General features: G+C 32.2%; 1 pseudogene; it reads right to left on the reverse strand.

Annotated features, from left to right (window-relative positions):
• Window positions 1-29,978: 29,978 nt before the first annotated feature.
• Window positions 29,979-36,023, reverse strand: LOC149567368 (methylthioribose-1-phosphate isomerase-like; annotated as a pseudogene).
• Window positions 36,024-72,089: the final 36,066 nt, after the last annotated feature.

The following is a 72,089-nucleotide window of genomic DNA, read 5'->3' on the forward strand; positions in this document are numbered from 1 at the left end:
AAAGAAAAACATCTGCTCCTAGAACCCCTCCACAAAATGGAATTGCTAAAAGGAGGAACATGTATATAATGGATTGTGCTAGGACACTCATGATGGAGAAAAAGGTTGCTTTAAAATATTAGAGAGAAGGTATAAGTACATTTTCCTTGAACCATGTACAAATCAAGAAAGGTACTCATTCAACCCCTTTTGAACTATGGTATGGATACTCACCTAATGTAAAATATTTTAAGGTATTTGGAAGCAAATGCTATATTCTCAAAGATTTTAGGAAAGGTAAAATAGATGCAAAAAGTGAAGAAGGTATGTTTCTAGGATATTCCACAAGAAGTAAAGCTTATAAGTGTTTAAATACTAACACTAACAAAGTTGTAGAAAGTGCAAATGTGAAATTTGACAAGTATACATAAGTATATGAGGTTGAATCTATGAAGGAACCACAAGAATAAAAATCATTTGTATACTTTTATGAAGGTATGTTTGCTAAAGAAGATGCTACAAATCAATTTACAAACAAACAACAAGTTTGAGTGACTGCCAAGTCACATACTATGAATGCCGAGTTGCATTCAAGAACTGAGTTACATTCAAGAATCAAGTTACAAAATGAAGTTGAGGCACATTCTAATTCTGAGATTAGTGCACAAGAAAAATATACTAAAATACTTGATAGAGAGATACATAGTGATTTAGAAGTTGAAAGACCAAATGAAGAAACTAGAGCTAAACCTAGATTATCTAAATATGTTAAGAGACATCATCTTGCTACACAAATCATTAGAGATAAAGATGCTAGACCAATGATAAGGAAAAATTTGAGAAATGATACATGCTTTCTAAGCATGAAAGAACTGAAATTAGTGAAATATGCCTTAGAAGATGTGGACTAGAGTAAAGCCATAGAAGAAGAGAATTGAGAAAAATAAGACATGGACTCTAGTTCCTAGACCAGAAGACAAAAATGTGATTGGTACCAAGTGGGTATGCAGAAACAAGTTAGATAAAAATGGTGAAGTCACAAAGAACAAGACAAGATTAATCTATAAAGGATATGCACAAGAAGAAGGGATTGACTATGGAGAAACATTTGCCCCTATTGCTAGATTGGAAGGAGTAAGAACTCTGCTTGCTTATTCTACATAAAAAGGTTTCAAAGTTTATCAAATAGATATTAAGTCTACATTTATGAATGGTATATTAGAGGAAGAAGTTTAAATATAGAACAACTAGAAGGATTTGTTGATGTTAACAATAAAAACATGGTATGTAAATTACAAAAAGCTTTATATGGTTTGAAGCGAGCACCAAAAGCATGGTATGAGAGACTTCATAATTATCTTGTGAAGATTGGATTTGAAAGGACTGATGACAACAACAATCTATACTTGAAGACAAAAAAAGGCAAAGGTATTTTTTTATTTGAAATATTTGTTGATGATATAATATTTGGAGGTCAAGATACTTTATGTAAGGCTTTTGCAAATGAAATGAAGCAAGAATTTTAGATGTCTATGTTTGGAGAGATCAAGTTCTTTGTGGGTTTGCAAGTACACTAGATGAAATATGGTATATACATCACTCAGTCAAAGTATGTTAAGGAGATGCTAAATTTTTTTGGATTGGAGGATTCCAAGCCACTAAGTACACCTATGGTGATAGGACATAAATTGTCAAAAAATGATGATTCAGATGAGGTGAATCAAACATATTCAGATGAGGTGAATCAAACATATTCAGATGAGGTGAATCAAACATATATAGGTCTATGATTAGTAAATTACAATATGTAGTACATTACAGGCCTTATATTACATTATATGTAGGGATAGTTGCAAGATTCTCTACTAATTCCAAGGAGAATCATTTGATGGTTGTAAAAGGAATAATGAGATATATGAAAGGAATAGAGGAATATGGTCTATACTACAAGAAAAATGAGAAATTTGAATTAAGAGCCTATATTGATACTGATTGAGTTGGAAATATTGATGACAGAAAAAACACTAGTGGAGGAGCATTTTTCTTAAGCAAGAGGCTAGTTATAGGGACTCGCAAGAATCATAACTGCATTTCTCAATCTATTGTTGAAGCTGAATATGTTGCTACTACAATAAATTGTACAAACATTGTATGGATCAAACAACTACTCAAAGGTATGAAGGAATAGATAATTGAACTAGTGACACTTTATTGTGATAATACAAGTGTTATAAATATATCAAATAATCCTATGATGTATACATAGACTAAAAAAATTGCAATCAAGTATCATTACTTGAGAGAATTAGTTCAAGATAAAGAGGTGAAGATGCAATATGTTAACACAAAAGAGAAAATTGCTGATATCTTCACAAAAGCATTACCCAAGGATGCTCATGATTATCTAAGAGGTAAACTAAGGGTGATAACCCTATCAAAGGCAATCTAAGAAACAGAAGGAGTACCCTACATCAAACAAGTTAATTGAAATAGGTTACACAATTGATGCAATTGATCTTACTTTAGGAGCTGCCTAAAGTAATCAAAGAGCTGGATTTACAAATTAGTCATAAGCAAGGTGACAGAGGGAGCAACTGAAGATGTTCATATCTACATTTTAAGATGACAAGTCTTTGGCATTGTTTTCAAAGAGGGAGATAGTAAGGAAACTGATTAGAAGAGATATTGAAGAAAGAAGGAAAAATCCTAACACATAGTATGAGGGAGAAATTCTAACTACTGAAAGAGAAAGTGTAAGCGCTAACTACATCTAACTAGTACGAGGAAGATAATGTAGAGGGAGACAAACACAATTTTGTAATGTATTTAGAAGATGAAATTTGTTGATAGACAAAGAGATTTCAACACAAGGAATTATTTTCTTTTTGGTATTTTGTTGGTCTTACTATTTAAGCCTAGTTAGTTTGGTTGATTAGTTTGGTTTGCCATCAATGCCAAAGAGGGAGATTGTTGAAAATAGATTGATACAAGTATTATAAATGTGTTTCAATCATTGTTTTGTCACTAATGTCAAACCTGCTATTTTTTGGTAAGATAATTGCTTATATGATTTAAGTACTATCACTTATTTGATTGATGAAGAGGATTTGATCAAATGATGTAACAATAGCTCCTAGAGGAAAGGTTGAGTTATGATATGAAAAGGAGTACAAAAATTAGCTAAGAAAATGATATTATTGTGCATTGATAATCGACTTAAGGTTGCAAAGGTTGGTTACACTAAGCAAGTTTAAAAGAAAAAGTTAAACAAAGTTTGTTTGCCAAACTTGACCGAGTGGACAATAGGTGCTAAGAAAAGTTAGTGAAAGCCAAGAAGAAAATCAATTGGAGTCAAGAAAAATTCCATTTTAGTGTAATCCAAGTAAAATAGTTGATGCTGAGTAAAGTTTAGTTGATGCCGAGGACCAATAAACTTTAGTTCGTGCCAAGTGATTCTATAGTGGATGCTGAGCAACATGGTATGTGCCAAGCATAAGAAGCTAGTTAATGTTGAGTGTAAAAATTATTAGAAAGATCATGAATTTGATGGATCTAAGCCAACAAGTTTATTTTCTTGGATTATGTGAACCATGTAGAAGATAAGATTGATGAGCTAGTGGCACATAATTCATGGTAAACCATTTTGAGGTGAATTCAAAGAGGATTGAAGGAGAAGTTTCTAGAAGGGAATGAAATGAAATAAGGGGTAGATTCATTAAATCCTACCTAATATATCCTAACCCCAAATTGGACGATGGAGAATGAAAAGGAACAATATCTTAATTCACTATTTATAGAGATGGCTGGTCAAAAGCAAAGGTTTTCATGTGCGATAACCTAAGGAAGACAAGGAGTCTAGGGTATTGCTTCATTCAATGACCTAAGTGAAGAGTCTGCATTGGCAAGTTAAGCAAGAAGGCTTAAGGGTATGAATGCTTGAAGGGTGAACAAGCTATCAGAGTTGAACTATGTGAAAGCCAAGCATAATGGAGGACTAAAACATAGATATGTAATATACAAATAAAGTTGTAAGTTGTTATCAGATCAAGCCTTATCATTACTCTCTAATAATTATATCAGTCTAGGGTAAATCCTTTGGATTAAGGTTTACCTAACAATCATTTATAAAATCGTTTAACTGAGTGACATTCCAAGTGAATGATCTAATATCCTCTAACAAGGCTCACTCCTAATAGGGTGACTGAAATCCTCTAACCAGGTCAGATTTAATAGTGTGTATTGTAACCTTTAATAGAATTGGCCTTTCACAAGGCATCACTTTAAAAGAGTGAGAAAGAGTAACATGTTACTGGTGGTTTTTTCCAAATTGGGTTTCAACATAAATCATTATGTCAAGTGTGTTATTGAATCTATTATGTTTCATGTTTACATTTCTGCAAATTGATTTGAAAGTAACCTAAAAGTTTTAAGTGATTGCATAATCTTATGGATGCATGCATGATGATAATTTTTTTATGTGTTTACTAAGTTATGAGAAGTTTTAATAGTACATTTGGACCTTGGATAACTAATTCACCCTCCTAGTTATTCTAAATAATTCCAACATATCTTATGAATAAATAAATATCAACACTTATAGGATTCAACACATAAAATCATCCAAAAATTTGACACATAGATTTTGGTATCATGGAAACCCAACTTGGGTGAATATCGTGGTGGGGATTAGTACCCATAAATTAGCTAGTGGCTATGATGCAACATATATGCACCCAAACTAGTCTTAAATAGTCTGAAGTCTTTAATATAAAAATAAAATACACTCAAAAGAGGTGCATATAAGTTGCACCATAGACAGTGCCCATAAATTATGCACTCTTCTAAAATACACTCTATGAGGATCTTAACCATGTTAGGTGTTACATGACATTGTTAAGTGTCACCCTATTAGGAGATTTACCCTATTAGGGGTACTCTTATTAAAGGAATTTGAAAACTAATTAATGTGCCACCTTGTTAAAGGATTTACAAAAAAGAATGTATAATTATCCACGCAATTAAGGGATTTTGATAGTTGTAACAATTAGAAAATAACATAAAGAATAATCTATAGAATAGTACTACCTCTTCTTGATATGATCTAATAATAATCAAACACACTTCATAAATACACTTAAGTTCTTCATGATTGGATGAAACCTTTCACTTCTTCACCACTCTTTCTCAACCATGATAAACAACAACAAATTGTTTAGTCTTTACCAATATATATTGGACTTTCAAGTCCACCACCTTAACTGAGCCCTAGAATTTGAAATAGATACTTATTTTTAATATTATTCTTAGATCTTAATGCCATAAGACAAAATCTTAAACCAAAAATATGTTTATGCAATTGAACCAACCAATTCACGTAATTCTATGAAAGAGCTCAAACACATTTTGATCAAAGACTTTCTTGCTCTAAAATATTCTCCACACTCTACCATCAGACAATGTGATGCCAAATCATCACCTCCAAATGTATATCCACATCATTAGATCATTAATAACTCATCTAGATTCATTGCAACCTTAGTACTAATCACTAATCATTAATTTACCGGCCCATACTCAAGAAATCATTTCTCTTTGACCTATTAGTCAACCTTTTCACTACATTACCAATCATGTTTTCATTCTAGAACTACTTCACTTTTCATACTAATGATTTTTTATAATAATTGTATCAGATTGATCGTCTTCTTCACATAATTATGAGATCACTCCACTTTATTTGTCATAGATTTGATAAACCAATTAAATCACTTATTTCTTGTCACTAATGTTTCTAATAGTTGCACTATCAATTCATGGATCATCCCTTTAATCACTTTAGCAATAGAAGTCATAAAATAGAATTTTGGGGACATCCCCAATGCTCTCTTAATGATCATTCCCATTAATCCTCATTGCAATACTTTTCTCAACATGTTTACACTCGACAAAATACTAGGAAATTTAGGTCAATAGTTGATATTAATGACAACACAATAACCAATCCCCATACAATCAAATATGTACCATGATATTACTAATATCACAACTATCACTCCATCAATTATGCCAATAATCTCCCCCTTTAGCATTGATGGAAAAACTTGGTATACTTCTATGTGTTCACATTGTGCAAAAAACTATTCAATATAATCAATTAAGAAGTAATTAACACTAAGAAACATAATATTTTCACTTCTTCCTTTCACAAAGTCTTTATATGTGCCCCCCTACATTGGACTTCTCTCTTGTCTATACATTCTCTTCCTTTGTCAACACATTCTTTTCCTCAACTAGATCACTACATTCTCTCCCCCTTTAAAAATAATGCCAAAGGTATAAATACACACTTGTTGTATGTTCTACAAATTCTAACTTACCAGTACTTATTTAATTTATCCCCCTAAGAAGTAGCCTCTAAACATCAATTCAAAGCATAAAGGTATTTAGCAAATATATTTAAATTGATGTTAATGCATCTTCTTCTAATTCATCTCAAGTAGGGGAATGACCCCTAACCAACCTCTTATATGCTCAAATGAATCTTTAGGAAATTTAGTGAACATGTCTACTACATTTTCCATAGTTGATACATATTCCAAACTTAATTCCTTTCCCTAAACTTGTTCTTCAATCAATATCAATAATGCATTCAATGTGAAATAACCTTTATATCCATACCACATACCATAATTTTCATTCCCCTTGAGATATCTGAAGATTCTCTTTACTCCAACCAAATGTAATTCTCAAGAATAACTTTAAGAGACATCTTCTCGAAAAAAAAAAGTAAAATGCTAGCGAATCCAACAGTATATGGGTGGGACAATTTTCATCTCAAGGGAAATTTTTTTATTCCACATAGGGAAATAAAATATTAAATGTTGGAAAATTTTTTCTTGCCCTAATAGAAATCATTAAAAATGTGACAAATTAAAAAAACTCCTTGCTAGCACATAAATAAATAGTGGTAATTTTTTTGATTAGCCCAAAATGATTTTGAAATGTGAGACTTGAATGAATTGTTTAGCAAGGAAATAAATAATAAATGTTCATGACTAATCTTTGGTGGTAAACTAAAAAAATTGAATTTGAAGACAAATTTGCCCAGTGTAGTGGTGACTAGTGTCCATTATTAATAATATCACTAACTTGCTTGCCATCACTTTCGTATCGTTAATAGGTTATTGTTATCGATTATTGATTAACTAAAGATCAACGACATAAGATGTATTTTGGAGATAGTTAATTGACAAGACCAAGAGCCACATGAAATTCTTTGGAACAAAGACATGTGGAAATGTTTGCACAACAACCATTAACTAGAATTTAGTGAACGTTATATCAAGGTTAAAATGAAAAATGCAGGACTGATAGCTATAATTAGTAAATTTCAAGAAACTTGGTAGGAAATTTGACATTAATGCAAGTACATTTCCCCCACTTTTCAATTAATTAGAAAATAAAAACTAAAGATGTGAAATATCAAAAATAATTTAATGCAAATGCTATTGAAAGGGTCTCTTCGATTCCTCTATCACTATCAAATTCTCAATTCTATTTTTTGTTCTTAGTTTTGGTGGTTTGCATGAGTTCTTAGGTTTGTTTTCTAGTTCAAAGGTTGGAGTCATGGATATAGCAATTAGGTTGAGATGTAGTATAATGGATCTACAAAAGCCCTTTTTGGGCATGATACCAAAGGATGTGCTTGCTATGGTTTAGAAGGAAGATTTCACTGAGCCTTTTTTCTACTATGCTTTGTTCATGGTCCTTGGCCATGAACTATTAAGAAATGAGAAGAGATAAAATAAGTCTATAAACATTTCCTCCCACTTCCTTGTGCCTCTTCTCAACCTGGAAGGGGAACAACTAGACATTTTGATGCTTCAGTGTAACATTTTTAAGGAAATATTTTTAGCAGATGATGTCAAAATCCTTGTATTGGTCAAATGATTATTTGATGTGGGGATCCATTTTGCAAACAAAGTGGACAAGTGTTAGGAGAGAGGCATGGGGAGAAATGTGTAAAAGAAGCCCTTCCTATTGGGCCTGAATGAACAAAAATTGACTCGCCATCGAAAGTGGGTCCAACTTGTAAGGAATTTTTTACGAAAGTGGTTATTGGTGGATGACATCAACGACACTGACTTCACATGGCTACACAAGTTCATCGATATAATCATATCTTAGAGATTCCTAGTGGAGGGGCTTGAAGACCTTTTTGATGGAAAGCTTCAAACCCTTTTCCCTATTCAATGTTCCCTGAACCTTGTTGAACCAACTTGCACCTGGGGCAAACAATTTTTTATAAATCATTTTTTCATAAAAATTGTTACTACTTGAGTCTTGGATTGGACCTTTCCCTTGTTTATAAATAGTAAAATTAGTATCAGGTATTTTGAGTATTTATGCTATCAATATATGAACAATCTTGAATATTATTAATGACAACATTATTTTTTGGCTTCTCAATTCATTGTTCCTATAAATGTGTGAGCTATTTTTTTATAGTTAAATTATTTCAATTGTTATTGTTATTGACTGATAATTTTTTCAAATGCACTATTGAATTCTTAGTTTGTGGCTATGTTATAAAAATTTAATCGTTAAAAACAAAAAAAAAGGGTTTCAACTTTCCCTATAGGGTTTCATAATTAATTCATAGTTTCAAGATTATAGTAAAAAATTAAAGGCAAGTATTATAGTAAAAAATTATATTAAAATAAAATTATCAAAGATTCAAATTTCATTGTTTGAATGAAAATTTAAATGGCCCGGACGCCAGTAAACTTTGATAATTGATAGCAAATGCATGTAGGCTAGTGCCACATAATTCTAGTTATTTAATAATTAATTATTTTATTTATAATAATTTTAATTAATAATTATTTAGTTAAAAAATTTTGGTGAAACATTATATTTATATTAATAATAACTGGTTCAGAATAGCTCCCAGAGAAAAGAACTAGAAAAGAAAAACTCCTGTCATTGCCTGATACAAAAAAGATGCAGAAGAAAAAATACTGTATCAAGAGAGAGTATCTATCAACACTAATGAATCTTGTACTAGAGATTCCTAAATCAAGAATATAGTGATTACAAAGAGTCCAAAACTCATATGAATACAATTCATTATTTGGTGCCAGAGACAAAACCAAGAGCTTAGCTAAAAATTGTCATAAAAATTACCATCATTGATCTACATCTAAAAATCCAATTGAGACCATGATATTAGAAAACCATCCGATGCTAGTGCAATCTACGACCCTAATCTACATACAATATCTCAAAAGAACAAGTGAGATCCGCAAAAGAAAAAACATGTGAAATCATAGAGAAACTACCATTTACTATCAAATAAAATATGAGAAGGACTCAACATATTCTTTTGTCATAATATTAGCCAAGTTGGGGAGATCAAGGAGGTTAAGTAGGGAAGTAAAGAGTTAATATAAACCTCATCAGTAAGCAAATTAGCCAAACAATCAGCTAAAAGATTACCTTCTCTATAAGTATGCATGATGTAACATTCAGAGATTGAATCAAGAAGAGACCACACTTGATGTAATATATACTAAATGGACCAATTATATACATGATGTTTAATACACAAATTAATAATAATGGATGAATCCCCTTCAACATGTAACTTAGATATAGAAAGTGATTTTGCAAGTTCCAAACCAAAAAGTAAGGCTAAGACCTTAGCTTTGTTATTAGTACACTGAGGGAGAGAAGATGATTTTGCTGCAATCACATGACCTTTAAAATATCTAATGACTATGTCATAGCCATAGTTGCTTAGATTTCCTCTAGAGGCCCCATTGAAATTGAGTTTTAAATAACCCTCACTTGGAGGAATCCACTTGGTTTGTGCTCGGATAAGAGGAATCTTGGATGGACACAATGTAACAAGAAGATGAGGAAAAAGTAAACCCTTCCATCGATGAATAAAATATCCATCCCAAGGAGACAAAAACATGATTACCCTTATATTTACTTACTGAAGCATTAACAAGCTCAATAATTGATCTCTCTAATCCTTCCAAAAATTGAGGGATTGTAGGTGACGTCTGTCTAAAAATTCTATTGTTTCTTTCCCGCCATATTACCCATACTATAGATATAGGGACGCACTTCCAAAGACATGAAAAAATTGATTTAGAGTATAAGATTGGCCATGCTTGGAATCAATCCCATAGAGAATTAGGTAATGACATATGGAAATTAAGCTAATTAAGGAAAAAATGCCAACAACCTTTGGCAAAAGGGAAGTTTAAGAGGAGGTGATCTATTTTTTCTATAACTTACAAATAGAGCACATAGTTAAAGGGATAAAAAATGTTCAATCTATGAAGATAATCACTAGTTACAATTTGATTCTTTAATGCAAGCCATGCAAAGCATCCTGCTTTGGGTAGAATTGAGCTATTCCAACAGAAGTTAAAAGCACGATATGTGGTCTAATTAAACTGGTTGTGTTGGAGAGCTAAGTATCCTAGTTTAATAGAGTATTTACCATCTTTAGATGGAACCCAAAAGAGGCAATCTAGTTGATTAACATAAAAACATTCCTTTCAACTAGTACTTCTTTGAACGAAGCAACCTAATTATGGGATATAGGAAGAATTGAGGGGTCTTGCCAAATGACTAGCCCTTTGAATCTATGAATAGCTGAGACATAATTAGAAACATATGTCCCCCAAGCTTGAATCACTATGTTTGAGAAATCCTTTAAAGAATCAATAGTGGCAAGGGGGAGAATCCATTTCATGAATCAAACCAAAAATTGATACTATCCCCATTTTTCACTTGCCATGATATGAATGAAGTAATAACTTCTCGAGAAGCCATCATGAAATCCCAAATGATAGACCCCTTTGGTGGGTCTAGCATAGTAAGAACTCTAGAAGGTTCCAAGTTATCTAAATATTTCTCTTGTAAAAGGCGACACCATTTAGCAGAGGATTTTTCATACATTTGCCAATAAAATAAAAATAGTTTTTTAAAGATAAAGTTATGATGCAATTGTATAAATTAAATTGATTTGAAAATTGAAAACTTTAAATTATAACTTATATAATAAAGTTATGATGCAATTGTATAAATTATATTGATTTGAAAATAAAAAGTTCAAATTATAACTTATATAAAAAATTGAATATTAATTCATTATTTGCTATTTTGAAATATAAATTTATTAAAATATGATGAGAACTTTTTTTTAATCATATTTTGAATAATATTAATAATTAAGTAAAAATTCAATGATTATTAAATTAAATTATTAGGAACAAATAATTATTGATTATAATTGTATAAATATAATAATTATTATTATATAATATTTAATAAATTTATAATAAACTATAATTCTATATTTTCATTTTTATTTCATGTTTAATTTTATTCAAATCTAAATTGTTTAAAGTTTAAATTTTATTATACCCTCAAATGAAAATCTTGCTTAAAAAATGTGCAAACTTTTCAACAAAGGTAGTGATGTTTTAACTTCCTAAAATTCACTATATAACTTAATTTGGGCATAATATCATCATTGATCAAGAAGATGAACTAGAAGCTAAACAAGATAGAGAAAATGAGCTTGAGATTATTTTCCAAGATGAACTTGTAGAAGAACAGAGAAGGAAACTACCTATCCTAGCAAAGTTTGTAAGAAGACATCACAAACCTAAACAAAGCATTGGTGATGCTGAATCAAGTGTTATGACAAGAAAAATACTCAAAGATGACACATGCTTACTTTGTGAATTTGAGCCCAAAATAGTAAAATATGCTTTAGATAATGAAGATTGGATTCAGGCAATGAATACAAACATTGAATAGATTGAGAAGAACAATACTTAGACTCTAGTGCCAATACCTAAAGACAAAAAAGTCATTGGAACAAAGTGGGGTTTTAGAAATGAACTCAATGAAAATGGTGAAGTAATAAGAAATAAAGAAAGACTAGTATGTAAAGGATATGCTCAACAAGAAGGAGTTGATTATGGAGAAAAAATTTCTCCCATGGCAAGACTTGAAGGAGTTAGAACTCTTCTTGCATACTCATCCTACAAGAATTTCAAGGTATATCAAATGGATATCAAATCTATATTTTTGAATGGTATACTTGAGGAAGAAGTATACATTGTCCAACCTAAAGGATTTTTAGATCCAAACAAGAAGAACGTGGTATGTAATCTAAGAAAAGCCCTTTAAGGATTGAAATAAGCCCCAAGAGCATGGTATGAAAGACTACATAATTATTTGGTGAAGATTGGTTTTGAAAGGACAAATGATAAAAATAATCTATATTTGAAGAATGGTAAGAACAATGAAATACTACTATTTGAAATATTTATTGATGAAATTATATATGGAGTAAGAGAAGCATTATGCAAATCATCTACTAATGAAATGAAGAAGGAATTTGAAATGTCTATGTTTGCTAAAATCAAATTCTTTGTTGGATTACAAGTATGTCAAATGAAGTCTGGTATTTTCATTACTCAATCCAAATACATCAAGCAGATACTAAAGACTTTTAGAATGGAATATTTAAGACCATTGAGCAAACCTATGTCTACAAGACATAAGCTATTTAACAATGATGAATCTACTAATGTGAACCAGACATTATATAGATCCATGATTGGAAAATTGAAATATGTTGTTCACATCATACCTGATATTGCATTAGCAATTGGGGTAGTTTCTCAATTTTCAAAAAATCCTAAGGAGATTCACATGATGGATATGACAAGGATAATGAGATATTTTAAAGGTACATAAGACTATGGATTGTACTACAAGAGAAGTGATAGATTTGAACTAAATTTATTCACTAACTCAGATTGGGCAAGAAATATCAATGACATAAAAAGCACTAGTGGAGGCATATTCCTTATAAGAAAGAGATTAGTGTCATGGGCAAGCAAGATTTCTCAATCAATAGCTAAAGTTGAGTATGTGGTAGTTGCAGTGAACTATTAAATATTATTTAGATAAAGCAATTACTGAAAGGCATGAAAGAATAAATTATATATCCAACAGTTATCTATTGTGATAACACAAGTGCTATTAATGTTTTGAAGAATCCAGTGATGCGCACTAAGGCAAATCACATTGCTATCAATTATCACTACTTGAGGGAACTAGTTCAAGAAAAATAAGTGAAGTTAGAATATGTGCACACCAAATAATAAATTGCTAACATATTCACTAAATCCTTGCCTAAAGATGCTCATGAAAATCTCAGAGGTAAATTAGGGGTGATTCCCATAAACAAAGCTACTTAAGGAGACAAGGTGCATTGTACAAAATGTGTTAATCAAAATATCTTACATATTGATGCAACAAAACTCTACTTTGGGAAATGCCTAAGGTAGATAGTCAAGTACAACATAATAGTTGAGTCATGAAAAAAATCAGCCAGAAATGCAAAATCTACATAATTCAGATGTATTTGAAGCTTGGAAAGTTGAGTGTCTTTAGCATTGTTGTCAAAGAGGGAGAATATATAGAGAAATAGATAGAGAAAGAGAGATATACAACCATTAGAGAATAAGATGTATCCCAGAGGGAGATCTATTATTTCATAGGGAGAGAATCAATAAAGAGAATCAGAGTGAAATATTTTAGATTTTATGGTAACCAAGTTAGATACATTAAAATATTGAGCTATTGCTAATATTGAGAAGTTTCCATCAATGCCAAAGAGGGATATTATTAGAAGCTTACAATTGGAATAATTGTTGTTTTTTCATTGATGTCAAATCTATTTGATAAGACATATTGCTACCTAATCTAAATGTCATATTTATTTGATTGACGAAGAGGATTTGAGAAATTGCTCATAATAATAACACCTAGAGGAAAGGTTGAGTCATGAAAAAGAAGCTAAAAATTGAAATTTGATTAGTTAGACTCTAATAAGGCATAGTGATTGTTTATATCAAGAAAGTTAAGCTAAGCTGAGTAATAGAGTAAAATGTTAAGGAATGTTGAGTGATGCTAGTGTCATTCGGGCCACAATATATGCAAAGAAAATCTAGTGTTGACTAAGCATCATTATTGACTGAGCAAGATAGTTGATGTCAAGCCAAATGTTTTACAATGATCGAGTGCTTAAGTGATGACTGAGTGTTAGAACTTAGTGATTTTTGAGTAATAGTGTTGAGAATGAATTCAAGGAAATTATAATTCCTAGCTGACTCAGTTGATTTATTGGGAGATGCAAACCATGTTGAAGATAAGATTGATGAGTTGGATCATTAAATTCAAGGTGAGGATTAGGTAAAGACCTAATAGATGGATTCTAGAGAAGTTTCCAGAGGATGATCAATAAGTTGGATAGATACAATGAATCATGTTAAACTTGATCGTAAACCCTAAGATCTATGGTGATCATGGAAAATGAAAAAGCAAGAATTATCTATTTAAAGAGATACATAGCCAAACTAAAGGAGAGAGTGCAAGTGTATGTGAGAAGTGCATAAAGAAGAAGGTTGATAAGAGACAAACAAGTGTGAATGTCAAGCTAAAGGAGATTGCTTGCACATATGTTGCTGATATTGATAAGTGAAATCAGAGAAAATGGCTTAAGTTTTGTTAGAAGGAGAAGATTGATTTCTTGAAGAGTTGCCAAGAGAATCAAGAACAGAGATGACAATGGAGAGCTTATCAGTGAATCAAAACATTAACCGAATAGTGATCTAAACTTACAAAGTGAGATGTAATCATAGAGATCAAAACCCTACTATTTTCTTTCTAATCAATGTAAATAGTTTGTATTGAAATCCTTTTAACAAAGGTTGACTTAACAATCATTTGAAGGACTTAATAGTCTATGTAAATCCTTTAACAAGGTGACATTCTAAATAGAATGATCAAAGTCCTCTAACAAGGCCACTCCTAATAGGGGGATTAAATCCTCTAAAAAGGTCACATTTAATAGTGCTTATTGTAAACCTTTAATAGGGTTGGATTCTAATAGAGCTTACTTAAAAAGAGTGAAAAATTGGTGACATGTTGTTGGTGGTTTTTCCCAAATTGGGTTTCTAAGTAAAATCCTATTTTCAAACTTGTGTTGAATGTTTTATATGTTTTACAATTTGTATTCAAAAAAGTATGTTATGTTTGGGATAGTAATTTTATCAGTACAATAGAGACTAATCAACAATAGGATAAACAAAATAGTCAATGTTTTATGTTTAATTATTCAAATGGTAGTTATGGACCTTGAGTAACTGATTCAACCTCCCTTTCAATTATTAAAAACATTTCTAACATTCTTATTCTATTATCCATGGGGATAGGGGAATCATGGGAATTATACATTCATTGTTTAATAAGTGAAAAGCTCCACATAAGGGGAACAAATATTTCAAATTTAACAAAAGTATTGGTGCACATACAAATAAACTACCTACATTGGTTAGTGAATTAGCACACCTAGTGGTACCCCAAGTATTCCATTGCCTAGAAATTGTAATTCTATGCACTCAAAAATTATGATGAAAATAGAAAGAAAATTGTAAACCAAAACACCTAGGAGGAAATTTTATCCATAACTAAGAGTGAATTTTTCACTCTATTTGACCTAGGGTTTAAAGAAAATGGATTTAATGTGCATATTGAGATAGATAATCTAGCATAGGCTTATGAAAAATTGGAAAGAGTTTTTCAAGATTCATAAATTAAGGGTTTACTAAGCTTACAATAATCTACTGATAACACTAGTGTTAGTATTAAACTGGATAGATATCATAAGCCTCTTTATGAATATAATATTTTTGTGTCATCGGTTCAAAATATTATTTCATTGTTAGCATTTTTCCTAGGATTGGATAGTAACAAGGAAGTGGGCACCAATGTTCTTGAAATGATTTATAATATCCATTGTTGAGGTCATTCACTAGACAAGGTAGAAGTAAGATATAATTATGTTCATCACATTATTGAATCTATGCAAGAATAACTAGTAATGATTAAACAAGGTTCACACAATATATTTAGGTTCACAAGTTACTTGTGCTACCTTCTTTTCACAAAGCATCACCCAATATTTGAGACTGAGAACACCAAGCTTGATATTGAGGTCTATAAATTTGATGAGAGAACCCAAAAGAAATCAAAGAATCCAAGTCTAGTATATGAGTGGACACATAAGATGAGGATGAGTGGTAACAATAATAATTACAACCATTTTGTAGACTTCTTTTTGGAATCTATTTATGATAAAATTACAGGCATTCCAATGCCTAGATTGCATGTGTCTTATAAAGATTGCATTCAAGTAGGAAGTCAAATTCAATTGGATGACTAGTTCTATATGGAAGACTATACTATGTTAAGGTTTCACAGTTCTACACTTGAACTGTGCAAGCTTCCAATGTATGTGGAAGAGAGGTTTTTTGTATTGGAATATGTATGACAAATGCAGAACGCAGATGAACTATTAACTGGACAACAAAAGAAAATGGTATTTCCTTCCTTGCCTTTCTCATGTGGAGGGCTTACATTTGAGAGAAAGGCTTTCAAAATGGAAAATGAATTGGTGAGTTTTTAAAGCTTTGATCTTGTCACTCACTAGAATTATGATCCACTCAACATAATAAAAGAAAGACTTATTTCCAATCAAAACTTTGCAAGAAAATATTAACATCAAGAGATGTCATTGGTAGAAAATTTTAAAAACATGGATTCCTAGGATGAGCTTAAGAGAGAGATGGAGAAACATGTAACAAAGAATAATATTTCAATGCAAGAATTTTCATCCCAAATTATGAAATTACACACATCAAATTCACACAAATCAAAGCATGTGACATACTTCAATTTCTACAAGAAAGTTGTAGAACCTTATAAGAAATCTATGCCCAAAGAAATTAAAGAGGCACACAAATCTAAATATTGGTGTCAAACTAAAATAAATGATTTTTCACAAATGAGGAAGAATTTGGGTGAACCAAAGACCTCAACACCTTTTGGGGAAATTAAGGAGGATATTTTTTATAGGAGTTATTGGAATAAAGAGAATCCATCTATAGTATATCAATATGGTAGTGGCAATGATAGTCAAAGTGAGTCTAACCCTGACGAAGGCCTTTGAGCTACTCAAGATCCAGGGTCAACCAAGACTCAAATAAATTTTGTTAAATGTAAAATAAGTGATTATATTAGAAATAGGTTATACTCCTTTATTCAAGAGGTGAAGGGATTTGGAATCCAATTGTAGTAAAAAATCCACCAAAAAGTGGAAGTAAACCAGTCATTGGACTCTCCAATGAGGTTGAAGATGATTAATCTAGAAAGGAAAAAAATATTGTACTTTTGAAGGACAACCCAATATAATATTTTTTAAATATTCAAGTCTAGTTGAAGTTGATCCCATTGGTACTAACATGAGTGACCCTGGTGAAAAAAGAAAAAAATTTATGACAATTACAATGACAACAATGTCAATGGTTACTACAACAATGTATGCACTAGTATCTTCTCGACAAAACCCTAAAAAATAGTCCTAAAAATCTAGAATTTGGAATGGGTCATCTTCAGGTTATTGGTAATCCTCAAAATATAATTGTTAGATCCATTGACATTGGTGGAGTAACTGGAGCTAGAATAGCATACATCAATATAAGTTATAATTCACCTTTCAAACACTCAATCATCTTGGAAAACCCAAAAAAAAAATTTAATGACTTTGCAACAAAATTTGATTAGCAAAACAAATGAAATAGGAAAATTATGATGTTGAAAAGTGATGTAGTCAATGCAACCCATCATAAACAACATACATCTAATATTAACAATATATTTCCAATGGCTAACAACAATTTCCTAAAATATTGGAACCCTCAATGGCTCTCGCTTCTGTTCCCACTCTAAAACCTGGATCTCGTATTCAAAAATTTGGTTCTCCCACTCAAGGTACTTTTTCTTCTTTAGCATTTAGTTACACTAAGGTCTCTACTCCCACTGGTCATGTGGGTGGTGGAGCTAATTTTGGAGGACGATTTGCGATTGGGGATGGGGCTCTTTCAAGGCTTGAAATGGCTTATGTTCCCATTCATAAACCTAGTTCTTCTGCTCCTGCTCCTGTTCAAAAACTTGGACCTTTTGCTCATGGCATTTTTGGTTGCATGGGTGGAGGTGTTATTTAAACCAGTGATGGTGGGCTTCGTTTGGCCTCTTTTGCGAGTGGGGTTAGGGCTTCTTCTCCCCCTCGCTCAGCTCCTAGGTCTCCTCCTTGTTCGAGGGGAAGGACCTTTGTAGACGTGGCTGCCTTCAAAGCCAACTTACATGGTGCTCTCCCTCATGCTAGCTTACATGGTGCTTTCCCTCATGTGGCTTCATCTGGGCCCCCCTCTTGTGTCACCTGTAAGAGCTTTAAATCCCATTAAGGTTTCTCTTGATCTAGAATCTATTGAAGATATTTTTCATATGGTAGAAGAGCTTTCCTCTCTTGCTGCCATTTTTTTCTTCTGAGGTTACTGGCCCTCTCTTGCTGATCTACATGTCTAGATCTCCAAGAACTGGATGCCACTTATAGAAAATAATGTCCACATCTTCCCCTATGCAAAAGGTTTTTTTATAGCTAAGTTTCAAAGTTCTGATGACAAGAAGATTATTTTGTGTCACAATAATTTTTCTTGGCAGGGTAGATTTCCTCTTATGGCTAAACCATGGCACATGGATTTTGATCCAATCTCAAAATCCTTTAATAAGTTCCCTATCTGGGTCCAGCTTCCTAATCGTCTGATTCATCTTTGGCAAGATTTAGTTTTTGAAACTATTGGTAATGCTATTGGTGATTTCTTATATGTAGATGCCAACACTTCGGATATTCTCCAAAGCCAGCTTACATGGTGCTCTCCCTCATGCTAGCTTACATGGTTCTTTCTCTCATGTGGCTTCATCTGGGCCCCCTCTTGTGTCACCTATAAGAGCTTTAAATCCCATTAAGGTTTCTCTTGATCTAGAATCTATTGAAGATATTTTTCATATGGCAGAAGAGCTTTCCTCTCTTGCTGCCATTTTTTTCTTCTGAGGTTACTGGCCCTCTCTTGCTGATCTACATGTCTAGATCTCCAAGAACTAGATGCCACTTATAGAAAATAATGTCCACATCTTCCCCTGTGCAAAAGGTTTTTTTTATAGCTAAGTTTCAAAGTTTTGATGACAAGAAAATTATTTTGTGTCACAATAATTTTTCTTGGCACGACAGATTTCCTCTTATGGCCAAACCATGGCACATGGATTTTGATCCAATCTCAAAATTCTTTAATAAGTTCCCTATCTGGGTCCAGCTTCCTAATCGTCTGATTCATCTTTGGCAAGATTTAGTTTTTGAAACTATTGGTAATGCTATTGGTGATTTCTTATATGTAGATGCCAACACTTCGGATATTCTCCATTCGACCTATTTGCACTTTCTTGCAGACTTGGATGTTTCTAAGGTCCTTCATAAGGCAATTTTATTGGACTCCCTGAGGGGTTCTTGGACACAAATGTTGGATTTCGAGGGTATCCCTTTTCATTGCAGGAACTGCCACTTGACGGGGAACATTGCTACCCATTGTGCTGTTGGGAAATCCAAGTCTAGACAACCACCTTCTTGGTGGTCTGGGACCTCCTCTAAGCACTATATGGTGAAAAAATCCTAGGCTGCTCCTATGGATTCTGAGGCTGAGGCTAGCATCCATTCTGAGCCGGTGGTTGAGGTGGATGCTTTGGTGAATTCCCTAGATGCTCCTACAAATGTTGTGGCTATGGATTGCATTCTTTCTAGACTGATGGTTGAGGAGGATGCTTTGGTCTCTTCCCCTACTTTGAATGATCCTCCTAGGGACCATATGTCATCTAATTCTCACAAGGAGTTTGATGCAACTTTTGTGTCCCCTAGATTCCTCAGGTCATCATCTGAGGATTAGGTTGCTAAGGTAGCAAAGTTTGAGGATGGTTGGATTGTGGTTAAGAGGAAGAAGACTAAGTCTTCTACTCCCCCTTTAGATATGATCCTTTGATTGCATAAGGACAACTTCAAATCAAAAGGAAAATCTTATGCTCCCTTATGCTGACTAGTTTTTTAGTGATGGTGAACTAGCCGAGTTTTTGGTTTGCTAGAAATTGGTTTGGGAGGTTTGTTAGGTTGCTTTGTTCTAGTCTGTCAACTTTCTAGGTTCCAGTGTTCTTATGGTTGATTTTTTTGGTCACATATGTTGGTCTCAGGTCCCTGTAAAACCTGGTTTAGTTGTTTTGCTAGTTTTAGGTCCTCTTAAAACCTGGGTGTGCTTAATGGTTTATCTTTCTTTTTGTTGTAAAGGGTTTCAGGACCCCTTCAAAACCTACTTTTACCTTAATCTAAAACAATATATTTCCAACATATAACTAAAACATAAAAATGGTGAACTTCATGGCTGTTATGCCCCCAACTAAAGATAATCATCCACCAGAAAGTCCAATAAATCCTAATGATGTACAAGTTAGAGTCTCCAAATATATTTATCAAAAGTAGAAAATATTGATAAAATCAATATATCAAAAGAGACCAACAAAATGATATACTCTACACTTTTAAAAAGTAGAGAGGGAGAACAAAAGGCTTGTAAAGAAAATAAAAAAGTTATAGGTAGACCTAGAAAATGTGAAGGCCAAGGAGAAAGCAACATACAATATGTTCAAAGAATTGCAAAATAGGATGAATAATTATTCTTCTACAGAAGAAATTGTGCAGCAATAAAAGATGGATGAACAACTAAAAAAACTAACTAAATAATTGGATGAGAAAAAAAATATTTGAGGATGAAAAAGCCTCTACTACATAGTTGTTCAAGTTTGTAGAGTATAGTGCATAGGTAAACAATAAATTGAAAAATGAGATGGCCTCTACTGGCAAGGAAAAATAATAAATTGAAGATTGAATTGGAGAATGAAAGTAAAAATGATTCCACTACATCAAATACAATTAGTAATTTGAAGAAGGAATTGGAGAATGAAAAGAAAAAAGAGGAGTCTACTACAAAGACAATCTTTACTTTGAAGAAGGAATTGGAGACTGAGAAGAAAAAAGAGGAGTCTAGTGCAAATACAATCCATGATTTGAAGAAGGAATTGGAGAATGTGAAGAAAAAGGAATCTATTTCAAAGACAATCCATGATTTGAAGAAGGAATTTTAGAATGTGAAGAAAAAATAGGATTCTACTGTGAAGACAATCCATGATTTGGAGAAGGAATGAAGAATTAGAAGAAAAAAGAGGAGACTAATGCAAAGAAAATCCATGATTTGAAGAAGGGATTGGAGAATGAGAATTAAAAAGAGGAGTCTGCTACAAAGACAATCCATAATTTGAAGAAGGAATTGGAGGATGAGAGGAAAAAAGAAACTAATTGGCAAGGGAAAGCAAATGAAATAAGAAAAAAGAGTGAATGGAGATGTCTAAAATTTTAAAAAAATGGAGAATCCAATTGCACAAAACATAACTACATCTTTTGAAGACCATCATGTCAAGGATAGATTAAGAAACACAATCAAGCATATCAAACAAGAAATTTGGGAGAAATTAATGCAGAATATTAATAGCTTGTTTGAATGACTTTTATTAAATAACAATATCAGATATGTCTTTGAAAATTAAAAAAAAATTGTTGAGGACAAAAAAGGGATCTTCCCCAATCCCATAGAAAATATTGTGAAATAAATTTTGTATAAAGTACAAAGATCCAATGACATGGAATTGGTACGCCAAGGAATAAATAACCACATTGATTCCTTTGTAATGGCCTTATCTATCATCCAAACTTATGAGAAAGTAATGAAAGTAGTGGAAGCTATGAATTTTCTTCTAGATACTTGATGAAGATGGATCACAACATTCTCCACCTGCTAAATGTTAGATTACCAAATCTTGTTGATTCAAAATGAAAATCCCTTGGAAGAGAAGATTTTGTAGAACATCATGAACTTTGAATTAGGCAACTTGCCTAAGGAAAACACTCTAGAAATAATTGCAAGTTGCATCAAGTCATTGTCAACATTGAATGCAACTATAAATAATTTTCTCAATTCATATAAAAATATCTCTTTGAATATGCATTATTTATGAGGTTACAACTATTTATGTACATCCTAAATAAAATGGAGTTTCCAAATGATGCATAATGGAGCACCCTAAAAAGCCTCATTAGGTCATCTACTCAATCATGGTACTAACTAATTAGGAAGTGATAGTAATATAAAATTTTTTTAAACTTTTGATCTTCATAATTTTAATTTCAACTTTGTTAATTGTTATAGGAATTAGGAATCAGTATAGCTGGAGCACTCAACCTAGAGTTGTTCGAATTTTGTTTCCTAGTCCTACTTGAAAAAATTATACAATTGTCAATGTGCACGCATAATATAGTACTAATCATACACAATCACAAACTGATGTGTAACACCCCACCAAGGAACCCAAAAGAAATTAATCTAAAGTTTCACTAAGCTTTCCAAACATTTTTTTTGAAAGATAATAAAAAAAGAGATAAAATAGAGAAAGCAATAACTCACATAAATAAAACCATCATAAATAGATTACATCTCCTAAGGCCCCATGCCATTGAATCAAATACATAAATATAAGTTTTATTAATTCTAAATATGATACACAACAAATCCACATCAAAGAATTATTACAAATACAATTTCCATTAAATAATATACAATTACATAACATGCCACTTGGCATAAATAGTATGCAGAATCATCCACTATACAAGTCATAGGGTATGAAAAACTCAAAGAATATACATCATCTCATAGGATCTTTGATAGTCAAATATAGTATAATAGAGTATAATAATCCATCATAAATACTAGATCAAAGAGAAAGGAAAAACTACATAGGTACATCCATCAATGACATCCAATGGTTGGATCTCAATGGTATAAGGAAAATGCACTATCACCTGACCTATCCACTCCCACCATGCTGAGGTGATTTTCTTAAGTCCCAAATAGATATCAAAACACAAGTCATAACCAACATCTAGGTCAAGGAAATCCTGATAGAAATCTATATCAAAGGTACTAAGACACAAGTAATATCTAATCTTAGAGGCAACAAGACATGTAGAAAATCTACTATGCAAGTGGGCAAGTGTCATCGCATGAGCCAACTCTAAGGTTATCCTGGTATCCTCCATAGACTGTGGCCCCCTAGTGTCTCTATGGGGCACTAGTATCCTTTCATATGGACAAGGAATACTAACGAATCAAGGTCACAACCAAGCATCCTCTCTACTCCCATCCTAGCTTGTACTAGCATTCGAGGCAGGGACAAGGAAAAAAAATGATTCTTATTAATTCATTTTACTCTCATTTAATGAAATGTTATTACTTATTAAAACAACTTACAATGGGTTACCTAGGCAACTTCTTTAGGGCTCTGACCTCCTTTGCAAGCCACTTCCCAACATACACAAGTTACCTACCCTAGGCTTATAAAAGTAAAACTCATAAAAAATAAAAATTTCACCTTATTCCTTTACAAGCAACTAGAAAGAACCTATAGATAAAGCATAGTATTCACCATAGTCCTTTACAAGAAACTAGAAAGCACCTAAAGACCAATTACAATAATCAACTCAGTCCTATACAAGAAACTGGAAAGCATCAAAAGATAACTGATCAAAACTCAAAGGTTACACTAGGAAAATCACAATAATCAACTCAGTTCTATACAAGCAACTGGAAAGCACTAACAAGCACTGATCAAAACTCATCATAGAAAATACATAAGACATCACAATAGTCCAGTATAACAGATCATATACATAACATCATCATAGAACAAAACCCCCAAGCCTCTGGTAAACATCTTGATCGGTCAATGTACTTAGTCAAACCTGAAACCAACACCAGCAACCACACATCACATAAAGTGCATAACAATGTAACTAACATAATTAATTAGGTTTTGAAAACACAAAATTTCAATTTTAACTATTGGTTTTCAAGTTTTCATTTTCATTTTCAAATATTACAGTTGATATAGTTTTCAATTACAACTAGGGTTCAAGTTTTGCATTACACTTAAATGTATCCCTAAAGTTCATAATGATCATTTAAATAAATCAACATTAGATTTAAAATTAATAGTTCAATTTACCCAGATGGTTTAACACAAAAAATCTATTTTCCAAAACTCATAATTCATTAAATAGAAAAATGTTTTGAATAAATATTATTATTAATTAAATAATAACTTAGATTAATATTATAATAACTATTAAACTAAATAATACAAGTTATTATTATTTAATAATAGTATTTAACATTAAACATATTAAGGCATGAAGATAGGATTTCCTTCCCATTTTTTTGAAATACTGTCTACTTCTTAGCCTTTATGCACATAGAAAGAAAGAGTCCTATCCTATGCTTCATGAAGGTTTAATTTTACTTTTTGAAAACTTTTGTAAAAGTAAGGCTATATAGCCCTTTCCGATTCATGTGAAAAAGAAAGGGACTGGAAGTGAGACCCACCCTAAGAGAATTAAGGTGGAAGAAGGGGCTATTGTTAGTAAGAAGGTTTCAAAATAGCAAAGGACTAAGAAACATGTTGAGGAAATTAAGGAGTCTGAGAACTCAGAAAATAGTGAGAAAATGGAAATGGATAATGATGAGAAAATAGAAATGGGGGATTTTATTTCTAACATCAATGGTTACTCGAGGAGTAAAGGGGTGTCTACTGGTAAAGAAAATGTGGAGGGAATTCAAAATAGAAATACAAACTTGAATGTGGGGTCGAAAGCCCTCAAGGATGATGATGATAAATAGAGTGATCACCCTTCTCATAATTCCAACAAGGAGGAAATGGGAAAGGAGAATGAAGATAAATATCCTATTGATAAGGATAATAGCTAGACTAAAGGTGTAAACAAGGAAATGATAGAGAATATGGACATTAATACTGATACCTAGATCAATACTGTGACTACCTCTGAGCCTAGGAATGTGGTTGATAGGAGGGATAACTCCCATGATGCTAAGCTCTCCTTCCTTCACACTACTAATCTTAAAGTGGAGAGTTCTCTTTAGGGTGATTTGTGGCTGTATAATGAATTAATGGTACTCAAGAAGAAAATAGGGATTATGCAGAGAGATTTGGATGTTGAATGCACTAAATTAACCCAACAAGAAGTGCAGATTGGTAACATATCTGTTAAGCTTAAAGACTATGTAGAGCGCAAGAAAAAAAGTTGTTGAAGCTCTTGAGACTCCTATTATTTCTCTAGCTAACATTATCCAAAGTACTATAGAAGTAGGTAAATAGGTGGTGAACATTATGAAGGAGCTAATGTAGGTGCTAGTTGTGGATCAGGTGTGCTGGTTGCTAGTCTAGGTGGTTTTTCTAGTTTTTTCTTTTTTCTTTCTAGTATGTTTAAAACTCTATGTTCTAAGTCCTTGTAAAACCTAGTCATTTTTATGGTTTAAACTTTTGGTTTCAGGTCCTTGTAAAACCTAGTTTGGATGTTTTTTAACTTTAGGTTTCAGGTCCTTGTAAAACTTGGTGATGCTTTAATGCTTATCATTAGTTTTTTGTAAAGGGTTTTGGGTCCCTTCAAAAATTTCTTTTACCATAATCTAAAACATTAAACATATTAACAAATATTAAATATTAAACATATTAATAAATATTTAATATTAAAATTATTAATAAATATTTGATATTAAATATAATCTAAAACTTAATTAACAAAATTTATTAATAATATATATATTTTTAAAACAATATTCAAATATCATTTTAGGCACATTGGCCTTGCTACCTATGAGCAATGCTAGCTTCTTAGGCAGCCTTGGCTATTGTAGCAGCTACGACTTTTGCCAACGGCCTTGGCTGTTGCCTTCATAGTTGACAACCATGGTAGTGTGGGGAGGGGAGATGGGAAGGTCATGACCTCGATCTCCTCTTCCAATTTTTTTTAGACTAATTTTTTTAAAATAAAATAAAAACTAGCAATGCCCACGTGTAAAATCACATAAATCAATTTTATTGAATTGTAAATTACTATATATATAATTATCATAGTAAATTTATTTTACTGTGGTAATTATATATATAATATATATATTTGTATAAACAAAAATACAACATAGATCTGATAGGAAAGATAAATACAACTGATAAAATTTGTAAAATAAAATTCTAATTTCTTTTCCAAACCCTACCCAAGATTATAATCAATTCAATTACGAATCTCTTAAAATTTATGAAATAAGGGTTTCAAACCTTCAATTCATTTACAAGTGATTTCAAAATGAAGAATAATAAATTCACAACAAGGGTTTCATCCCAATTAAATTCTAAAAACAATTCCATTCAGCCATGGAGAAGACAAATATTTCAAAGAAATAAACTATTGTGCAAAACCCACAAGATCCAACATGGATGTGATGCTAAATAGCGGATGCACGAGGCTTGCAAAATAATTCCCTTTCTCTCGAAAACTCTCTTCTTAGAGATTGGCTCCTCCAAATATGTGTGTGGAGAAATGAGCTCTAATTCCTTAATAAAGAGTTTTCCCCAATTAGAGCTTTGATTTTGCAATCACGCGAAATCTTTTTCTTAATTATTTTATTATATTTTAATTTTCATGTGCAACCTTTTTATAATTTAATTAAAATAACTTTATTAAATCAATTCTTTTCTCTTTTTTATTAAATCCTGAGACATCCTTAAATTAAATATTTATTAATTTAACTAATAATAATATTTAGAGTTTATTATAAAAATGAAACTCCTAAATAAATTATTATTAAATAAAATAAATATTATTAAGCCAATATGAGGACTTTAATTAAATATTTTAAATTTAACTATTTTATTTAATTAATTTCTTAATTAATTAAATATAATTAAATATTGATTTGCCTTTATAAATTTTCATTAAATTAAATCATTAAATATTATTTTAATTTGATTTAATTATAACTAAAAATCACAACAGACCCACAAAACTAAATATGAAAACCCAATTTAAAGAACAGAGTACTAGATCAAACTCAAGGGTCAAAATCATGAATTTACATCACTTGACAAATTGAAAAGGGTAAAACTTAGATAATTGTCCTACTTTCTAGAACAATTGGCCTAAGGTTAGGATTTGGACTCAAGAATTATCCCCCCTTTTACCATTGAGATATTGCAATAGGGCACACTCATCCTGGCAATTCAAGGAAGTTGATGCTTGGTACCTACAATCTACATAAAATCCAAGCATGTACATACACATATAATATAAACTAAATAGGCAATGGTGGAAAGTGGTGCATCGTGTAGATCTCGACTAGCAAGTGACTACGACTCCCTCCCTCAACCACATCAGAAACATCATACATAAAGTAAAACATATAAGTACACCATACACATGCAAGTATGGGATAAGTAACCATAGAAATTGCATATAAATCATCCATCTATCTATCATCATGAAATAACTAAAATCACTATATGAGCATACAAAACATCATCATCAAAAGGATAAACATAAACACTTAAAATAATCATGTATCACATAGCTCATCAAATATATCAATTGAATATAAAATAAAATCTAATCCAATCTAGTAACCAAGTACCACTAATCATAAAATTGGCCTAAAAGAATTCTGCAATACAACATGAAAAGTAAACTAGGGGTAGGCATTACATGATGTGTCACTTTTGTTGCCATTGTATCTATAAAAGGGAGTTCAGGGTCACTTGCAAAGGGTTTCAATATTCTACTTCTCTAGGGTATAAATTTGTATAATTTTATTGTCTAAGATTTCTACAAAGAGACAGTAATGTTAAATGTATTATGTTACATGTTGATTTATTATACAATTTTTTGAAAGAAACTAGAATCAATGAAAATCTTAACTTGTCTAAAAAAATTTAAACATCTAAAACAACACAGATAAGGGTATAGATTGACTTCTCCAAATAGAATTAATTAGTAGATAGAGACTTAGTATTTACTCTTTAGAGATGTATAACTTAGACAAAGATAAATTAAATAGAGATTCATGAATTCAATTCCCAATAAAGCATTAAGAAAATATTATCTATAAATGTTAATTGCACATAAATTAATTTGAAATTGAATTGGAATTAATAAGACCAAAGCTACTAGCCTACTACTTGACTCACAAAGAAGTTGCTAAAGTTACCACATCAACTCATCATCACAATCATCAAAATCCTCACCATCAACTTCATATAACATGTAATGTTCACTATGTTTTCTTTAGATTCACTATCAGTATGCATGCCAAAGTCAACTCCGTCATCATTTCCAATACCAGTACAAAAACCATTGCCAACCAATGTCATTCTTTGTGGTACTTTCATTTCCACTTGGGTTTGAAATGTTGGCCAACCCTCATCTTTGACATTTGTTTCTCCAAATGCTTTGAGCCCTATTGTAAGGGAAATTATCTACATCATACCTACAAGTATAGAGCCTCAAAAAATTATCCAAATTTATGTTTAATTTATTTCTAACCTTTGACTCTAGGAAGCCCAAAGTACTAAAGACTTTCTCATCCTCCACTCAATCTAATATCATTGTCAAACATAATTTGACAAGCTTGAAATATTCAGCTATTGACTCTCTTAATTGATCACTTTGACCAAGGTTTTTACAAAGCTTTGTTACTACCCCCTCTTCATTTAGATTATCCAAAAGATCATATTGTTCTCTCATTATGTTTGCAAAACAAAATGATTGATCTCTCAATCAAGATTCATCTAAAATTTCTTTTATACACTAGTAAATTTGAACTCAATTTTTGACAAATTTTCATCAAAATTTCAACTCAAGTTGGTTGAAATTTTGACCAAGCAGTTAGTAGTAATTTTTCTCATTGAAATTTTGACCAACCTACATGTTGGTCAAAATTTCAACCAATGCATTTGTCAAATTTTTTTAAAAAATTTCTAGCTCTAATTTGTCATTGTTGGTCGAAATTTCCACCAATGTTTGGTCGAATTTTTTTAGAATTGGTGGAAATTTTGACCAAATCTTGGTAGAAAACTATCAAGAATTGGTCAAAATTTGCACCCATGTTTGGTCAATTTTTTTAAATAATTGGTGGAAATTTTGACCAAGTCTTGGTAGAAAACTATCAAGAATTGGTAAAAAATTTCACTAATGTTTGGTCAATTTTTTTATATAATTGGTGGAAATTTTGACCAATTCTTGGTAGAAAACTATCAAGAACTGGTCGAAATTTCCACCAATGTTTGGTCAATTTTTTTTTTAATGCTATATCAAGCAATTGTTTCTTATCCAAGCCATTTAATTTGCAACCTTTTAAATCTCTACAAAGATAAAGTTGGAGCAAGAGAATTTTTCTTCTCAAAGGTGTCCTCTGATTGTCTGCTTTACAATTAGAGGACACCTTTGAGAAGAAAAATTCTCCTACTCCAACTTTATCCTTGCAGAGATTTAAAAGGTTGCAAATTAAATGGCTTGGATAAGAAACAATTGCTTGATACAACATGGAACAAAGAAGAAGATAAACATATAGCATGGACATGTATTCTTTGAAATGAAAGCATCTAATAATGTAAGCAAAAGCATAACTATTGAAGTGTAACATGCCTCATTATGCACTCTTGATATTGCCAAAGTTGACAAAAAAATTTTCAATTGTGAATAATGATATATTATGTAATCAAAGTAACAAAGGAATTTCATATTCATGACAATCGATTTCCAAATTATAGTATAGTACAGTACATAAGTTGAAGAAGAAAAGCATCCTAAACTGAACACCACTATATGAAAATTATGCATTTTATCCCACAAGAACTTCAACAATGGAACAACTACTTTTGAGGTTTACTTGTGCAGTCATTTTGCTCTTTTTAAGAATTTAATGATTGAAGAGTACTTCAGTTTCTTTAAATTGTTATGGAAATCATAGTTGCACTTGTCCAATATATCCTTTGTTTGCTCCTTAAGAAATGCTCTGTATGAACTCCTTTACATCAAACATAGAAGTTGGATCCTTCTTTGTAATGATGCCTTATTTTACACATCACATTTTAAATATTATACGCCAAAATATATATCATGGTTGCACTTGTACAATGTATGAAATGAAGAAAACCAAGTTCGAGATCAAATTGTTTTTTTTTTGAAATGATAGTTTATTCACAAAAGAGTAGATATGACAACAAACCTTTTCAATTATAATGGATGAGATAAGATTTGCAAGGGTAATATCAAAAGAAGGGTTCCAAATAGAAATCCAAGATGGAGCTACTTGTTGACCTTAGCCACCAAGAGCATGAGTTAGTTCTTTTGGTGACCTCTCTTCAATTATTATATACTCACCAAAGGAAATTGAGAGATCCACTGAGGTCAAAGGAGCAACTACATAAAATGGGATATGATGGTGGAAAGCTGAGAGTGCCATATTATATGTCCCTATTTTATTTGTTGTGTCACCTATGAAAATATAATACCAACTTAGCAAGCCTTCGCATACAAGAAAAAATGTTGTTGGAAAAATTTTGTTGGACAATCATCTAATGACATTTAATTTGATGAACATCAATTTCAAATATCAAAGCAAAGAAATTGCAGGATATTAATAGTAATTCTACATACCATTTGCTACAATCATATCTGCTCCTACAACTATAGCATCTACACAACCTGGCTGCTGCAATGCCGTTGCTGTAGAATCTACTATAAGGACTCTAGGTATGTGATCATGGACCAATTCATATGTGGTGAGACTTGATCCCTGAAAGAAATGCAACAAATCTTCGAGTCAATATAAATCTTGATATTGAAATCATACATGATAAATTTTTTCAGATATGGAATTTCAATAAAATGCAGAGTTGGATCAAAATGTTCAACACTTTTCATGTTTCATCAACTTTGAGGGATACAATAGGGAAGTTTCTTGGGAAAAATGCTAAAAAAAACTTATGTTGCTTTCGAAAACCAAAAATAGTAGCACAAGTAGCACTAGCTGAAATAAAATATTGTGAAGATTTCCACCTAATCTCTTCAATAATTAGTAAGCCTTTGAAATTGTCAACCATCAATACAATCTCTATGTTTAGAGAGGACCCTTGATCAAATAATTGCCAGAAAAGTCTCTTGACATCAAACGAACAATCAATTGGTAGGTGGAAATCACTACATATGCTAAAGTAGATGACTTTTTAAATTGAAATAATCTATGATAACTTTTCAAGTCAAAATTATTTATGATAATTTTTCAAGTTACATTAATTATTAGAATCTAGATACAAACAATACTAAACAATTTTCTTCAAGATTTTTGACATGAAGTGAATTCTTATAGAATAAAATATAGAGTTCGATCACATAAATTAACAAAGAACCATCCACAATACCTGGTTGAATGGTCTCATCTTTGTGTAAAAACTAGTCTCTAACAATCCCTTAAAATGAAGTGCACGAATCACACCAAGAGTAATACCATATCTAGCAGTTGCAAGACTGGCCAAACACATCACTAAGTTATGTTAGAATCATGTAGAGTTCACAAAGAAATGGATACATCAAACATATTATTGAAGTTCTGTCACACCTTACATTGTTAAAATGAGTCAAAATATTAATGTTCTGAGTTTTGTTGGTCTGGCATAGAATAAATTTAGCCCCATGTAAACTAATTGCTTTGTTAGAATTGACATCATCTATCAGTATTCCTTCAACAACTTCACTATAGGCCTATACTCAAGAAATTAAAAAATGCCATTAGAAATCTAGAAGTATATATATAGAAAATGATTTGACTTGAGTATACATAGATGATTAGACCTCATCAATACTTCATATTGTTACTAACTCAAAGTTCCTTCTTCATATTCCCCACCAAGTCCTCTATTGATCTATCATAGCCATTAGTTTCTACATTAAAAATTGGTGCAGGAGCACCAAGGTCATAGGCAAGACTCATGAAGTGCACTAAGGTCACTAATGGATCCTTGGGAGGGTTGGAAGACAAATGGCCTTCTAAGGTCATTAAAAATTGTAATGAGATTAATCATGGACATGTAATATTGTTTTGATCATAGATTGATCATATTGTAATCAAAGCTTTAATGTAAGCCTTGATGGCATTATTGAGTCTAAAAGGTACCTAGGGGTCACTCAGAATGGATTTTGGTTGATCTTAGGTTAGGTATTATTGGAATTGATCTATAAGGGTCTTAATAGATGTAATAAGGCTAATCAAGCCTTTAAATATTGCTACAGGCACTAAGAGTGCACAATATTGTAAATTACCTATAATGGAAAAATAGCCTAAAATGGGCTTAATGGGGTTAGTTGGGTTAGTAAAGGTTATAGGGTGATAAATGTTATCATTAAAACCTTTAGAAGTATTTTTTTTTTCACATTATATGTTTAGGTTGTCGAGTTGACAACTTTGTTGTTAACTTGGCAACAAATCTCTAAGTATTTTATGTTAGTGCACAATCAATTTTGATTATTGCAGACAGTTAGGGGAGTTAGTTAGAGGTTGGCATCAGTTTCCTAGAGTGTAGAGGTTTTTTTAGGGGTGATTTCATGTGAGTGAAAAAAAATCAAGGTTGATGTGTAATGGAATGAGGTTGTAACAATTTCAATCAATGAAAAAAAAAATTCTTTGCAATTTTGGAACTCACTATTTCATGGGTACAGTCTAATAAAAATGGCTTGTTTGAATGTTATTTATTGTGATCTCTACTTGAATATTATCTAGGAACATTCCCTAGTATTTAAAAAAAAAAATTCTTACTTAAACATTTCACTATTTTGTTGATTGGCAATAACAAGAACTTGACTAGTGCGGGAACAATCACTGGTTATAGGGTACAGTCAGCAGTAAATGTTTTGAAACCTCCTTAAAATTTGAGGCATTCCCACCACTATGCTAACTATGGTTTGGTGGGAGATTCCAATGATACATTGTGTATATAAGATGTGACTTTAACTGGAGGGAAGGGCACCAGTTGATGGGGAATAGGAAAAACACCTATTAAAGTCTAGTTTTTGAACCCTACACACCAACAACGATTGGTTAGATGGATCTCAATGAAGGAAGGGTATGTTTTATGGGTGATTATGTCTATAAGAAGTTAGTTGGAGGTGTTAGAATATTTATTGGATCTCTGTGTTGCAGGGAAGGGAGGTTTCAGTAAAAAAACCTAGGTTATTGGCCTTAGAAACAAGGGTTTGTTGATTCAGGAATATGGTGAGTGGTGAAACCTTGGGAGTTTGGAAATATTATGTTTTAGAAGGTCTATGAAGACTATTTCACACTTGGGAGTCCTAGAGTTAAGTGGGGTGTTGAGTTCCTTCTTTGGGAAAGAGCTAATTAAGGCTAGTTGAAGGGGTAGGTTGTGAAGGAAGTGTTCATGGTGCAGGAGCACACTCAAATTCATCCAAGGGATAAGATATTTTAACTCTTCATTTCATATTTGTAATAAGTCCAAGTTTGTAAGGCCAAGGGACACAAGGTGCATTATAAGCCTTGTCTCCTGACTTGGGTCAAATTGGACATTTATTTGCATTTTCATAATAAGAATAGGATCCTAGGATTTAGGAGGTTCTATTGGTTTTTTTAAAAACATGTTTCTAAACTCCTCTAATTAGTTCTTGGTTGGCATTTTTGGAGTTTACAACTTTTTGCATAAAGTTGTCAACTTGCTTAATTAGTGACTTTTTGTCAAATTACAAGTTTGTTGTACTAAGTGAAAAGACTACTCAAGAACCACTTTGTGGTTGAAAAAATTTATGTTTCCAATAATATGGAGGAGGTAATGATGTCCATAGGCAAGGAGACGAAGTGGTTGTACAATAGGGATTTTGGAATCAATAAAAAATTATGTTTCTACAAAAAAATGACAATTTTTTTTGGAATTTTAAGGACTTATTTCTAGGAAAGCATGTTATGGTTAGATAGAAGTCTAAGATAGCTTTAAAATGCAATTGGTTTGAAGTCTCTATCTATCATAAATCTCAAGTTATTGATATTTTTGTGTAGGTTGCAGTATTGTTGCCCACACCTAGGGCTTCATTATAAAATTGCTCATATCTTGAAACCCTACCATGGAAAAAATCTGAAAATTAGTGATTTTCAAGGTATGAGGATGTAATTTAATATTATTTTTATTTCATATACTGGAAATTTAGGCCGTGGGAGAAAAAGCTAAACCCTTGGGATATGCATTAAGATGTGACTGTCTTTCAATGTGCTATTAAGTGCATGGAAAGAGTTAGGGGTGGAATTTGCTCATGAAACCCAAGATTTTGTGTTCATTCATGATACTAGACATGTTCCAAGTGTTGAATTTGATTAGGAGGTTGTAAAAGGACCACTTCCTTTGTCTTGTAGCAAATTAGGCCTTGTCCCTAAAGTGGTTGTAAAAAAAGTTAGTGGACTTAACCAAAGGTTCTAATTTCTATATTTTGGAATATCATTTTGTAGGTGTCCAGGGTCATCTAGAACTAGTGGTGGGCTTGGAGTGATTTCCTAACCTTAATATCAATCTGATCCATCAATTATGATATTATCAAAACTTTCTCTCTAAGGACAACTTACATGCTGGAGGAAAGAACTATAACAAAATAAATACAAATCATCACATTTGATGACCATAAGTGTTCACTTACTGAGAGATAACAGTGGCAAGAATAGCTCTAGTAACACCTAACCTAAGAATGAGAATAAAAAGAGGAAACAATAGGGCATTCAATATGTTGCTGGCCCCTACAAAAGTTTTAAAAACCACACCTCAGGAACAAGCTTATGTGCATGCACAATTCAGTAATTTCAAAATTTATAATATGTGGACATTATGACAAAGTTGAAATAGTAGTCTAATGAAAGCCAAAGTGAATTAAAAATCAATGAGTGAGTTTGAAAGTGTAGGGAAATCAAGATACCATTTTGATTTATATTAGGATGCAAGAATAAAATACAATTTTAAATTTTAATGCAATTGCAAGGGGTACTGACAAGACCATTATATAGGGAAAAGATATAAATATAGATTAGATGGCATAAATACATAACAGAAGTAAAAGGAATGAATGGACTTGCCAAATTGTCATCTCATCTTTATAACCCACACAAAATGTAAAATATAAGTACCTCACTCTCAATGGTATCAAATTGTTTTCCTACGTTATAGATGTCAAACATATAACTATGGAGGAAGCAAGAGATTGTATAATCCAAACTGAGCATGCATTCACAAGAGCAAGAGTGGGTTTAAATAAAATGTATGAAGAAATAAGGAATAACCTAATAAGAGATCTCAATAGAAAACTATGAAAGGAGAATGTGGAGTCTAAATTTATGGTGTTGCTAAAGAAAAATAGAAATCTATTGCATGAGATCAGTTCCTAAACAAGCCTCTTAAAATGCTTCCCAATTTTCTGAAATAAAAATTGATATTGTTTCAATGACTTTTCCTTGCTTTAATATTGATCTTGTCATCTAAATAATGGAGATGTGTTGTTTCAAAAATAATCTTAATGGAATTCACTTCTGTTAATTTATAAAGTTACTTAGTTATCAGAATGCCATTTTCCGCATGTATAAGCTATCACAAATAATTAATGATCAAGTCATTTAACTAGCACTAGGTTGATATAAATATTGATACTCACTTGCCAGAATATTGTGACCACAAAACTTTGGCTTGGTTATGCAAACTCCATTAAAAAATCTACAAAATATATCTCTATATTATTAGCTTCCAAGGAAAAGTAAATGTTCAAGAATGTAATTATAAGTTGTAGACATTAAAAGGCATAAATCATCCACTTAAGAGAAGCCAATTAAAAACTTCCATCAAAATCATATCCATACATTTCCATCTACACCAAGGCTTAAAATGCTAGCTTCGTCAGGTCCAAACTTCACGTTGTATACTGCTAAATCATGTGCAGGCCAACCAGTTATTGGCAAGCTAGCATACATATATTTTACTTTGTCAAGTACACCATATCCAATAACTAACATTCAAGGACCACACGACACAATATTGAAACATCCCATGGTCAATAATTGATAGGAAATAGAATGGTAAGATTTATAAGGAAAATAACTAAAAGTATAAACTAGACATCAATTTTTGCTTAATGGAGACAAAACAATACGTTTATAAGGATGATTGGACAAGCTGTAAACTAGACTTGCTAATTTTTTCTAGAATGGGCAACAAGAAATTTTCTTTATACAATCAATTTTCAAATCTATTTCCATGCATATTGGACCAATGAACAATCCTCCTATGCTTCACATCAAAGGATACCAAACATATGGATTGTTCCATCTATTGTAGAAGATGCCAAAATTTTCCCATTATGGTTGAAATAGACAGAAGTAATTGTTGGTGGATCCTCACCTAGTGGAAGAACCATCTGCAAAAACCAAAATAGAATGTATTTGTTTAAGTAAATACATTAAATAGTATTTTTTATTTGGAACTACAAATACATTTATGTGAAGGAAATTGTAGAAAGGATGTTGTCTACCAAAGATTTCCAAGTCTTCATATTCCATGCTATTAGGGAGGCAAATCCCATTTTCTCAATGCCTTTATTGCCATGCTTGGAACCACAAACTATTTGTCACGCTGTGGAATACTTGACGCACAAGTTCAATGCATGTGTGTCCAGTTATTTTTGTATGAATGCAACATATCTAAAAGGTTTTTCATTTAACACTAATAAAAAACTATAAAGTTTCTGCTAATTCCTTATCTCTAAATTAGAATTTTAATCCAGTCTTTAAATGCTGAGAATGGTCTTCTAAGAATTCTAAATATTGATGAAGTTAACACCTATCTTGATGCAGATCCAATAATGAATAATCAACCTTTGATTGTGAGGGAGTATCTCTGATATAATTTGCAGGATATAGATGCTTAGAGGAGCAAATTTTATTGTAACTGTGTGTCCTCACTTTGCATCAGTAGCCTCCCTATATATCCTTCCTAAAGGGTATGTCCCTCAAAGGGACATAACCCTTCTTCAATAGAGGAACAAAGTGTTGGTGTTTCTTTCACTATAGTTGCACCATGATGGATTCCACAGCTAAAATTAGGGCTCTAAAGCAGGAGCTTAGCGAGACAAACCAAGGGCATCAAGGGGTAAATATATCTACTTGATATCAATGTGGTAGCAAATGATTCACTCATTTCAGAAAGAAACAATCCATTAGAGGCATGTAGTGTGTATACTACATCTACATAGTGTGTGTGTTTGAGGCCACCAAATATGAGGAATTGGTGCATGGTATTCAACACTTGAATCTGGAGTATCCTAGTGTCCCTGTTTACAAAATAAAGATGCTATGGTCATGAATGAGTCTGAAAGGAATGTTTTGCATGATGATGTTTTTGAAGGCGTGTATGGCTACTGCTAGCATAGATGGTATTTTCTCTTGTTCTATGGATGTTAACTTGTGTAGATTTAAGCTATAGATATTGCCTTGTCTACAACTTATTGTAATCTTCCTATTTACTTTTTATCAAGGTTTAGACCCCAATAGAGCTCTCAAGTAATTACCCCCTTGGAAAAAAAATAAATGTTCAAGCATTAACATGGTTGACTGTAAGGAAAATTATGAACTCCATCTTCATTTATAACCATAGATAGTACTAACATACAATGCATCAATACCATTAGAAGAGAAGCAATTTAACAAAGAACTGTCACTATAAGGGAATGATTTTTGAGCATCCCATAGATAATTTTTCAATTCTCTACATTATCCTTAATAAAACAAATATTTCCTATCACACTACAAAAGTAAACAATGTCTACTTTGATCTGTTAGAAAGCACATGCCTAAGCAGCAAAAAGTGACAAAGTTCCACTTCTAGCACCCACATCAACTACAATACGACCCAAAAAATCTATATAATTTTCTATAATAGTAGCATAGTAGGATCCTTAGAACAATAACAATGCATACGTATTCAATAGAGATACATCCATATGTATAGATGCGGAAAAAAATAGATGTGATTTTGCAAAAGTTAAAATCATGACTAAAAAAAATTGAATGTAGACATGCACAAAACTGAATTAAGGAATTTTTTTACTATATTATATGAAAAAAATGGTCTAAGACTCTAAATGTTTAGTTCTAAATAGCCAATAAAATTTCTTTAGTACAACCTGTGTGCACATAATCTTGTAACATGTTCTGCTGGCAAAGAAGTTGTCCATAATAATGGAAATACATTTTAGCTGACGATGACTCAATTTTCTTATCGAACTTGCTCTAGTTCAAAGGTGCATCACATGAACCATTGGCCAACTCCCTCCCTAAAACATTGCCACAATGTATCAAAATCAAGGAAATAACATTTTAATCAGCTAATTCTATTATTGCAATCAACTAAGTCCTAACACATTTTGAAACATCTTTAGTGGAGATGTGATAAAATTTAATAATGTGAAATTGTGTCTATTTAAACTTGAAATAATAGCCACGGGCTTATTAGTTGGTCTATTTCTTGTCAAATTTTTGTGGCAACCACAAGGAAAATTACTCACCATACAACATGTACCATATCAAAATAGAGAATTATATGCACATGTAAGCATAAATAAGGTAACAATTTTCTAGAAAAAAGTGCATCACAATCACTAGTAGTACAACTATAACACTAAAAGAATCAGTTTGTATAATAGTATATCAAAGCCAAAATTCAAAATTTTTGGTCTATTACAATTTGCACCTTCACTTTTAAAATAGTAGATAAAATCATTTTCTGGTCTAGTAAAAAAACCAACACAAACATAATTCAAAACAAACAAAAAAGATCAAGAGATAATAGGTAAAGGATCATTAAAAGAAATGATGCAATTGCCAAAGCAAACCACATTTAGAAGAGGAATTAGGAATGCTAGAGGAGGGCTGAAAACTTGCCATAAGTCTCACATTTTGAATATTTACTAGATTCTTGCATCATAAATATTGAACTATGTCCTATAAAGTCTATTCACCTTCTTGCCAAGATTTTAAAACTTTTTCATCCTCACTTAAATATTTTATTGTTTCCAAAATTACAAAATTATATGACTTATTTTCCAAACATATGCAACACATTGTCCTTCACACTTTAAAAACATATCTTTTAAACCACTAAAAATAAATTATATCATTAAAATTTCAAATTTTAAATGCACAAAGTTCCAAATTATTACAAACTTGGTGCTACTAGAAGATCCTCCTTTACCATATTTCCAACCCTTTGATGTTATTAGAAGAGTTACATACCTACTATTTAGATCATAGTACCTACTGTTTGGATCAGCAACCCTTGAGAGAGATTGACAAGGGAGTGGATATGCACAATATATTAGAGACCATTTTGTTAAATTTTGATAGAATGTGTTGAAGATGAAATTTTAAAGATACTTTTGGGTATCATTTTCAGCTAGAGACTTAAGGAAATCCTATATATGCCTTACCATTCAAGAACTAAGTCTTGTATTTCTAAAACTATATATTTTTTCTCAATGAATGTCACAAACACCAGACTTACCTAGATCTATGAGAGGCGGTTAAGCCATGTCACAAACCCAAAAGGAGGTGCTGACCACCAAGTCAACAATCTCCCCCTCAATACCAACTAAGGGTTCCACACCAATGAAATGAAGGAGACCTCCTGAGATTCAAACTCATGAGCCAAGGCTTTGATACCAATTATTGGTGTAGTGCCTGCCCCTAGTTCACATTTTGTTATAATTGTTGAACTCTTTTAGAGCTAGTTTTATGTTGTTGGTTAGCAGCATTCTTTTGAGATTATTAGATATTGTGCTATGAATTCAGTTGATATGTGATGAGATTACTTAGACTTTACATTTCATGTATGTATGATGATTATTTTTAGTGTTTGCAGTTATTAATGATGATTAGTAAGATGATTTATTATCATATGTGTTTTATTATGGATACTTACCCCATACTTGCATGTGTATGGTGTGCGTGTTTGCTTTGCATGTTTGCTTTTGTATGGCATGTCTGATGTGGTTAAGGAAGGGAGTTGTAGTCACCTGCTAGTCAGGATCTACACAATGCACCACATCCTGCCATTGCCTGTTTAGTTTAGTATATTGTGCTTGTACATGCGTGGTTTTTATGCAGGTTGCAAGTACTGGGTATCAACTTCCCTGAATTGCTAGGATGAGCGCACCCTATCACATTATCTCAATGATAAGAGAGGGGAGATAAATTCTCAAGTCCAAATCCCAACCCTTTAAGCCATTTGTCCTAATTGAAAATTAGGACAAGTATCTGAGTTGAGTACCCTCCGAATACATTGGATAACGTAATTCGTGATATTAACCCTTGGTTTGATTTTGTATGTATTTTGGCTATGATGGATTTTTATATTTTATTCTTGTGAGTCTTTAGTGTATTTTCTATTAATTAAGCCTAATTAAAAGATTTAATTAATAGTTTAATTAAATAGAAAATTAATATGGTATTTTAGTATTTATTTTATTTAATTAATTGAGAAATTAATAAAATAAAATAATTAAATTTGAAAATAAAAGTTAAAAGTTTAAATTTGGAATGTGACAATATTTATTTTAATAATAATATATTTGGAGCTCATTTTTAAATAAATGACTAAATAATATTATTATTAAAGCTAATAAATATTTTAGCAATTAAGTTTTGAAAAATAAAATTTAAAAGTGGAAAATATATTAAAATTATTAAAAGATTCTAGATTTCATGTGCTTAAAATATAAATATATTAAGATTGAAAAGTGGAATTATAAAAGTTAGTGCATGAGATTTAATAAATAAATAAATAAAATTGAAAAGAGTAAAAGTAAATATTAAATTAATTAATGTGCATTATTTTAATATTTGCTCACATAGGAGTTGGCAAATTCTCGAGAGTTGTCATGTAAACAACACTGGAGTTTGCACTCTAAGAATGCACTAGTTGTCTACACTTAGGAGTTAGCATTTTTATTTGAGCACATGGTGTCTACAACCTTAAGACTCATCTAGAAGGTTGGAGAAGGCTCATGCTTGGTTGTCATGCTTATCTTCTAGTTGTTTCTAGAGACACTCTAGATGCATCTTAGAGGCCTTTAAATAGAGGCTCTCCTAGTATGTTTGGACAAGCTGAATGGAAGCTACAAGCTACAAGGTTCAAGCTAAAATGAAAGCTTCAAAGCTTACATTCATTGAGAAGATCATATTCTTCTACATGTTCATATATTTTTTACATGCTTCTATGCTTCTTCTAGCACTTCTAATCAGTTGAAGGATTCGGTTGGCTTGGATCTTGGAGGAATTGCGAATGATGGAGAAGGAAGGGATTTTCTATAGACTTTTGAGGCATGGCAAATTTAGCATCAGTGTCCAGGTGCACTAGTGATATTAGCATACTCTCTTTGCACTATTTCTCTTCCTGTCTTTATCGTGTTTGTTATATGTGTCTGAATACTCTCTATGATTGAATCTACAATTTAAAATTGGAATCTAGATATTTTATTTGGTTGAGAAGAAAACAATAGAAAAACCCTAGTTTCAAATGAGAAAGAAATTAGATCTTAATCGGGTTTGGGTTCAAATTTATATTGTGAAATTAGATAGACAAGATTTGAAATTAAAATAGAAATTCTAAGTTGAAAATTTGAATGGTTAGATGTAATCTTTCTATCAAATTATATTTTCAGATGTGTATGGACAAACCTATTAGATGGATGAACGGGTAAATTTAGAGAACAATTATCTTTTAGGAGAAATTTTTAATTCATCACAAATTGCCCTATCGATGCCCCTCGGATAGACTCAAACTCAGTCATTCATAACTTTTTATTGTGATCAAATTTGTTCGATTGCTCCAATTAGAATTGGCGCAACTTAGCCGTCTCCAACATATTTCATTTTCAGCCCGATCCAATGGTTCATTAGGGAGATATGGCCCTCGTACTGGGACTATTTTATTCAAAGATAGATATTTCTCTATTTCCCATAACCAAGAGTTCTTTATGCTTGAACTTCACAAAAATAATATATCAAAGCATGGAATGAATTAAAGATATTATTGCAATCTTTCTTTAGTAGAATCTTACTTTTGTGCATTAGTTTTATATGATTTATTAACTAATCTAATTTAATTAAGATTAGTTAATAGTAGAAGAAGTATAATTAATCTATTTATCAACCAACATAAGAGGTATTTAGTTGAGATATTAATATTGGAGATTTATTATAATTTTTATTAGTAAAGTAATAATTTGAACATTGATGGAATGATACATAGTTGACTCTTAATGAACAAAACTATTATCAGCTAATAATCATGTAGTTATTGACATAGCTACTAGTTAATTTAATCGTAAAATTAATTAGATTTAATTGATAATAGAGTTTTAATTGTTTTATCAAGGGAATATTAGTATTCATTGAAAGTATCACGAATGTGGTCATTATAGATTTATTAATAAGATTCCCAATATAGCTTGTTATTAGATATTAACAAATTATTATTATTGAATTATTAATAGGATCATTTGAGTATTGAATTATAGTTGACTTTTATCTTATAGAATTCTAGTTAGTTATTAGTCAACTGATATTAATTGGAACGTTGCTATGATTATGTAATTATTAATTAAATCAATTAATGAGAGTTAATTAGATTTAATTAAGTTATGTAATAGAGATTTATTTGATATAATTCTTTTAACAAGATTGTAGATTATCTATATTGAAGTTGATAAGTTTTATGACTTGAATTATGACCTTAGATATTATATGGTTGTCAACAACGATAACGATTAAATTAAAAGACTCAAACTTTAGTAATACTTAATTAAGTTTCTAATTGAAAACTATTAAAATGTAATAGGTCGTGGATGGTGTACCTATGTTAATTGATCATTCTAATAAAGTTATAATCTCTTATTCAAGAATGATAATTGGTCCTCTTATAATATAATGAATAATGATCCTAGAAAAGTTAAAAGGTTAATCAATTAGAATATGGATCATGGTTAAATATAGAGAATAATTTAATTAAAGGTCAATGATGATCAGTTTAGTGAATATTTATCCTTAAGTTATTCTTAGAATGTAATTCTTAGTAATGGAAGGATAATGCTATCGGGGAACAAATGGGTTGACTTGTAGGTCAAATGATGAAACTTAAGACACTTGAAAGTATACTTGCAAACAGAAAACTGGAAACCCCTACACATTATTCTATATGCTTCTTGTTTTGGGTTTTGGGTTGACTAGTGTTGACCAGTCTTAGGTTGTTACTAGAGGCTCGGGGGTTATGAGATATGATGGCATGTTGATCTTATTTGGTCTTGATCTTTATAAGCCCAACCATGGTTATGTGATCATATGCTCTATGAGATGCTTGTAATTACTGATTTTTATTGTTCATCAGTCTTCATGTGTGAAGCTGAGATGTATATGTATCTAAGACACTTGAGCTAATCATTTTTGAGTCATCGATCAGTTATCCTTGGATTATTTTCTAGTTGCCATGATGGGACTGAAATGTGGATTTATATCTTGATGATGTCATATTGTGACATGTTTGACTCAACCATTTTGGAATCTTCGATCAGTATGATTTTGGGATATACTTTGGTTATTGAGAACCAATAATACTTATGATTATCAGTGATGCCTTCACTTGCCAATAGAGAACTGTTGTGGTCATAATTTTCTATGGATGCTTTTCCAGATGCTCATGGAGATTTGATGATTCTTATTTTAGAGATTTGATGATTCTTATTATGGATATTTGATGCTTTTATGCATATTTGATGATTTTATTATGGATTATCTTTTGTGATTTTGAGATTTATGATTTCATGAGCTTAGGGTAGGTAATCTACTTGTAGTGTCAGGAAGTGGTTTGCAATGGGGGCTAGGGCTCTAAGTGGCTACTAGGGTAACTCATTGTAAGTTTGGTTAATAAGTGATAACATTTACACACTAAATGGGGATTAAATAAACCTAAAAAGATAATTTTTTTGATGTTCTCGCCCATGCCTTGTGCACTTGTATAGGCTAGGATGGGAGTAGTGAGAGCGCATGGTTGCGACCGTGCATTCCATAGTATGCCTCGTCAGTATGAGAGGATACTAGTGGCCGCATGAGATCAGTATGGACCCATGGAGTTTAGCTAATTGCCAAGGTAACTTGTACGTGATAAATATGATGACACTTTTTCGCTTGCATAGTAGGTTTTCTACATGTCATTGTATGCCTCTGGAATTAGATGTCAGCTTTGTGTGATGGAACCTTTGAGTTAGTATACTTTTAGGATTCGTGGACTTAGAGAGTAATTATGCTATGTGTTTTGGATAGCCTATTTGAAACTTGAGTTTATCTCCTCAGCACAGTGGGAGTGGACCACTTAGGTTCCACAGGGTCGGGTGGTAGTATATTTTTACTCTTATCATTTGAGATCTGTCTGAGACACCGTGGCTGGAGTATTCTTGGTTGGTATTTATTTTCATTATGTTCTTGGATCATTATGATTGATGATATACCTTATGATGGATTTATTTACTGGTATGTTTCTTATATTGGTGTTTTGCATATGTTAGATGATGTACTTTATGCTTTACTTTGCATGTTAGTAGGATGTTTTAGGAGTGACATTCCTACTATGTTTATACCAATGATCTTTTCAGTGCTTTGGAATGTTATGCACGGAGGGATGGATAGGATCCACAATGGTCTAATGATTCTATTAATGGTTGGGAGGAACCGTGCACTTAGTTAGTTATGTCTGTGATATATGGTTATCTTTTATAATGGGTGTTTATATCTTTTATGATGATGTATCATGTATGACATGTGGTTTCATTTACTGCATCGTGGATTGATGTTAGATGATGATATTCTTTATTTACATGGATGTTTATTATTTTAATCCTTTCATAACTTGTATCATGTACAGTGGATGATTGAGTTAAACTAAAATGTAGTTACCAAAAGGACACTTGTATATTGTTTAGGAACATTGGGTGTATCATTATTATTTCATAAGAATGTGATGTTAGATGAATGGTTGATTTAGATGTAATTCAACATTAAGGGATCCTTAAGGAATGTGATCTATTATGTTATGTTATGTGTACTTTTATTCAAATTATTTCTATTGCTTCCGCAAGTGTTGTGAATGGTTTATCTTTCATGTTTTTAAGAAAAAATTGTTGGGTAAACTTAGTAAATTTTTTTGGATCCCTTGGCGGGGCATTACATTTGGTATCAAAGCCTGAGTTTCAACATTGGGAGCTCTGGGTATATTTGGAATGCCACTAGTCATGAACTAGTTGAACAAAAATGAAAACTTTGAACTATCATGTGTATCTTTTTCAAACTAAAAACTTGAAACTAGATGAACTGAAATAGAACTTAAAACTATTACTTGCATATTTTTCATACTTCAACACTTAGCTTTCAAAATTAAAAATTTTACTTAAACCTAAACGAGGACAAAACTAAAAATTGAAACATATTCTAGTTGTAAAACATGTATCTTTTATCTATATTGTGAGGTAGTATGTCCTTGATTATCTTTGCGAGCATTAAGTTGCTCTTGTTTAGAATGTATTAAGGGATCTATTTTAGTAGTTGTTAAAAAAATGAATGTTGGATCAATATGATTTTCGATTTACCATTAAACCAAAATCATATTGCTCTAAGTGTGTTGTAATATCCCCAGTAGAATCATATTCTCCTGTAGGGAGGAAAGGGTTCAATGGGACCCGCATAGTGAGTATCTTAGTTTTTCATTCTTGTAGGCTTCCAAGAGTAAGCCTAATCCTAGGGGGGGAGGATGTAGTGCCTGCCCCTAGTTCACATTTTGTTATCATTGTTGAACTCTTTTAGAGCTAGTTTTATGTTGTTGGTTAGCAACATTCTTTTGATATTATCAGATATTGTGCTATGAATTCAGTTGATATGTGATGAGATTACTTAGACTTTACATTTTATGTATGTATGATGATTATTTTTAGTGTTTGTAGTTATTAATGATGATTAGTAAGATGATTTATTATCATATGTGTTTTATTATGGATACTTACCCCATACTTGCATTTGTATGGTGTGTGTGTTTGCTTTGCGTGTTTGCTTTTGTATGGCATGTCTGATGTGGTTAAGGAAGAGAGTCGTAGTCACCTGCTAGTCGGGATCTACACGATGCACCACTTCCTGCCATTGCCTATTTAGTTTAGTATATTGTGCTTGTACATGCATGATTTTTATGCAGGTTGCAGGTACCGGGTATTGACTTCCCTGAATTGCCAGGATGAGCGTACCCTATCACATTATCTCAATGATAAGAGAGGGGAGATAAATTTTCAAGTCTAAATCCCAACCCTTTAAGCCATTTTTCCTAATTGGAAATTAGGACAAGTATCTGAGTTGAGTACCCTCCGAATACGTTGGATAACGTAATTCGTGATATTAACCCTTGGTTTGATTTTGTATGTATTTTGGCTATGATGGATTTTCATATTTTATTCTTGTGAGTCTTTAGTGTATTTTCTATTAATTAAGCCTAATTAAAAGATTTAATTAATGGTTTAATTAAATGGAAAATTAATATGGTATTTTAATATTTATTTTATTTAATTAATTAAGAAATTAATAAAATAAAATAATTAAATTTGAAAATAAAAGTTAAAAGTTTAAATTTGGAATGTGACAATATTTATTTTAATAATAATATATTTGGAGCTCATTTTTAAATAAATGACTAAATAATAATATTATTAAAGCTAATAAATATTTTAGCAATTAAGTTTTGGAAAATGAAATTTAAAAGTGGAAAATATATTAAAATTATTAAAAGATTCTAGATTTCATGTGCTTAAAATATAAATATATTAAGATTGAAAAGTGGAATTATAAAAGTTAGTGCATGAGATTTAATAAATAAATAAATTAAATTGGAAAGAGTAAAAGTAAATATTAAATTAATTAATGTGCATTATTTTAATATTTTCTCACATAGGAGTTGGCAAATTCTCGAGAGTTGTCATGTAGACAACACTGGAGTTTGCACTCTAAGAATGCACTAGTTGTCTACACTTAGGAGTTAGCATTTTTATTTGAGCACATGGTATCTAGAAGGTTGGAGAAGGCTCATGCTTGGTTGTCATGCTTATCTTCTAGTTGTTTCTAGAGACACTCTAGATGCATCTTAGAGGCCTTTAAATAGAGGCTCTCCTAGTATGTTTGGACAAGCTGAATGGAAGCTACAAGCTACAAGGTTCAAGCTAAAATGAAAGCTTCAAAGCTTACATTCATTGAGAAGATCATATGCTTTTACATGCTCATATATTTTCTACATGCTTCTATGCTTCTTCTAGCACTTCTAATCACTTGAAGGATTCGGTTGGCTTAGATCTTGGAGGAATTGCGAATGATGGAGAAGGAAGGGATTTTCTATGAACTTCTAAGGCATGGAAAATTTAGCATCAGTGTCCAGGTGCACTCGTGGTATTCACATACTCTCTTTGCACTATTTCTCTTCCTGTCTTCATCGTGTTTGTTATATGTGTCTGAATACTCTCTATGATTGAATCTACAATTTAAAATTGGAATCTAGATATTTTATTTGGTTGAGAAGAAAACAATAGAAAAACCCTAATTTCAAATGAGAAAGAAATTAGATCTTAATCAGGTTTGGGTTCGAATTTATATTGTGAAATTAGATAGACAAGATTTGAAATTAAAATAGAAATTCTAAGTTGAAAATTTGAATGGTTAGATGTAATCTTTCTATCAAATTATATTTTCAGATGTGTATGGATGAACCTATTAGATGGATAAATGGGTAAATTTAGAGAACAATTACCTTTTAGGAGAAATTTTTAATTCATCACAAACTGCCCTATCGCTGCCCTTTGGATAGACCCAAACTCAGTCATTCATAACTTTTTATTGTGATGGAATTTGTTCGATTGCTCTAGTCAGAATTGGCGCAACTTAGCCCTCTCCAATATATTTCAATTTCAGCTTGATCCAACAGTTCATTAGGGAGATATGGCCCTCGTACTAGGACTATTTTATTCAAAGATAGATATTTCTCTATTTTCTATAACCAAGAGTTCTTTATGCTTGAACTTCACAAAAATAATATATCAAAGCATGGAATGAATTAAAGTGTTGGAAATATTCAAGATATAACAAGTTATTGAGAGGGGAGGGGTGAATCAGTAATAATACAACTTTTAAGTTAATTCAGCATAAACTAAAAAATCATTCATTCACCTAATCTGATGCATGCAAGAGATAAATAAATATTCATAACACATATGCACAGAGATTTTGGTGACCCAGAAACCTTCCAAAATAGAAATTAAAACTGGGGTGGGGATGAAACCCACAAAGCTTCTTTTCTATAGTAGGAAGTTAGCCAGTTAAGGCATATAATGATCACTTCTAGTGATCTGCCCTGTTAGGAGCAAAGAGGATTGCTAGATCCACCTTGTTAAAGGATTTAAAACATACTTTACAAGTATGCACTCTGTTAGGAGATTTATACAAAGACTATTAAGTCTACCTTGTTAGAGGATTTTAGATGATTCACCTGTTAGGATGAACCAATCAGATCTACATATACCTTGATTAGATCCTTTGCAATAATCACCTCTTGTGATTGATGAAATCTTTACTGCACCTTGTGAACCTTGCTAATATACTGCTCTACTACTGAATTTGCATCTGTCTCTTGTATCAAAATATATTCATACATGTCTCTTATCCATTACAATAATTACAACTCTATATTATATACTATTTCAGTAATTATAGATGCAAGGTCGGCTGAACACAAGTAAAAAAAATATAACTGAGTCGGCCAAATAGTAAAATAAACTCGGGTTCTTCAGACAGACTTGATGACCTTCTGATACATGGCATCCACTACGTTACACGACATCATCATGCACTTGGTAGAGGTAGGGTCTCGGTTCATACTAGTCATACAACATTGCCTGGAACTCGGTAACCATTGGTGACTCAGTAGATATAGTGTCACTCGGTAAAAACTAATTTCTTTGTTAACCGACTGAGCTTGATTAACATTGAGTCCTTCTTCACTCGGTCAATACTGAGTCCATCTTTACTCGGTTAACACTAAGTACATCTTCACTCGATTAACTCTGCGTCCATCTTTACTCGGTTAACACTGCTTCTATCTTTACTCGGTTAACACTGCGTCCATCTTTACTCGGTTAAAACTGTGTCCATCTTTACTCGGTTAAAACTAAGTGCAACTTCACTCGGTTAACACTAAGTGCAACTTTACTCGGTTTGAACTATGTCTTTGACGCTCGGTTTGAACTGTGTCTTCGACACTTGGTTTGAACTGTGTCTTCGACGCTCGGTTTGAACTATGTAATGAGTGTTGTCACTAATGGCAAATACCTTTATGCCAACAATCTCCCCCTTTGGCATTAGTGACAAAAAAAATTATGAATCAAAGTTTATGTGCAAAATAAAAATGATATACAGTTCAAAATTGATCTTTTTGCAAATCTTGCAACATATATCCTTTTATTTACATATATCTCCCCCATACAATATGTACAGTATTTATAAGTCAATACATCTATGTTTTGCACAGTTAGCTCTTGAAGTCTATCTCCCCCTTTTTGACAATAATGCCAAATAGTATATATTTACATAGAGATTCCAAAATGAGAGATAAATTCTAAATGTACCTTGAGAATAAGAGCCAAAGTCTTATCCCAATTTTCTTGCAAAATTTTGCTGGTGGAGAGTGCAATTTGAACTTCTGTAGAGAGTTCAATCATGTGATCTACAATAGAGAAGTTGTTATCATGGATCAATGTTTTAGAATGAGCAATATGCTTCTGCATTGTGTCCATGACACGAAGGATCATATTCTGGATGTTAATCAGAGTAGACCTGATCCTTGCTTCCTCTCTTAGCAATTCTGCTTGTTTCTCTGACAAAAACTTTATTCTCAGATGATGGGATGAACTTGCACTGTGGTCAGATTGCAGCATTTGGGCACTGACCTTCATATCCGCATCAATTTTATTCAACTTTTCTCTTATTTCCTTAGTAAACTTGGTAACATCACAGAGTTTGCCAAAAAGTGAAGTTACATTATTAAAAGAATGTTCAAAATTACTCAAAATTGTAGACAATTCTACCTGTTTTACAACAATATGCTGAGCAATGTGCTCAAGCACCTTATTGTCAAATTTCTTCTCTGCCTTTACAATCAATTTCTCTTGGCCGGAGCTGTCCTCATTAATTTTATATACAACCTCTTCTAACTGAATCAAAATGTGTTGAGTAGAATCTACTTCAACACCTATAGCATATGTTATGATATTCTTAGCATTCTCAATAATGCTATATTCCTGGTCTCTCTCATGCCTCAGCTATTTTTGCCTAGCTTTCTGCTCTAATAGCTGACTGAGCATTCTCATTTCATTAACTGATGCAGTATCTAGATCTATCTTAGGAATGAAAATGTCCTTATCCAGATCTATTTCCTCATCCACTTCCTTACTGGAAAACATGTATCTCTTTGGTTTTTCTATAGTGACTGCACCTTTGCCCTTTGAAATTGCAACAATAGTTGATGATGCTGGACTAGCTGACAAAACTGGAATAGGACTAACTAGAGAAAGACTGAGAGAAGTGCTAATAGTATCAAAAATTGGTGTTGCTCCCAAAATTTCTGTATAGGATGGAGTGGGAGAACTAACAGTTGCCAAAATTGGAGTAGGAGAAGTCAAAATTGTAGTACCTATAGGTACACTTACTGTACACTCTGCAGTAGAAGTTGATATACTTGAAAAACTTACTGTTGTGACTGAGGATAACTTGGTCAAAGAAGGTGGCTGCAACTTGGTTAATGAAGTGGTAGACACTTGCATAGATGGTACCTAGAGCTGAGAGGAGACAGGTGAAGATTGATCAATTGATGAGGCTATTGAGCTCACAATCTCACCAGTAGAAGATATCTCCATAGTTGATGTACCTGTTTTAGGTGGAGAGTGAGGAAGAGATGCAATGACTTCGGCTGCAATTATTAGTGGATCTTCTTCCTCCTTAGCTTGTTCTACTTCTTCCTTCATTTCTCTTTCAGCTTCTTCCTCAACTTCTAACATTAATGATTGCAGGTCTTCAGGAATGTCTTCAATGTCATCACCACCACCATCATCATCATTATCATCACGGTTGTCACTGTCCTTGATTTCAACAGTATCATCACTAGGTTTGTGTAGATGATAGATTTTTTTCACATGTTTGTTGCATCATTTACTATATGCTCAATTTCTTTGACAAGTATCAAACAAGTGTGGAATCTAATCATCATGTTACCTTCATGGTCTTTCAGTGATTTCTTCACTTCAACATCGGTGAGACTCGACAGGAGATTCCTCAGGGTCTGCTCATAAATGTCTTTGATAGTCTTGGTTGCAGCTTCCCATCTTTGTTGCAACCTCTCCAATAGCTCTTTGGAGATCTGAGAGGCTATCTGGTTTGGGGAGTATTTCCATTTACCCATTTTGTTCAGTACCAGTTCCTCAATCTGCATTTTCTCCTGTTCTATTCTGGTTTCAAACTTCAATGCTTTGAAGTTTGTGAAGCTAGCTCCTGCATCTAATTGCTTCAATCTTGCCTCAAGGGTGAGTAGAGGCTTAACAAGTACAGGTTCCTTCTTTCCCTATCTTGTTCTCCTGGAGAACATTGTAGTAGTTTTCTTTGTAAGTTTGGTGATAGTCACCTTACCTTTCTTTCGTTAAGGCTTTTCTTCTTTTTCAAAATCGGTTTCCTCCTCTTCTTCATCTTCTTCTCTCCCTTCTATTATCATGAGAGGGCCAACATTTGTTTTCAGTTTGGCTATGCTCCTCTTTCCTTTGCTAATGGCCTGAGGGATTTTAACTTGAAGCTCAATTCTGACCTTAGCTTCATCATATGTTCCAAAAACTGGTTGCCTTGGGTCTACAGGTTCATTTACCAGTGCTTCTATGATGTCCCTGGTTTCATCAATATTTACCTCATAGGGAAGAGGTTTCACCCATGCTACCCGAGGCTTGACTACCTGTATGTATACCTTGTCACAGTCTACCATGAAACATACATCTTCCTTGTACTCTTCAACAAGTCTTGGAGGAATTCGAAACCTATTGTTCATTCTTTCCTTAAATTCTTCAAAATAACTATCCAAAACACTGTCAAAATTTTCACCTAATTCGGCGATGAATTCATTAATTTGATAAAGAATTGGGATATCCTTTTTCCATACTATTGATCCTTTAGATGGAAAGGACTTTAGAATATAGAAAAAAAAACAAATCAAAAGTGAACCAAATTTATAGGAGTTGTTCTTGGAAGTCCTTATGCTTTCCATATTTTTATTGAATTGGGACAAAAGCAATTCTGATAAATCAAACTCTACATTCTTCTTTACTATTTTATATGCCAAATCCATAGCTTCACAGGATACACTGTTTGGAAGGCTTGAATTGTAGATTTTATGAGCAATGACATGAATGCCAAATCTCAATTCAACATCAGTTATTGTATTGAGCTTAAGTCCTCTGCCATCCCATTCTGCTTGGGTTAGTCTCTGCAATTCTTCCTGACCTAGGGTTTTGGTAGTCTTGGCTTTGCTCAACATGGGGAGTCTAGTAATTTTACTAATCATTTTCTTAGTGATAGGTACTGGTTGCTCTAACCACAATTGGCCATTGTGAACCTGATTGAGTACATACCTAACCCATTTTACTTGAAATTTCCTTGGCAAATGCGAAATGTGGGTTAACCCTTTTGTTTCAAGATGTTTATGTTCGAGTTTCAAGGTTCCATCTATGCTCATTTCACCTAGGGCATTGTCAATTTCTAGGTTTCCAAGTTCTTTAATGGAACACTTGAAATGAGAGCGAATGTCATTAATAAGAAGTACCTTTGTAGGGATTTGTGACTGAGCACCATTAGGGTCCAATGATTCTGCAATTGCTGGTGCCAATTTGAAGTTTGGAGTCTTCCATTCCTCTCCTCTAACTAGCATTTCTGAACCTTTCTTTGTCTTGGAGCTGCCACTTCTGGATGCCATTGCTACTCGGTAGGTGTAGAAAAATTCTGAACAGATTCTTTGCCCTTTTGAAAAAATTCGCTCGAAAATGCTTTAAGCTCACTTTGGAATCGCAGAAGATAATTTAGCTCTTTGTTCATAGTGAAAAATGAGATCAAATTTTGCTCCTTTTGACAACAAATTTGCCATAAATGTTTTGGTATGATGGTAGATGAAATGACAGGTTGTCATCCACTAGCTCGGTAGATATTATCAACTAGGCGATCAAATGAAAACATTGAAGTATCGACCTAACTCGATTGGGTCATGAACTGACCTTGCTCGGTTGACACAACTCGGTCAATGAAACTTTGTTGCGCCCAACTAAACTTAGTAAAGTCTCTTACCAACCTAACTCGGTAGCTACTACTCGGTTAATGAAGCTTTGTTACACCCGATCGAACTCGATAAAGTCTTGAACCATCTTGAAGTCAAAGTGTATCTGAAATACTGATTTGATCATCCTTCTTCCTTTGGAGCTGCTTAGGATAAATCTTGGAGGATGCAGTTCCAATCTTTCTTTTATGAATATTAATTGGAAGTGGTGGAATCACCCATTTCTTGAGTGACATTTCCATTACTTGATTTATTTTGCTCGGTAGATTTTGGAATCCATTGTTGCTTCATTTGCTTCCGAATGTTGTCTGCTTTAATTTTCTTCTCATCTTCAATTCTTTTGATATTCATGCAATTTTTAGCTATATGACCAAGTTCTATACATTTATAGCATCTTACTGTAGTGTCCTTTTTCCTTAGGTGATGTCTAGCACAATTTATGCCAGAATGTCCATATTCTCCACAATAGTGACATCTGCACCAGGTGTTGTAGTCCTATCCAAATATGGCTTTGACAATCTGTTTAGCTGGATTGAATGATTTGGTTTTGCATTGGAATGCTTTGTGACCATGCTTTTTGCATTTGTGATAGTTGCCCTCAAATTTTGGTTTTTCTTTACACTCATTTGCCTTATGACCATGCTGATTGCAATTGAAGCATTTGCCATTGAATTTTGCTTTCCCATTGCTCTAGCATTTTTTTGATGTATGTCCTAACTTGCCATAGTGACTACAAGTGGGTCTTTTATTCCTTTGTTCACCTTGTTTGGAGGATTCACCTTCTTCCTTGTATCCAAGACCAGTTTTACCCTTTTTCTATGAAGGTTTTCCTCATTTTATTGATTTAATTGATTTATATCTGTTTGGGATTTCATAATTCTTTCATTGACTTGCCTTTTAGAGATTAGGTCATTTTCCAAGCTTTCATTGATTTGTCTCTCAGTTCTTAAGTCACTCTATAGACTTTCATTGATTTTCTTTTCAGTGTTTAAATCATTCCTTATTCTTTCATTTTGTGCTCTGAGAATCCTGATTTCTTCATTTGCATTAGAGAGTTGGTCTATAAGATCTTCATGCTGATGGGATTGATTATGAATTTCATGACTTCTATCTTCCAATTCTTCTTGTGCTTTGTTTCTTTGTTCCAAAACTTCACATAGCTTGATTGACTATATTTCTTGCTCTCTTTTAAGCTTTCTTACCTCTTCTTGCAGAGTTCCATTCTTTTCTAGAAGTTCTTTGATTGCTTTGTCAGCTTCTTCTGAATTACTTGATGGTAAAAAATCTTCAATCCTTTCTTCAACATAAAGATGGTCATTCATTTGTCTTGCAAGTTCCTTTCTTCTTTTTAGGGATTGAGAAAGATGTTCCTTTGCTTCTTTGAGTTGAACCATGGCCATTTCTAGATCTAACTTTTCATTTTCTATAACTTTCTCTAGTCTGAATATCTCCACTGACTTTGATCTTTGCTCAAGCTGTCAAGCTTTGTCCTGAGAACCAAAAAGCTCTGATACCAATTGTTGGAAATATTCAAGATATAACAAGTTACTGAGAGGGGAGGGGTGAATCAGTAACAATACAACTTTTAAGTTAATTCAACATAAATTGGAAAATCATTCATTCACCTAATTTGATGCATGCAAGAGATAAATAAATATTCATAACACATATGCACAGAGATTTTGGTGACCCAGAAACCTTCCAAAATAGAAAGTAAAACTGGGGTGGGGATGAAACCCACAAAGCTTCTTTTCTGCAGTAGGAAGTTAGCCGGTTAAGGCATACAATGATCACTTCTAGTGATCTGCCCTGTTAGGAGCAAAGAGGCTTGCTAGATCCACCTTGTTAAAGGATTTAAAACATACTTTACAAGTATGCACTCTATTAGGAGATTTATACAAAGATTGTTAAGTCTACCTTGTTAGAGGATTTTAGATGATTCACCTGTTAGGATGAACCAATCAGATCTACATATACCTTGATTAGATCCTTTGCAATAATCACCTCTTGTGATTGATGAAATCTTTACTACACCTTGTGAACCTTGCTAATATACTACTCTGCTACTAAATTCGCATATGTCTCTTGTATCACAATATATTCATACATGTCTCTTATCCATTACAACAATTACAACTCTGTATTATATACCATTTCACTAATTATAGATGTAAGGTCAGCTGAACACAAGTAAAAAAAATATAACTGAGTCGGCCAAATAGTAAAATAAACTCGGGTTCTTCAGACAAACTTGATGACCTTCTGATACACGGCATCCACTACGTTACACAACATCGTCATGTACTCGGTAGAGGTAGGGGCTTGGTTCATACTAGTCATACAACGTTGCTTGGAACTCAGTAACCATTGGTGACTTGGTAGATATAGTGTCACTTGGTAAAAACTAATTTCTTTGTTAACTGACTGAGCTCGGTTAACACTGAGTCCTTCTTCACTCGGTCAATACTGAGTCCATATTTACTCAATTAACACTAAGTACATCTTCACTCGATTAACTCTGCGCACATCTTTACTTGGTTAACATTGCTTCTATCTTTACTCGGTTAACACTGCGTCCATCTTTACTCGGTTAACACTGCATCCATCTTTACTTGATTAACACTGCATCCATGTTTACTCGGTTAACACTAAGTGCAACTTCACTCGGTTAACACTAAGTGCAACTTTACTTGGTTTGAACTATGTCTTCGACGCTTGATTTAAACTGCTCAGTTTGAACTGTGTCTTCGATGCTTGGTTTGAACTATGTAATGAGTGTTGTCACTAATGGAAAATACCTTTATGCCAACATTAAAGATAATCTTACTTTTATGCATTAGTCTTATATGATTTATTAACTAATCTAATTTAATTAAGATTAGTTAATAGTAGAAGAAGTATAATTATTCTATTTATCAACCAACATAAGAGGTATTTAGTTGAGATATTAATATTGGAGATTTATTATAATTTTTATTAGTAAAGTAAGAATTTGAACATTGATAGAATGATACATAGTTGACTCTTAATGAACGAAACTATTATCAGCTGATAATCATGTAGTTATTGACATAGATACTAGTTAATTTAATCATAAAATTAATTAGATTTAATTGATAATAGAGTTTTAATTATTTTATCAAGGGAATATTAGTATTCATTGAAAGTATGGCGAATGTGGTCATTATAGATTTATTAATAAGATTCCCAATATAGCTTGTTATTAGATATTAACAAATTATTATTATTGAATTATTAATAGGATCATTTGAGTATTGAATTATAGTAAATTTTATTTTACAGAATTCTAGTTAGTTATTAGTCAACTGATATTAATTAGAACGTTGCTATGATTATGTAATTATTAATTAAATCAATTAATGAGAGTTAATTAGATTTAATTAAGTTATGTAATAGAGATTTATTTGATATAATTCTTTTAACGAGATTGTAGATTATCTATATTGAAGTTGATAAGTTTTATGACTTGAATTATGACCTTAGATATTATATGGTTGTCAACGATGATAACGATTGAATTAAAAGACTCAAACTTTAGTAATACTTAATTAAGTTTCTTATTGAAAACTATTAGAATGTAATAGGTCATGGATGGTGTACCTATGTTAATTGATCATTCTAATAAAGTTATAATCTCTTATTCAAGAATGATAATTGGTACTCTTATAATATAACAAATAATGATCCTAGAAAAGTTGAAAGGTTAATCAATTAGAATATGGATCATGGTTAAATATAGAGAATAATTTAATTAAAGGTCAATGATGATCAGTTTAGTGAATATTTATCCTTAAGTTATTCTTAGAATGTAATTCTTAGTAATGGAAGGATAATGCTATCGGAGAACAAATGGGTTGACTTGTAGGTCAAATGATGAAACTTAAGACACTTGAAAGTATACTTGCAAACAGAAAATTGGAAACCCCTACACATTATTCAACTATGAGATTTTTGTAAAACCAAAACATGTGTTTGCATTGTGTATTCTATATGCTTCTTGTTTTGGGTTTTGGGTTGACTAGTGTTGACCAGTCTTAGGTTGTTACTAGAGGCTCGGGGGTTATGAGATATGATGGCATGTTGATCTTATTTGGTCTCGATCTTTATAAGCCCAACCATGGTTATGTGATCGTATTCTCTATGAGATGCTTGTAATTACTGATTGTTATTGTTCATCAGTCTTCATGTGTGAAGTTGAGATGTATATGTATCTGAGACACTTGAGCTAATCATTTTTGAGTCATCGATCAGTTATCCTTGGATTATTTTCTAGTCGCCATGATGGGACTAAAATGCAGATTTATATCTTGATGATGTCATGTTGTGACATGTTTGACTCAACCATTTTGGAGTCTTCGATCAGTATGATTTTGGGATATATTTTGGTTATTGAGAACCAATGATACTTATGATTATTAGTGATGCCTTCAGTTGCCAATAGAGAATTATTGTGGTCATGATTTTCTATGGATGCTTTTCCAGATGCTCATGGAGATTCGGTGATTCTTATCTTGGAGATTTGATGATTCTTATTATGGATATTTGATGCTTTTATGCATATTTGATGATTTTATTATGGATTATCTTTTGTGATTTTGAGATTTATGATTTCATGAGCTTAGGGTAGGTAATCTACTTGTAGTGTCAAGAAGTGGCTTGCCATGGGGGCGGGGGACCTAAGTGGCTGCCAGGGTAGCTCATTGTAAGTTTGGTTAATAAGTGATAACATTTACACACTAAATGGGGATTAAATGAACCTAAAAAGATAATTGTTTTGATGTTCTCGCCCATGCCTTGAGCACTTGTACAGGCTAGGATGGGAGTAGTGAGAATGCATGGTTGCGACCGTGCATTCCATAGTATGCCTCGTCAGTATGAGAGGATACTAATGGCCGCATGAGATTAGTATGGACCCATGGAGTTTAGCTAACTGCCAGGGTAACTTGTATGTGATAAATGCGATGACACTTTCCCACTTGCATAGTAGGTTTCCTACATGTCATTGTGTGCCTCTAGGAATTAGATGTCGGTTTTGTGTGATGGAACCTTGAATTAGTATACTTTTAGGATTCTTGGACTTAGAGAGTAATTATGCTATGTGTTTTGGATAGCTTGTTTGTAACTTGAGATTATCTCCTCAGCACAGTGGGAGTGGACCACTTAGGTTCCACGCGGTCGGTGGTAGTGTATTTTTACTCTTATCATTTGAGATCTGTCTGAGACATCGTGGCTGGAGTATTCTTGGTTGGTATTTATTTTCATTATGTTCTTGGATCATTATGATTGATGATATACCTTATGATGGATGCATTTACTTGTATGTTTCTTATATTGGTGTTTTGCATATGTTAGATGATGTACTTTATGCTTTACTTTGCATGTTAGTAGGATGTTTTAGGAGTGACATTCCTACTATGTTTATACTGATGATCTCTTTGATGCTTTGGAATTTTACGCACGGAGGGATGGCTAGGATCCACGATGTTCTAATGATGCTATTAATGGTTGGGAGGAACCGTGCACTTAGTTAGTTATGTCTGTGATATATGGTTATCTTTTATGATGGGTGTTTATATCTTCTATGATGATGTATCATGTATGACATGTGGTGTCATTTACTGCATTGTGGATTAATGTTGGATGATGATGTTGTTTATTTACATGGATGTTTATTCTTTTAAGCCTTTCATACCTTGTATCATGTATAGTGGATGATTGAGTTAAACTAAAATGTAGTTACAAAAGGACACTTGTATATTGTTTAGGAACATTGGATGTATCATTGTTATTTCATAAGAATGTGATGTTAGATGAATGGTTGATTTAGATGTAATTCAACGTTAAGGGATCCTTAAGGAATGCAATCTGTTATGTTATGTTATGTGTACTTTTATTCGAATTGTTTCTATTGCTTCTGCAAGTGTTGTGAATGATTTATCTTTCATGTTTTAAAAAATAAAATTGTTGGGTAAACTTAGTGAAATTCTTTGGATCCCTTGGCGGGGCATTACAATTGGTATGTTTTTCATTGCGCCAAAAGCTCAAGCTATCAACAAATGTCACAAACACCAGACTTACCCAGATCTATGAGAGGTGGTTAAGCCATGTCATGAACCCTAAAGGAGGTGCTAACCACCAAGTCAACATATTTATGTCCCCATTTCTATCAATATTTAAAGGTGTCTGTGTGCTAAGTGCATTTTTGTTGCCTTGCAGTTATTATCACACACATGTAAGGAAAAATGTCACTTGTTCATTGATTATTCACGAGAGTCATTTCTAGATGTTTTAAAACACACATGAGTCAAGTCCAAAAGTTAAAATTCTAATTAAAGGACCATGTAAAAGCTTTCAATACCTGGCACAAATATAAGATTTGGTTGTACTTGGGGTTGATCTCACATTGGCAATAATTTGGAGACTTCACTAACTTATAAGGCATTACATGCTCCAAAGGTTTTGTTAAGGGAGAAAGGGACTAGAGGGTCAAAAGCATAAAGTGTTAGATTGCAATCATTGTTCCTTCGATATTAACAAATTCTTGGAGGTGCCTGTGTACTAAATTTCCCCCTTGTCTTGTAAATATTACTACAAATTTACAAACTAAGAAGACATATCATTGATATTATTACTATCAATGGTGATTACATTTGAGACAACTAAAAAATATGAGTTGAGTCTTATAGACATAATTTTTTTTCTATTTAATTTTGGTCATGATAACAAATTAGTCAAGTCAATTCTACAATATAGTTGTAACACTTGAAAAGACATTATGGAGATGGAGAAAATTTTGTCTTTTGAATATTAAGGATATGATTATTTTATTTGCTTCAAAGTTAAAACTAAAATTAAATTAGTAGTTCCCGTGCGTCACATTATGTAAATTTTCATTCCTATTTCAAATTTATTGAATCACCACCATCTTAAAGGCCTCTTAGTTCCCTCACTTTTTGTTGTTATCATCCTTAGTAACTTTCTTTTCTTTTACAACAAATTCATGGTGCTTGAATTTATAAAAGTACTATGAGTGCTGATCCCTTCACTCAGCTATATATGAAATCTCCATTGCACATAATTCTTGCTTGTACCTTCTTTTCTATTTCACACATATATCACCTCCTTCAAGACCACAATATAGAATAACTCCTAGATTTGTTAGGTAATTAGCTACTTCTTTTCTTTTGAATCTTGTTTTCAAGTGAATATTCAACATGCTTGATTATTTTTAAATTGAAGTTATAGCCTATTAGGTCAAGGTCACATATCACAAAATTTAATATTTGTGTATGTACTATTTTTCTAATCTTGTTAGATAGGTCAAATCTTTGAAGTTTCAAAACCATACTATATCATTTTTGACTACTGCTACTAATATCAAACTGAATCTCTGCAAAGATGTCTATGCTTATTCCTCTAAAGTCTTCATAAGGAGCATTCTAGATATTTCTAACACCAGAATGCTTCTTCCCCTTTATTTTTTGGAAGATCCTATTTACTTTCTATACAAGTGTACAAAATATATGTATGATGAATTGTCCAAATTACACCTATGTAATGTTGATTGTTAAATTGGCTATAAGACTAGTAATTGTATGTTAAGTGATTCCCCTCCTATTATGTAATCCACTTATCAAATATTAGTAATAAAATACCAATTAATTTTACTTTTTCCAAGATCATTTATAGGTAAAACTATAAAGCACTATTGCAAAGTTTTGGTAAACAACCATTGCAACCAATTGTAGCAATCTTTCCTATCAAAAATTTGTTGCACTCTCCATATCTATTTTATAGAATATAGTTGGTTTGCATTTATTTTCTAAAATTCAATTATTAATCTAGAATTCTATTGTAGGTTAAAATTCTTTACTAAAAATGGTCATTACAACTTTCCATCTTTGATTTTCTTTTATATTTTTTGAATATTTTTTGACATGTGAGACAATACATACAAGTTCCCTTTCTCATTTTCTTGAATGGAATTAACAAATCTATTCTTTCTATTCATTATGGATTCAAATATATTAGACCTAAAGGATATTGACGATAAAGATTATTTAGATTCATTATTAGAGTAACCAATGCAAAGAGTTCCTGCCAATGTGTTTCCCTAGCAAAAACTTGTTCATTCTACAATAATTGTGCATCCTGATGCTGTTATAGGAGAGGTGCTTCAATTGTCCCTTTTTTTGTGTGTTATTGAAGGTTTTATATCTTTGCAATGTTTTCATCTATTTTTTTCCCTTACAATTATACCAATTCAAATTGATAATATATCAGCCAAAGCTAGTCTATTATTGGTATCAATCATGGTTGTATGCTTTATATTTCAAACAAAACTTATTTTTGGATTATTTAGCATGCTATCATTTTTAATTTGCTAAAATAAAAATGCCATTATATTTTTTATGAAACACAATACAACAATTAGGTCCATGGAGTTCTATGGTTCAAGTTCTTGCATTGATAAATAAAACTATAAGATTGACAACACCGCCATTTCAGAAAACATCAATATTGCTAGATTGTCATGCCCATAATTTAACATGGAAAAGCACAATTTTTTTTTTTTTTTGATGGAGAGAACAAAGTTAAGAACTTAATCAATCTTAAAGCTTGGAGATGATGAGTAATGCTAATGGTATGGAGTTTGTTTGCTTAGAACTGGAATATTGAGTTCCCCATTTAGGTGGTATGATTAAAAGCCCTGATAATATGTACTAATAATTTCAATGCATAATATACCTATCTAGACAAGCTTCCACACATCTCAACTTAAACTCATTTATTGATTTTGTTATTATTATTATGTTTTAATTTTACTATGTACACTACTCCAATTATACGTTTATTAATCATTGTTATCATTCTATGAATATTATATTAATTAGATATTATACATATACATTATCCTTAAGATTATCTAATAACTATAATCATACTTACAATCCCTAAATCAAATTAATCAAATAAAATAAAATCCAATATACCATTCTTTTATTATGCATATATTTCTTTAAATAAAAAAAAGGCACCCTCAACTTTTAATTGTTAGCATTATCATTATTTAATACTAAACTGAGATTACCATAATTGCACAAATTGCTCGATTAAATATCAATTAAAACTTAAACCTAATCTTATACTGCCTAGGCAACCCTTAGCAAAAAAAAAAAAAAAAACAATATTTAAATCTATAACTAAAATATACTATTTTCATAACATCTAAAAACAAACCAATGTATAACTATTACCCATAAAATTATTATTAAGCTATATTTAAAATATACTCAAAATTAATTAGAATCTAAATATACCTTTACCTACTATCTAAGCATAATTCCACATAACTTTAAACAATATAAACTATCTTATACACTATCCTAACCATACTATCTTAATACTAACCTTCAATCTAACCTTTTGTCAATCTAACCTATGCATGCATCCTACTCTATGTGATTACATAATAATTCCAATGTTTATATAAATGTGTGCACGTGTGTGCACACGCGCGCGCACACACACACACACACACACACAATGACTAGACCCTAATTCCTTACCCCACTTGTACCTTTTTCCTCATCTAGGCGTGAGTGGTTGGAGGCTCAAAAGAACAATCACTTTCCCCTATGCACAAATATTAGGAACCTAGAAATGCATAAGGTGAGGACAGGTTATGGCATTAATTAAAATCTTTTTGAACACTCCACATTCTTCCTTGCATAGCTGCCCACCCCCTTCATCCTTTTTTCCTTGCTGCTCATGTAATTTTTGTGGCGTGGTGGTATGAGAGTTCAGAGGGTGGTTGACAAGACTACCATCGAACTTATTTAATATGCCCTTCTACTTTGAGGTGCCTAGAAGGAGGAGAAGTCCCATTTAGGACATAAAGCAATGAATATTTAAATTGATTTTAGAAAAAAACTATGTCCCCTTTTCCCCATGTGTGGGTAGGTGAGCAACTAGTGGTTGCTTAATAAATTTTATCCTCTTCAAACACCTCTCAAACTAGGCATGTAAGGAGGTAAGTTTGACATGTCAGAACTAACTTAGGCTTGATTTTTTTTTGTTTCATAAATCAACATCCTAGGGCCAGCTAGAGTGGGGAACAATCCCATCAAGAATACGTAGTTATATATATATATATTCTTATGCTTGGGTTTGTGGGGTGGTACGTATAGTTAGGAGGAGAAATATGTTTTCTCATTAATTATGCTAGGTCAATTTTGAATTATGAAAACATCCCCTTCCTTCTTCTTTTAAATTTTTTTTTTTAAGTATATATTTTTATTATAGGTCTTATCACAAGTCAAGGACTCCTCTTCCTAAGCTTGACATTTATTTAATCAAAAATATTTGGAAATGATATACTTCTACTTACCAACTCAAGATATTAATATATTATTCAAGGCCCATTTTTTTATTTGACTGTAATAGCCAGGATCTTTTTTCTCTTTAGTCCATACATTTTCAAGAACATCTAAATGTATCTACAAGTTTTATATGAGCTTATCTTATTGGTGTAATTATTTCCATATATTCTCTATGTTTGTTAAGATTGAATTGGTGGTACTCTAACATTGCATTATGCATTAAATTTTCTACTACAAATAAGAAAATTTAACAATAATCAACTATCATATTACCACTAAAATCTACTTGCAATGTACACTAACATGGAGCTCAAATGAAATTCTTGAAACTATAATCTCATGAACATCAATTATTCAATATACTTTATTGGCATCAAATTCGATAATTCAGCTATCCACAAATTCATTGCTAACAATTTCATCTTCTACAACCAATTTCAAATTCAATACTAAACATCAAGCAACTAAATTATTTTTAAAAAAATTGTGGAGATAAAGATATCAAGGTGATAATGTCCAATTCATTCTTCAAGGTATATCATGATACAAATTCTTCCTTTTAACATAATCATAACCAAGAAAATGTAACTACCATTACAACTCAACATAAATTTCCTTCCAAAGTTCTTCCAAACTACATTCTTGTCATCCATGAACATAGGGTGGTGAAGTCTTAATTCTAGAAAGAAATATAAACAATAACAATATCTTTCTCCCTACATAAATGACTCAACTAAAATAGAACAAGACAACACTATGACAAAACATTATGTCACATAAACATGATGGAGTTTGTTTCTCCATTAGAACACAATACCATTGAGTCTTCTTTCTTATGTTAGGATTAAACCACAAACATAAATAAAAATTAAATGCAAATATAACCAATAATAGAAAATAATAGATCACATAGAAAAGAACATAAGGCACCAAGATTTAATGTGGTTCACCCAATCCTTGGGCTACGTCCACCAAATAGCAAGTCCAATAATTTTATGATCTAGTGATTACAACCTAATTACAATTTTGTAATCCCTTATAGCTCAATACTACTGCAAGAACCAATTTTGCATCACACCTTATGAAACAATCCCTAACCCTAAGCCCTTTTATACAAGTATTTTAACTACTTTAGGGTTATAATTAATAATTACATGTCGGCATAGGGCCCAAAATTATTTTTTTGGGGTGATGACTTGAACCCCAAAGAATTTGTGAAGTATGTACAATACTTTTCTAATCAGTCACCGTAATCTAACAATCTCCCACTTTTGTTAGGATTAAACCACAGACAAAAATAACAATTACATGCAAATATAACCAATAACAAAAAATAATAGATCACACAGAAAAGAACACAAGGCACTAAGATTTAATGTGGTTCACCCAATCCTTGGGCTACATCCACCAAATAGCAAGTCCAATAATTTTATGGTCCAGTAATTACAACCTAATTACAATCCATAATCCCTTATAGCTCAATACCGCCGCAAGAACCAATTTCGCATCACACCTTATGAAATAATCCATAACCCTAAGCCCTTTTATAAAAGTATTTTAACTACTTTAGGGTTATAATTAATAATTACATGTCAGCCCAAAATCTTGATAAAATAGGGCCCAAATTATTTTTTTTCGAGGTGATGTCCCAAACCCCAAAGAATTTCACATCACATTATGAAACAATCCCTAACCCTAAGCCCTTTTATACAAGTATTTTAACTAATTTAGGGTTATAATTAATAATTACATGTCGGCCCATAATCTCAATAAAATAGGGCCCAATTTTTTTTTTTTTGAGGCGATGCCCCAAACCCCAAAGAATTTATGAAGTATGTACAATACTTTTCTGATCAATCACCAAAATCTAACATCTTATGCAATGAATAAACCACATGCAATTTCAAGCTTCCAAGATCATCAAGTAAAATCCTACAAAAGAGAAAGAAATGGGGAACCATGAAGGCTCACCTCCCAACCTAGGCCTCAAGTAAGCCACCCACCGAGCTTGGAGAAACAAGGCATAAATGGTTGCATACTACACATTCACATGCCATGCTTATTCACAACAATATGACAAGATTTAACACAATACATTACAACATGTCCCATTCCAAGGCTTTGCACAAAGATTCAACAATTGTTACAAGTATAGGGTGAAGGTGGGCTCTCGCCATGAGGAGGATTTCTAAAGATATGATTCACAATATACACATCTTCTCATTATCAACATGTCCTTTGGGGGTTTACAATATCTTCCCTTCCACACACCTCTTTATACCTCCCAAAATGCAAGTAAGCAAGATGAACATATTCCATTGAACATATACAATCATCTCCACACATGGGAGGTTCCTCAACTACATGTGTGAGCCCAACTAACCCCTTCACCCAAGCATCTCTTCCCTTCCAAGGGTGAGTGATGCTTCACACCCATTACAAAAAACACATAACATGAAAACAAAGAAAGATTCAAGGAAGGATCCACATAAAACTTCTCACATGCAACACTCAAACAAGATCTTTTGACACAAACCACATCTACAATACACAAAAAAATTATCATCAAATGAAGAATACCACATCTATTCTACACACAAAGTGAAGAACACCATGGATCAAAGGGACCAACCTCACTCCAAGAAATGGCAATGGATAGTTGTAGTAGAGCTCCTTAGCCTCTTCCTCCAGACCCTAGTTGTCTCTAAAGATAGAGAATGGCCAAAGTGAGTTTCCAATTTAGCCATGCCTCTATATATCCTTGTCATTTTCGGATTCAATAAAGAATGCAATTTTTTTTGGGGTCTCCTAGGTCTACTAGGCACCCTAGAGGTCATTATTATCCTCCTAACTTATATTATTATCATGGGTAGGGTTTATTTTTTTCACAATTTCACCCTAGAGTTACTTTATGGCCCTCACAATGCTAGGTAATTTCAAATTCCAAATTTCCCATGGTGGTAACCTTTTCTCTTTACTAATTTAAGGCAATAAGTCAAATTTCTCAATTAAGGTATTTAACTCAAAATAAGGTGGCCACATGATCCATCATCGAAGAACATGTCATTTTCACATAACGAGTACAAGTGTCAAGTGACACACACAAAACTTGCCACACATCACACATGACACGTTCAAAATCTACACATGAATTACATACCACAAACATACATCTCACATTTAAAAAATAAACACATCATGATGAGGTTTATGAATCTCATAAAGATTCACCTTGGCAATGTCATTTTAACATGTGTTTATACCTTCTTTTCCTATTAAGTTTCCATGCTTCCTTTCTTGCACACTAAACTTGAGCATCAGTAGTCCAATGAAAGGTCACATATAAAATACATATAAAGTAAAGATACATAATAGTTTTTTTATTCTACAATTCACATATAACACATTTTATAATTAACTTCTTATTCCCCATCATTTGATTATAAAACATTTAATCACTAAACCTCCAAAAATCTGCATATTAAATTAAATCACAAATCATCATAATCATCATATCATAATCTAATTTTATCATGACATCAAGTTGCATCCATATGTGTTTGACCATTCCATTCACAATATCAAGTTCATAGCACGTATCATAGATGCAAAATACTAGTATAAATGTCAAAATCAATAGATAAAATAAGCCACGGTCCTTCTAAGTCTTGAATAATGTCAAAATATCCAAATCTCGAATATATAAAGAAAGTAACATACCCCCACTTAAAATTTCATTACAAGCATTTCTACAATTCAGCTTCTATCAAAGTAATTGAAAAGGATTAGTACATGAATGAAATCATTACTTATATCATTTAGGTATTAATGTGCAGACATAAGTGTGGATCACCAAAATGCAGAAATTAAAATAACATAACCCTACAGTCTCAAAAGTATATCAAAACATCAAATTAGAAGTATCATAATGCAATTATGTCATCTATACTATGACAGATCGAGTGAGGCCTCACATAGATATCATTAAAATCCTAAATTGGCCTTTACTATGTCTCCAAAGATTAGACAGAATATTCAGGTTACTATTTCTATATTGCATATTGGTTGAAGCTATTGTGAGACTATCAGGGTGGAATGTAGAATACTTAAAAAAAGTTATATACATACAACATTCAATAATATAAGTGAATTGAAAATCCAAAGACAAATACTACAAAAAGTGATAATGACAGAAGCCAGATAGGAAACTAAAAATAGGAGATCCTAAGAAAACTGTAAGAAGCTAAATCTAGACTAATTATCAAAGTATGTTTTGGGGTTCTACAATTCAAGTTCTTGCATACATAAGAAATGTTCTATACAAAAATATTTAATAGCATAACTAAATTGAAAGTCTAGACACAAATGCTTCAAAAACTGATAATGGCAGAATCTAGGAAGGAGACTAAAAATAGGATCTCCGAAGCAGATATTAAGAAGCTAAATCTAGACTAATAATCAAAGTATGTTTTGGAGTTCTACGGATCAAGTTCTTGCCTTGATAAATAAAAATTATTAGATTGGCAACATTGCCATTTGAAAAAAGACCAATATTGCTTGATATCATTAAAATAATCAAATGGCCTTTAGCAGGTCTCCAAAGATTAGATAGAATATTCAGATTACTATTTCCATTTTGCACATTGGTTGAAGTTGTTGTGACACTACCCAGGTAGGCTATAACATACTTAACAATTGTTCTATATACACAACATTCTGTAATATAACTGAATTGAAAGTCTAGACACAAATGCTACAAGAAGTGATAATGATAGAAGCCTAGACGGAGACTAAAAATAAGAGCTCCCAAGTAGACTATAAGAAGCTCTTCAAACACTTGGAAAATGACTTACTGAACTCTAAATTTCTGACTACTCTTATATTTTGGGGTGTTTATTCATTCTGAAAACCAATAAAATTGTATAGAAAATGATAACAAAGATTGCATTAAACTAAAAAATACAATCTCAAAGAAGTAATAACATATTGGGAAAAAATTAGAATTGATTATACTTCATACCAGGTCTAATGAAAATATTAGCAAACTATAATGTCATGAGGAGAATGTATTTCTTTTGTCATCTATAAAGTCTGATTCAATAACTTACATACCCAAATTGATTGTATGCTTGTGTGTACTCTTCATGTAAGTAGCTCAATATGAGAAGGGAAAGATTGTGACTTAGCTAATGGAGATTAGGATGCCAATCTCTACAAACCATCAACATTTGCACTAAACACCTCCAAGGAAGCCATCTAGAGAATAAATGGTAGCTCTGAAAGTTTGAAACTCTCTGCTATATCAAGTTGATAAGATGCCAAAAATGTCACTAAAATTTGCTACTGAAAATTGATAGAAGGATGGAGAAATGTGATTACCAACCCATGATTCTTCCTCAAACCCTAATCTCCCCACATATAAGGAAATCCATATAAATAACATCTCCAAACATCATGAAACCACTCCACTATTATTTGTGAGTTTCTATTCCCTACTTTTCTAATCAATGGTGTACAATAAACAAGAAATTATATTTTCAATGTTACACATATATATTTTATTTCAAAGCTTAGGCCTAACAATCCTGCATTGATTATGATCGCACATGGAATTAAAATTTCACTAGGTTGTAAAATTCAAATGGAAAATCATGTGTATTTGGCTTGTTTGAAGAAGTTTAGTTGCATGATAAACTTTGTGTTGGACTTTGCAAGAATATGGCCTTCCTCCAACAATTAATCACTGCCCCACTATTACCCATGAAGCCCCCATCCCTAAAAATCTCCCCAAAGAATCAAGAATTATTATCTTATGCACTACATTAATTTTATTGAGCATCTATGCATTTGCACAAGACGGTCTAGGTCTCATTTCTTGCCTTGAACAAAAGCGCATCATAAACCTGACCACTTCTAATTCCTCCTCTACATATGATTCTATCTTGCACTTTTCTCTGCAAAACTTGAGGTTTACTAAACCAGGAGTTTGTAAGCCATATGTGTTGATTCTACTATAGAAGAGACAAAAAACTTGGAAATTTCCATGACACCCTATGCAAGAATGAAATAACATACCACACAAATATACAAGATTAAATTTTGACATACTTTTCAACCAATACTAAGGAAAACTTTATGACCAATACTAAGGAAAATTTTTGACCAATACTTTATGACCCAAGTTGGTTGAAATTTTGACCAACTCAAGAAAACTTTGGAAAATTTTTACCAATATGAGGATGGAAACCCAAAAATAAAAGAAATCATACCTTTGGTCAAAATTTTTGGTAGAAAAACAAGTGCAAATGTACTAGTGATAGTTAATCCATTGATTACTTTACTTTTGCCAAAATGCTTAATCATAGGCATCATCCTTCTTTGAAAATCATTTGGATTTTTAATTCTCCAATATTGAGGAAAAATAATAGACATTTCCTCAATAAGTTAGTATGGAGGGAATCTAATTCTAATTTCTAAGGAAAGATTGTAACAAACTGGCTTGACAGACTCAATCACAAAGTCAATGATCTTCTTAAAGTCTTCACTTTATACATGTGAAAGTATATTCTCTAGTTCTATTCTTGATGTACCATCTTAAAATAGACACACTTACTTTTTAAGACCTTTTAGCTCCCTCTTCATAATGTCTTCTTAAGACCATGGATATGCATGTGGTCAATCTCTTTTTCTCTCCTTTTCTTTCTCTTTTCACCCTATCTTCAAGTATCTACCCTATCTTTCTATGGCTTCTAGACCTAGTCTTTAGGACCAAGTTGACTTGGGTCAACCTATTCTAGACTAGGCTGACCCAAGTTGACCTAGTCCCTAGAGGTTTTAGAACTTGGGGCCCAAAAGGCCTTGAGGGTTTAATTTTTTTTCTTGTGTTCTGTCATCGGCTTTTATTGTTTTCTTGCCTAAAAAATCATATATAAGGAGACTTGGAGGCTTCATTTTCATTACATAAGATCATGTTCTCAAGATTATGTCTTTTTTCATTCAAGGAGTTCAAGAATTCAATATTTTCAAGCATTCAAGCAAGGAGATTTCTATCTAGCATTAAAGGATCCTTTGTGAGCATTTCATCTTCAAGATCTAGCTTCTTGTTGGCCATCAAAGGAGGAGCTCTACATTGAAGCATTTATCATCTTCTTCATTGACGTACTTTTATATCCATGGCACTATAATAGGATTATAGTAGATCCATTGCAAAGTTTGGAGACTCCCTACTTTCCCAGTTCAAGATCTGCAATACATTTACATATAAAATCCTTACAAACAATAGTTTCAAGCATGATGAATCCTAATGTTTATCTTGTCTTATTAGTTATTAACATTCACATTTCTTATTTACAGTTAATTCCTTAACCTAGGTCTTGACCAAGGTAAGCCCTCATCAAACCCCAACCCCCAAACCCTTCTTTTTTGTGTTGATTTATAGGAAATCAACTAAATGTTTGCAGATCTAGAACCTACATTTTAGATTCTTGGATTACATCAACCTGGTTACAAGATGTCTTCCCAATTCAAGATAGTCTTTTAGTCTCCATTTTCGAGAAGATTTTTAGGTTTCATTCCTTTAGTTATTTTTTCTAAAATACTTTGACAAATATTTAGATACAATTTAGATCTATGAACTTTGGAGCAAAAATACATCTTCCTTTACACATTTCAATGTAAGCCTTATATATTGTATTTCCTTTCACATCTCTACCCTAGATCTATATTTTGATTAGGCTAATTGTGTTCACATAGTACCTAGATTTATATTATTTAAGTAATTAATTCAATTTCACATTCACATGATCCTATTAAGGGCCAAAGAGTATATTTCCTTATATTGAATTCTCCTTTATAATTCTATTTTAGTATTAGCACCCTTTTTCCTTTGAGTCCTAGCTAATCTAATTTAGATTGGAAGTGGAATCATATTTGAAAATTCCCCTCTTTCCCTCACATACATATTTTAATGGCATAGTGGACCTCAAAATTAGGAGATCTGCAACCCTATTTAAAGTGTCTTCCTTTTCTCCCTTAACATTTTGGTGAACCTGACTAGTGCTCTCTTCTCTTTTTAAAGTTATATTAATTTTTAGGTGTTTACCTTCCCTTTTGGTGAATCCCTTTCTTTTTTATAATAAAGTTAGATTTGGCTATCTTTTGTGTCGTTAGATCTCTCTTTTATGCTCTTTATTAAAT

Source organism: Cupressus sempervirens, chromosome 3, assembly GCF_028749045.1.
Source record: "Cupressus sempervirens isolate cs-2001-9-10 chromosome 3, ASM2874904v1, whole genome shotgun sequence".
NCBI lineage: Eukaryota > Viridiplantae > Streptophyta > Pinopsida > Cupressales > Cupressaceae > Cupressus > Cupressus sempervirens.